This window comes from Notamacropus eugenii, chromosome 2 (assembly GCF_028372415.1).
Source record: "Notamacropus eugenii isolate mMacEug1 chromosome 2, mMacEug1.pri_v2, whole genome shotgun sequence".
Lineage (NCBI taxonomy): Eukaryota > Metazoa > Chordata > Mammalia > Diprotodontia > Macropodidae > Notamacropus > Notamacropus eugenii.
Window position 1 is genome coordinate 86693134 of NC_092873.1, and position 72089 is coordinate 86765222.

General features: G+C 38.2%; 1 protein-coding gene and 2 pseudogenes across 1 annotated transcript; 1 reads left to right on the top strand and 2 right to left on the bottom strand.

Annotated features, from left to right (window-relative positions):
• Nucleotides 1-8417: 8417 nt before the first annotated feature.
• Nucleotides 8418-9779, bottom strand: LOC140525876 (dnaJ homolog subfamily A member 3, mitochondrial pseudogene; annotated as a pseudogene).
• Nucleotides 9780-20276: 10497 nt separating this feature from the next.
• Nucleotides 20277-34240, top strand: LOC140522732 (antigen WC1.1-like). The gene is made up of 9 exons (XM_072638031.1): nt 20277-20280; nt 20670-20963; nt 23313-23621; nt 23728-24042; nt 27556-27627; nt 27710-28024; nt 28669-28983; nt 33725-33766; nt 33859-34240. Exons 1-9 carry the CDS (start codon nt 20277-20279, stop codon nt 34182-34184), a joined length of 1992 nt encoding a protein of 663 aa, XP_072494132.1. The 3' UTR covers nt 34185-34240.
• A 33531-nt stretch (nt 34241-67771) lies between these two features.
• LOC140525878 (large ribosomal subunit protein eL6-like) lies at nt 67772-68622 on the bottom strand (annotated as a pseudogene).
• Between the last annotated feature and the right edge of the window lie 3467 nt (nt 68623-72089).

Below are 72089 nucleotides of genomic sequence, written 5' to 3' on the forward strand. Positions count from 1 at the left end.
GAGAGGGGCCCATAAGTGCTCAGGGTGTCTAGAGGTTTTTTATAATGGAACATGGGGTAGGATTTCCTCCAACTCCATGGGTGACAGTATTGTATCAGTGATTTGCAGACACCTTGTGGTGCCAAGGGGCAAATTGAAACACTGTTTAGCCCCAGAAATAGTTTGCAGACCCGATGGATAGGCAAAATCAACTGCAAAGAATCCTTCCTCTGGCATAGTCCTTCTCAATCTTGGGACAAGAATTCTTGAGAGTAGGGAGAAGAAGCCCTTATCATATGTGAAGGTAACTATCCCCGTCTTTTCTGTTTGACCCCTTTTTGAAAAGAATAATTTTTTATTTTTACTTTTCAAGAGATACTTCTACAAAATATGGAGCACCAAATTATCTTCCCATCTTTCCCATCTTTCCCATCTACCCACAAAAAGACAGGATGCATTCTCATTTACCCCTTTCCAAATCTGCCCTCTCTTTTATCACACCCTTCCCTTCTCTTATCTCCATCCCCTCTGTTTTCTTCTGGGGCTAGATACATTTCTATACCACATTGCCTATATATCTTATTTCCCAGTTGCATGTAAAAACAATTTTTAGTATTTGTTTTTAAAACTTTCAGTTACAACTACTCTCCCATTCTCCCTCCCCACCCATCCTCACTGAGAAGGTAAGCAATTCAATACAGATTATGCAAGTGTAATTATGCAAAATACTTACGTAACAGTCATGTTGTGAAAGACTATTTTTCCCTCCATCCTGTCCTATCCCTCATTTATTCTATTCTCTCTTTCGACCCTATCCCTCCTCAAAAGTGTTTACTTCTAATTACCCCCTCCTCTCATTTACCCTCCCTTCTATCATCTTCCCCCTAGCTTATCCCCTTCCCCTCTACTTTCCTGTAGTGTAAGATAGATCTTCATATCAAATAGAGTATGCATGTTATTCTCTCCTTAAGCCAAGTGTGAATAGAATAAGGTTCACTCTTTCCCTCTCACCTCCCCCCTCTTCCCTTACATTAAAAAAGCTTTCTCTTGCTTCTTTTATGTGAGATAATTTTCCCCATTCCATTTCTCTGTTTCTCCTGCCAATATATTTCTCCCTCACTCTTTAATTTTATTATTTAAAATATTATCTCTACCTGTTCAACTCACCGTGTGCCCTCTATCTATATGTATTATAATCCACCCAACAATACTGAGAAATGTCTCTGTGTAGGAATATAAACAGTTCAACATTAGTAAGTCCATTATGATTTCTCTTTTCTGTTTACCTTTCCATGCTTCTCTTGATTCTTGTGTTATTATAAATTTTCTATTTAATTCTGGTCATTTCAACAAGAATGCTTGAAAGTCCTTTATTTTTGGTTTGATAGGTGATTAGGCCTCTGAGAGGGTGGTAGGGCTTGATTTCAGGGTCAAAATAATGATCAAAGTGGCATCAGAATCTGGAACATAATTCAGTGAATCAGCTTATCATCTCTGGTATATTCTATCTGAGGTTCACTATCATGAAAGCAACATGAATTGAATTATGACAGGGTTGAAAGTTCTGATCCAAGTGATTTCCTCCTTGAATTTGGGGCCAGTGATAATCTGTGAGGTAATAGAAATTAAGACAGGAGAATTTTGAAGCTAACAGAAATGAAGGGGAATATAATACTAAGGGGACTGAAATAATTGTCTTAAATGAGGGAGTATTTGTCCCCTTTCCCACCTTAGTGATTTTTAGTGCAAGGTCAGGTCCCTAACCCTAACTCTAAGTAGTCTTCTTCAACTAAATTTAGCTTTGAACACCTCCTGACACTCCCTTCTATCTTAAAAGAAATAAAACTACAGATTTGTTTTTCACATGCAAAGGGACATCCCCCTCAGTTATAGAAAAATTCAAGTATATAGATATGTTTCTCTCTATGTGTATATATGTACATGTAAACATATATATGTATACATATATGACAAAACATTTTGTCACTACATTGATAATTCTCTGTATTGACATTTTCCAGTGTTTACCTGGAACAATTGTACCCATAATGATGTTACTAACACAACAGTTCTCTTTGACTCCAACTTACTCTCAATGTAAAGAGAAGTCTTTCCACAGCCCTCTCTCAGTCCTGGCTACTGCTGCTTCCATTCCTGTCCATGGTGTTTCATGACTGAGAAAAGACTCTTCACCCAGGTCTTGAAGGTGATATTATTTTCACCCACCTAAACCACCACCAAATATTCCTTGCTTTTCTTTTGACACAGCTACAAATTCACTTCCATATTCTTGCTTCTAGTTCAGTCTCCTGAGTTCTTTGGGGGATCTCCTGACTCCAGGATGGATGAAAATACCCCACCAATGTCCTCTGAAGACCTGGGGTATGATGAAATTGAGATTGGTGTCCCTCAGATGTCACTTTAAGACCATAAACTATAAGCAGTTTCATAATAAATGTTTATTGAACAGAATTGGAGTGGAGTCAGTTTCCTGTGATACCTGAAATAGTTTTAGAATTCACCTGCACTCAAATTCTCTGTCCTGAGAGGACACGGTTAAAGGTTTTCTCTTCACATGTGGTGAACACTTCTCCACTATCCTGAACTTTCCCACCAGTGTGATTTGTTTACCTTTATCAAAAGTAATTTTCCTTTAGGATCCTTAATTCTGAAATATCCCCCTTTTGCCTTTCTTCTTTTCCTATGTCTTCCCTCCTCAACCTTCCTTTACCTATATGTTTTTCTCTAATCTTCTGATCTCCAACTTTCCTTTCAATTCTTTATCCATAGTATGAAGATGCTTCATGAAATTCCAGGCATGTTCTCTGGACTGTAGAGAACACACCTCTTCAGAGAAGCACCTTCCCTGTTGGATTTCCAGACTATATATGCTAGTCTTCTCCTCTACTCTTCTAGACATGGATATCTTGTGTTCACTCTCAGCTGGACAGAAGACTTAGATCCTCGATCTTAGTTCTTTTTAATCTCGTCTGCTATCTTCCATAAATCCCACTTTGATTCAGGGGTCAATACATGGCTCAATTTACATCATAATTCAGGTCTTTGACTCAAAATTATACTCCTGACCTAGCTCGTGAGGGAAATGATTATAAATAACCAACTATGGGTGAGGTCCAGTGTTTTTTCCTATCCTGCTTCCTTTTTGAAGCCTCATCTTTGAAGGACATTACTGAGCTCTGCCAAAATTTATCTCACCTAGACCATCTTGCCTAGCTGAATTCCTGCTTGTTGTATTCTCTTGAGGTTAGGAAGGGAGTAAGTTCTTTGATTAAATTGGCCAAGGCTGGGGTGATTTGGAAATAAATGACATGATCAAAGTCATATCCTCCAGTCCCTCATTAAAACACTGCCACCTCTCATTATAATATTTATTCTCTTTCATTACTTGTTAACCCATCAGAATTACCTCAGGAATACCCATTCTTTGAAGTTCATATAAGCACTGAGTGGGTTCCATAAGATATCTTTGGCATTAGAGTGTCACTGACCCCTTTTATCAAAAATGCACTAGCATTATTAATACAATGATTAATTTTATTGATTAAATTTAGCCAGTAACTAGGTATCTCGAATATTTTCAATGTCACTCTGGTTATAACTTTCACTGAAAATATTTCCATGAAAGTAACTCATCCAACAGCTCCTCCTCTTCCTGTCCCTTCCAAGCCCTGTTCTATCCACTCTCTCTTAATTTGCTCATTGAACTTTATTCATTGCATTTTGAGATATGGTTCATTCATACACATTATTCTTTCAATAAGCACATCTAAAACTGCTATGATCATAGATGCAATCCCTTCTCTGTCAGTATTATGGAGGAATATACATTATAATGTATGGAAAATCACTAAAAGCTCACCCCTATAGCCAGCCATAGTGGACTTATGAGGTGCTTTCTTCTGGGGTGAGGTATCTTAGGATATGCATTATGTTTGTTAATTGTTGTTGACAATAGTTGTTATTGTGCTGGTGAAGAGAGGCCTTGTTAACCCTTGTATCCTGCCCCCATGCCCACAATGGGCAACACCACTGTTTCTCAGGTTCTTCCTTACCTCACCTCTCCTCCAGAGTCATCCAAGTCCAGTGCCAAGACAGAAGTCAGGACAAATGTCCCAGGATGCAGTGGATGACTTTGATGCCTTTGTCACTTAAATAAAATTCACACACAAGTCAACACATCTCCCTGGGATGCCATTGGTCCTTTTTGAAACTAAGGACAAACAACTGCTCATTAAATTGGAAAGTTTGTTTAAATGAGGAATGTTATGCTTACCTAAATGTGTACTCTGGGTTTGTATAAATTACATTAGACAAAATTGTACCTTTTCTTTGGTAGCCCATGCTCTGGAACATGTTCTCTTAACTCCTACTCACACTGGCAGGTCTCAGAGGACAGATGCTTACTTGTGCTCTCAGGATTTAAGGGGCTTCTGAGGGGCTGTGGGGGCATCACCAGGCACATAATAAGCACTTAAAAAATACTACCTCATTGCCTAATATTATAGCTCACTAGTCCTTCCCAGTGTGCTTGTACTTCCCCAGTGATTAATAGTTACAATCAGTTAGCTAATCATACTCGGTCAGCTTTTAGAAAGGGATACTGCAGGAGTGGGGAACCTGAGGCCTCCAGACCACATATAGCCCTCTAACTCCTCAAGTGTGGCCCTTTGGGAGAATCCCAACTTTGCATAACAGAATGAGAGAGAGAGAGAGAGAGAGAGAGAGAGAGAGAGAGAGAGAGAGAGAGAGAGAGAGAGAGAGAGAGAGAGAGAGAGAGAGTTACTTTCCTCTTTGATTCTGTTCTTGGTAAAATATAGATTAATAACACTAAATTAAAAGAAATGATTAAATTAAGGACTAAGGAAATTAGATATTTAAAACACTTTCCAAGCATAAAGTACTAAAAAAATGTAAGTAGTTTTTATTATTAGGCATCCTTAAAGGGGGAGGGTGGGCCCCAGGGCTACCGTTTTTCCCTGTTTTCTTTTGGAAAAAATGCTAAAGTGTAGGTTGCCCTAAAGTTTACATTACATTATTTGCATTTGCCAAATAATAAATAACCTATTGAAGTAGAATAGGAAAGGTGAGAAGTGTCAGCATATCCAGCAGATTTTTAGAGAAAAGAAATCAGATTCCTGTAAAGGGGAAGATTTGCACCACTCTGCCAGGAGTTCGGAGAGAGGGAATGAAAATGCTTTTATTTACTCATTTCTCTAAAACCCCACAGATGTGACAACGCCAGAACTGGTTTTACTGGAGTAGTTAATGAATCCTCCTTCCTTTTCTGGTTTGAGACTGAGCTGCTAAGCAAATAGAGCAGAAAAATCTCACACTTGCAAGTGCTGTCTGTGATAACCTCCAGCATTTATACCTCTGCAAGTCACACACGTAATTGGTAAGTGTGGATCTAATCAGAAACACCACCAAACCAATTATCACCATGTAAACATCTTCCTGCTCACACTGACCTGGCTGATCAGAGTTAGAGCCAAAGTCTGGTGGTTTACCTTTCCAGGAGATTGTATTTTCATCTTCCACATTTGAGGATATATCAAGAGCTTGAGTAAACTAGAAAGATGCTTACTAGCTGTGGGAGTCTTGGAAGTTATTTAATCCATCTCCCTCAATTTTTGCAACTATTATAGGCAGTTCTTTTTATTTGTTGAGGCATTTGGGGTTGAATGATTTGCCCAGGGTCACACAAGCTAGTAAGTGTCAAGTGTCTGAGACCAGATTTGAACTCAGGTACTCCTGACTTTAGGATCAATGTTCTATTCACTGCACCATAAATCAGCCCCTGAAAAATGAGGTTCTAATCAGTACCTAACTCACTAAGTATCAGCTGAGATAAAATTTGTAAAGTACTTAGCTTAGCACCAGGCATTTATAAATTCATTTCCATTCTTGCCCTTCATCTTCCTCCAACACCAAGAGTCAAAAAGTTGGCATAATTCTCTGGCTTTCAGGCCATTTACCCCGTTTCCCAGTCCAGCACTTGGCTCACAGTCTTTCTCTCCACTGATTCTTCTCTCATGCTGGAGATCTTCACTGCATATGGCGCTGTCTTTTCAACTATCCCAAATCCCTGAGTCCTCAGCCTCCCCACTTTCCATAACAAAATTCTTTCTAACTCAGTAAGATGGTTGTAGCTAGGATATCCAAAATACCCTTAATTGAACCTCCTTCAAAATTTAAAAGAAAAATTATTATTATAATTCAAAATGATTTTTTATGAACTTAATATTAAATATCAGTTCAAGTCTTTCCTCTCTAATCCATGTTCTGCCCAAAATAATCTTACTAAGGTCTGATCATGTAAGACAGTTTCATTTCTAGGCCTTTGAAGCCCTCTGAAATCTGTCCTCAACCTACTTAACTAGCCTTCTTTCATATAATTTCCATTCTTCTAAGGTTCCCTCCTCTAGGATTACTTCTGACCACACTATTCCTCTTATGCAAAAATTCCAGGGTTTAATGAACTCTTTTTTAACATCCAGTATCCAGTAAAGTCCCTCCTTTGTCATTTCAAGCTCATACATAATTAGACCCTTTCTGAACAAATGAGCTGTGTCAAGAATGAAATATAATTGTTTCTGATGTGAGTAAGAATTGTTTCATTCTTTGTATTTGTATGCTTAGCACCTAGTATAGTGTGGCACACAGTTAGTATTTCATTAATATTTGTTGAATGATTGATCTTTAATGCGTTTCCTGATCCTCTGAAACTGCTAATGCCCTCCTTTCATTGTATTCATTTTACATTCATTACGTATCATTTCAATATCACTATCAATATTATTGATTTAATTTCATAGATTCAAGGTTATTTCTCAGTCTGAGACCTAAATTTCTAATATTTCTATGGCATTAACACTTCATATACCCTTTCCTTCCTCCACCTTCTACCCAATGTCCCATTTCTTCTTGAATATCTCCTAAGGATGGCAATTCTGAGATTTGGTCCATTCATACTTACCATCCCTTCATGAAGAATGTTTAAAGTACCTCTTTTAGGTTCTTGAAAGGATAAGATTTTTGTCTTTTTCCATAATAGTTTGCATGCTCCTACATGAAAAATCTAAATAACATTACCATGAATAGATGGGAGAATCATTAGAACATACTCTGAAGTGGCTGAAGTTGGTACAGTCCTGCTATAGAGCCACCTCTAGCAGGGAGAAAGGGCATAGCAATGGCATCATGAGAAGAGCCAGAAAGTCCTGCAGTGACAAGGTCAGGAGTTACTTTTCCATGCCTGTGCCCTGGTCATGGATGCTCTTTAGAAAGAGACTCTTGTAAACACCTGCTCTGGCTACATTAGTTCACTCATGTGTGATACCTTTGTATGGCCACACTTCCCACACATGATTTGTGCATTTGTTTGAGACTAAGTCCAAGATTTATGGATTTTGCTGCTTTTATTACCATTCATCACTCATTAAATGCTTTTGTTTTTTGAACTGGTCACATCCCTTGGTTGAGTGGGGCAAAAAAGTAAACATATTAATGAAAGCTTATTATCTTGAATACCTTAAATCTTGGGTAGCTAATTGGTGGGCCATATGAATGAGAAGGTATTCCAGGCACTACTTATCTACTAATTTGGTAGTTGAATGGGAGATCATTGACGTTTCTTCTAGTTACAAAATTCTGTGATTCTTCAAAGCTTGGACACTTGATAGACTCACAGAGATGTTATTGTGTGGTTTTAATCCAGTGAATTATGGAAGTCCCAACATCTGCTTACTTTGTCACAGCTGCTTGTCAATTAAGGAACAATTTGGATATTTGTGGAGAGATCAGCTGACTGCTCAAGAATGCTCACTTTACCCCTAGGATATTCAAAACAGTGACACACAGAAATGATTGTCATGAAGGAAGAGAAAGAATAGCTCTTGACATACCCTATTTGAAAGAAAAGGACATTGTCAAGATATTTTACTATAGGTTCCTAGAGAAGAAAGCCTATCTGAATGGATTCACTTGGACAGTTCCTGAGGATACTTGCTAAGTGAGATTAATTAGTTCACAGCCATATTAAGCTTTTGGCTTCATTTTAAGCTGTGGGCAGAGGTTTTGTGTTAATTTTTTTACATTTCGTAGCTATAATTCCCACGACACACAACTCCAAATGGAAATTTTGACTCCAGAAGTATGAAATTGTTCTACTATATTCAGTCAGAGGAATTTGGTTTACCTTCCCATGGACAGGAAATCTGCATCACCTATTAAAATAGCAGAGTCTAACTTAGAGTTTAGGCATATCTTATTGATAAGTCCATCCTCTGGTAGCCCTATTCTAGGGGGAAATTTGTCACTTGATATTACTGATGCTGAAGCAGTTGTGCTGTTGATCTGGAGTCCTTTCATTTCTCAGTCCCACAGACAGAAAGACATGTCCCTGTGACTTACTCTGTCTAGTTTACAGAGGACTGTTTGCAAGCAGCTGCATTTGTGATGCCATTTACTGTCCCTTTTACGTCAATCTTATCTTCTGCATAGCTGAGCATCTTCAGGCTTTGCTGACTGCTTGTCAGTCTTTTGGTAATTCTAACTTTTAGGTGTGAATGTAGTGGTCACCATAGCCATAGCTACAAATCCAGGAGATTCCATTCCCACTCATTTGAATCTTTTGGTCAACCTGTATCCCAGGAGGGATCATGACATTCGTTGTCTCTTATAGCCCCTGAGCTCTGGCTGTCCCACAAAGGACAGTATGAGCTACAGAAATAAGTGGTCTGAGTGGATATTTGCTCTATTCCTCTTAAACACAGTATTTCTCTGAACCTTGAATGTTTTGAAAATTTCATTTTTTATCTAAAGGCATTCTCACAGTCTGGCCACCCTCCACTTCTGTAGGTACTGAAGACCATGACCTTCTTCTTCTCTTTGGCTTGTCCTATTCCCCTACATACCACAAAGGAGAAGTTACTATGGATCCATGGCCTCTACCTACATGTAGAGTGCATCACCAAAGGGCCTGTATTGATGGTTTCCATTCCTGTGCCATTGCAGTAATGGCACTGCTGAACATTGGTGCCAGGTTCATTTCCTTTGCCATCACATGGTTCACATGAAGTATTAACGTTCACAGTGAATTCTTTGTTAACACCCTTTGCAGACCAAATGAATGTCAGTCCCATGATGTATTCCTGAGGCTGATCAAATACACTTTGGAAATCCCCAAATGAAGATCCTGAAAACTCCCCAAAGATTTTCTGAAAAGGTCCTTCTGGGTCAACAGTAGGGTCACTTTGCCAGTAGCTCTGTCCAGAACTTTCCTTTCCAAAATCAAAGTCAGCTGGACCATAAGTATGTCACTTCATTTCATTTCATCCCTTAGTATGTCATAAGCTTCTGCTGAATGTGAAGACTTTTCTTTAGCCTTACAATCATCCTTATTAATGTCAGGGTAGTCTTCTTGGCAAGCTGGTAATCGGCTTTCTGGATCTCTTTCTGGCTGGCAATTCAGGGCACTCCTAATATCTAGTAATAATCATCTTTGGCTGAAGAAGAGAAACTCAAGGGAAATGGAACAGTACAAATTTAAGGGTAAAATTTTATTGTTGAGAGGTAGATGCTAGATCTCAATGTCAGGATTTTTCCTGAGACAAAGATACCCAAGCAAGGTAAGATGGTGGTATTACTTAGCCCATGCCTCACAGAGATGATTAGATGTGTTTCTAGGGTGCCCCAGTCCCTTTCCCTGCTGCAGCTAGCAGGTGGAGGTGTGGGGGTACAGGCAGTGAAAACCAATGTGTGGAGCCCCTGGCCACCATCTTAGCTTGGGGTCCTCTATCCATTTTTTTAAATCAAGATCATGTTTAGAATACTCATTCTTTGCCTTTCCTTAGAAAATGTTTTGTTCTATAGGGAGTAGAGGAGTCAACTGCCATCATGTTCCTTTCAGAATTGTTAGACACTTTGAAAGAGCAGAATGTATGTGACTGAGAACACTCTGAATATTTTAAAAACCTACTTGATATTCAGGAGGTTTGGGATGCTAATAACATGGTCTAGTGGGATGAAATAACAAGACTGGTTTACTTTGTTGCATCTCAGCTTCAGAGGCTGCATTGAGTGCACTATCATCTGCAAACAGAAAGTCATGAACCAACACTCCCTCTACTTTGGTCTTGACTTGTATCCTTTTCAAATTGAAGAATTTAGCATCAACGAGGAAGCTGACCTTTACTTTTGCTGAAATTAAATGCTGCCTTCTTAGAGATGGATGAATTATAGTGCTGGTAAATCCTGTGGTGTTCTAATTTTTCATTTAGCAGCTTCTAAATTCCCCATCATTTTTATTAAATCGTCTTGGTGTTTGGGAGTGGTCTGACCCAGATGAGGAAATGCAGTGCTGTATACCACTATCTGCCTGCAAAGAAAGAACTGATATTGATTGAACACAGACTGAAGGATGCGTGTTTCACTTTCTTTCTCTTATTTGAATCTTCTCGTACAAAATAACTAATATAGAAATGCTATAGATAATTCTACATATATACCATATATCTGATTACATGCTGTGTCAGGGAAGGAAGAGGGGAAAGAAGGAGGGAGGGATAGAATATGAAACTCAAAATCTTAAATAAAAATGTTAGAGAAAAGCATTATTTGTATAGAGAATATGATCAGATCAAATTTAAATTCTGATCACTATGTCACTGTTGTTGGTGAAGGTGGAGGAGGATCCCAAGTTTTACCTCCAAGTCTTGATCCCCTTCCCACCAAATAACAATTGCACAATGAACATATATAGCACACAGAAAAAAACACATTTATCCAAATCAGTAGCAAAACAGAGATCAGAGAAGGTATACATAGGAAAATATAGAGTGCACATAGAGTGTTAGGGTTTTCCACTGGGAAAGAGATTAACTCAGCTCAACCAAGAGAGTTCTAGAATTCACCTAAGGGGAAACTCCCTGAATATTCCACTGTAGCACACTGAGGACAGGGACATGGTGGAGACTGCCGGCACTTCTCATGTCTTTCTAGAGTCTTTTACTTCATTAACCTGAAGTGTGATTGACCTCTTCCATTCTGCTCCTTGAAGCTGGAAACCAAAGACACTGGAAATGACTTGAAGATTGAAGAATCTCCAGGAGACTGAAGAAGGCTGGAGCTTCCCTGTGCCCCCCAATTCTGTCTCACCTCTCATGTAGGGCAGGGTCTCTATCTCCAACAATAAGGAAAGAGTCGCAAGTCACTGGGCTTAGGGACAGGAGTTGCATATCAATAACTAAAGTGAGATTTAGAAATATTGACCATGGTCACACATCTAATATACGCTGCTCTCTCCACTACATTATACTGTAGAATGAGTGAATGGATGGTCATTGATTAATCACTTTATATGTACCAGATGTTTACTAATCTCTGGAGATACAAATGCAAAAATGAGAGTTCTACTTCTACTAAGAAAAGGGAACACATGTGCAGGAGAGGTGACCAAGGAGGGGTATTTTTGTGAAAGAAGTCACTGGGATGTTGAGCAGAGTGACAACAGTTGGTATAAATGTCCAGATGAGGTCGGAGAAAAAGTTTGAAAAGAGGGAAACGTTCATGGAAGAGACACCTGAGGTGCTTCTGGAAGGAAGAGCAGGAATTCAAGAAACAGAAATACCAGGGAGGAAGTTTCAGGTTTAGAGAATAACCTGTGCTAGTGCCCATAAGGAATTGGGAATAGGATGTGTAACAGCTAATCACGTTTTTACTCACATACACACACGTGCACACACATGCACAAAGACGCATGCACACACACCCATTTACCAATAATTCACTTCATTAAATAATCACCAATTCTCCATGTTTATGCAGCACAGCTTTAGCTTTCTGCCTTCACACCTAATGCTCAAACCCTCATAGAAACAGGTGTGATTAGATGTTTTCTTAAGTCAGACTTCTTGAGATCAAAAACGGTACAAGGTGTGAGGATTTCTGCAAGGTAGCAAGTCACATAGCACTCAATAAGACCCAATCTAGAGGCCAGTGATGTCCAGCTTAGGAGCAAATCCAGCAGAGGGCCTTGTGCATATTTGTCATTTAATACACATTTGTGCCATTGAATCAGTTTCCCTGAGATTCCTGTGTCCAATACTTGAATTCAAAGTGCTATTTTTCTAGGCTCCTTTTGTCGGCCTGTCTCAGAAGTCTGCATTCTTCATTCCCAGTCCTAGCTGAGTATATTGACTTTCTCCAAACCTAAAATTATATCTTTTATGGGTCTCAGTTGAGGACTGAAAATAACTTTTTTTCTTTTTCAAAAGTTGCCTGGTCATCTAATGAGAAATGGTTCACTTAATATATGTTCAAAAACCCCAGTTAAATCAAAGATGATCCTGAATCTGGCCCATGCAGTGCAGCAAGTGACTGACCATATCACTGATTATTACTGGATTTATGTTTTGTTGATTGTGAAAGTGACATGGACCACATAGGGGAGTTAGAACCATCCAGATGTAGCTTTTTAACCTCACTTCTGAGATACATGTCTCATTCGATGTCTTAAAGACAGAATTTTCTTCACAAAGACCTCTTTTCTCATATAAGGAGATATGTAGGGGTATGAATTTAATTGGTTTTTGAATTTCAGATGTGGCAGATCAAGTCTCTGATACTATCTGAATTGGTAAAGGGAGTTTTTATTGGCTCCCAGCACAGGTGGCGTGGTCAGGAGCTGAATCTATATAGTCTCCTCCTATTGCTGTATATCCCTCATTTGGTGCTCTGGGGTCTCTCAAGAAGAATTGGTGCTTTCAAAACAGCAGCAGGACTGGAAGTGTCAGGATGTCCTTAGAGAGTCATCTTACAGCCCAGATTTTCGTGCTTCTTTTTTTCAGTGTCCTAGTGACCAATTCTGGTAAGATTTCACTTTCCTTCTTCCAAAGGGTGTGCATTATTAAGAGTTGGATGGAGCTGAACTGCGCTGCTGCACTTGGGAGAAAATGATCAGTCAGAAAGTCGTAATACATTATTTACCATCTGTATTGGGGAAGGGAAGGAAATTGCAATGTCCCACTGTCTTTTATTCTCTTTTGTAGGACCTTTTCAGTTAGTTTTGGAGGGGGATTATTTACCTGAAGAGATGTATTTGGACCTAGAATTAGATTGTAAGGTTTCCTACTATTTCAGGAGTTGTCCAATCTTTAATGGGACTTCTAATATGGGAGATGGTCAACAAACAAGTAGAAGACCCATGGCTGAATCATTTTTGCTCATTGATCCGCTGCCATTGGTTGTCATCTCAGTGACATGCCATCCTTCTAAATGACTAAAAGAAATTTCAAATCAATACCATGTGTCAAATTCAGTGTATGAGTATATGGAAGGAAGGCTTCATATGTGAAACAAGCAGAAAGATGCCCTGATCTCATCACTGATCTCATTAGCCAAAAGAGCCTGTGTTGGTTTGTCCTAGGCTGACTAGCTGGGAGATAATTGTTAGTTTGTGAAATGATCTGAAGGTTTTGTGTGGTCTCTCTGGCTGGGAGAGGAAAAATACTGAGATCATCTACTACAAGATGTAAATAACTTTGCAACTGTTGCCTAAGTTTGAGCTCCAATCTAGGACTTGTACTTTTAAGACCTGTAACACTCAGTGGTATAGTGTTACTCAGTGTAACATGAGAGCTTACACTCCTCCCTAAACCAAAGTGTCTTACAAATATTTTGCTACAATGGTAGTTTTGAACTCTCTCTGAAATTATTCCTCCCAACATTTAAGGGACTGGTCAGTCCCATCCCCATTTTATAGATGATGAATCAGAGAATAAGTAAGGCCACCTCAGGTCTCCCCAGAATCACTGAAATGGCTGGAGAAGCATGGAGCCATGATTAGCCAGAGGCTCAGGTGTCACTAAACTCCTCTAATTAGTTCCTAATTTTATATTCCCAAAGTGATTGATTACAGTCTTCTTGTGAGAGCTTAGTATTTTACATACTTTCCTATATTCCCAGAAAAGTCAATATCTGTTCATAGTAGTTACTCAGTAAGTCTGAATTCACTGGTTTCATTTGCGCTGAACTTCCCATGGGAACAAACTAAGCAACTTATATATCTTTATTCCTTTCATAAAATGAATTCTTAGCTATAGTGGAAACAAGAATGGTTTCAGTTAGTAGACGTTGGATTTGTCACTAGTCATGTGAATTACAGACTTTACCACTTTCAACCTCATTATTCTCTCCTATCCAAAATGAGAGTCTTGGAGGAATTTTCTCTAAGTGGTTTTCCTGCTCTGAAATCTCAAATATTTCACAGCCCTCTCTCATTCTCTGTCTTGGATCCTATCCTGGTCTATTCCTATCTCACTGACAAAAAGGAGATACATAGTCCTTAGCTTTGGGATGTACAAAGCATGGATTAAGATACATTCAGGAGACAAGACAGAGTGGATTCCCAATAAGAATCTTTTGGAGGAAAACATCTGTTAAACATCTGTTTTGTGACAGGGAAATATAGGATATATAAAGACACTAGTGGTGGAAGGGAAATATGTACACTGACAAGAAAAGGCAAATATATATAGGGCAGACCCAAAGTTACTGTTTGTAGAAGGAGAAGAGTTGTAAGAATTGCGTTGATTAGGAAATCCGGAGGTTTAGATGATAAAATTTGAGGTAAGATGTGAAGGGGTATGGGAATTCTAGAGGCATTAGTACTTAAAGAGACTATTCCCAGTATGGGGGATGAAATGCAAAAGGAATGGCATGTGAGATAGGATACCATCTGGGGAAAAATAACATAAAATCTAGTGTGACTACAATATTTGAAGAGAAAGAATAATCTGAAAGCATTCTCTCTCTCCTCATCTCTATCTCTTGCCTTCCCTGATTTCATTCAGGTCCTAGCTAAAGTCCTACATAGAACTCTTAAAAATAGTGGTGTTCCTCTGTTGATTATCTTCAATTTATCTTTTGAAATTTATATTTTACTTTTTTCCAATTATATATAAAACTTTTAACTCTCATTTTTTACAATTTTGAGTTCAAAATTCTTTCCCACCTTCCCTTTCTTCCTCCATCATTGAGAAGGCAAGTAACTTGATAAAGATTATACATTTGCAGTTGTGAAAACGTATTTTCATTTTAGTCATTGTTGCAAGAGAAAACACAGACAAAAATCCCAAGAAAAATAAAGAAATATAATAAGATACTTTGCTTTCAGATTCCATCTGTTCTTTCTCTGGAGGTGGATAGTATTTTTTTCTTAGGAACTTCAGAATTGTATCTTTCTATTAGGGCAGCTAGGTGGTACAGTGGATAAAGCACCAGTGCAGGAGTTAGGAGGACCTGAGTTCAAATCTCACCTCAGACACTTGATGACACTCGCTAGCTGTGTGTCTTTGGGCACACAGCTTGACCCCAATTGCCTCATCCTGGGTCATCTCCAGTCATCCTGATGAACATCTGGACACTGGATTCAGATGGCTCTGGAGGAGAAGTGAGACTGGTGACCTGCACAGCCCTTCCTCACTCAAAACAAAGTCAAGTGTAAATCATGTCATTATTTCTCTGATGGCATGGTATTCTTCAACAACGAAGGATGAACACACACAAATCTTTATATTGCTCAGAATAGAGAAGTCATTCACAGTTGATCATCATAAAGTATTATTGCTTCTGTGTATATCATAAAGTATTATTGCTTCTGTGTATAATATCCTCCTCATTCTGTTCAATTCACTTAACATTACTTCATGTAAGTATTTCCAAGATTTTCTGATAGCATCCTGCTCCTTATTTCTTATGCTATAATAATATTCACTAATTCTTATATACTGGAACGTGTTCAGTCATTCCACAATTGTTGGACATTCATTCAGTTTCCAATTCTTTGCCACCATAGCTACTATCAACAATTTTTTTACAGACAAGTCCTTTTTCTTTTTTCTTTAGTTTATTTTATGTACAGATCTATCAGCGATTGCTGGATCAAAAGTTATGCCCAGTTTTTTAACTCTTTGGTCATAGTTCCAAGTTACTATTCCGAATGGTTGGATCAGTTCATGAGTCCATTAACAGTGCATTAGTGTACCAGTTTTCTCTCATCCCCTCCAACATTTATCATTTTCCATTTTTGTCATATTAACAAATCTGAGAGGTGTGACATGGTACCTCAGAGTTGTTTTAATTTGAATTTCTCTTATCAACAATGATTTATAGTATTTCTTCATGTGAGCTGTAATTTCTTCATCTGAAAATGTCTGGTTCATATCAATTGGGTAATGATTGTATTCTTATAAATTTGACTCAATTCTGTATGTATTTGAGAAACTTTATCAGAGAATCTGGTTATAAATTTTTTTCCTGTTTTCTGTCTTCCTTTTAATCTTAATCTTGGCTGCATTGGTTTTGTTTGAGCAAAAATTAAATTAAATTAAAATTAAATATAATCAAAATTATCCATTATGAATTCTTCCCTTGATCACAGATCTGTCAGTTTAACTATTCCATGGTCCCATAATATGCTCATGGTATCACTCTTTATGTTCAAATCATATATCCCTTTTGATTTCACCTTGCTATTTAGTGTCAGGTGCTTGTCTATACGTATTTTCTGCCTAACTGCTTTTCAGTTTTCACAACAGTTTTTGTTGAATAGTGAGTTCTTGTTTCAAAAGTCTGGATCTTACTGTTTAACAAACCCAAGATTACTATGGTCACCTGCTACTGTGTATTGTGTAGTTAATTTATTCTACTTATCCACAACTGTATTTATTAGCCAGTACCAGATCATTTTGATGATTACTACTCTGCCATACGGTTTGAGATCTGGTATGGGTAGGTCACCTTCCCTCTCATTTTTTAAACATTAATTCCTTTGATATTTTTGACCTTTTGATTTCAAGATGAATTGCAGCACTTTTTTCTATCTTTAAAAATAGTTTTTGATAGGTTGATTGGTATGGCACTACAAAGCAAATTAATTTAGACAGAATTGTCATTTCATTATATTGGCTCATCCTTTCCATTGTCAAGTAATATTTTTCCAGTTGTTTAAGTCTGACCTTCTTTGTAGGAAATGTGTTTTGTAATTGTGTTCATAAACTTCTTGAATTTGTCTTGGTAAGCAGACTCCCAAGTATTTTATATTGCCTGAAATAATTTTGTATGCAATTTCTCTTTTTATTTTTTTCCCACTGGACTTTTTGTAGGTAATATATAGACAAACTGTTGATTTATGTGGGTTTATTTGATTTCTTGTAACTTTGCTAAAGTTGTTAATTATTTCAGCTGATATTTTTAGTTTATTCTTGGGTATTCTCCAAGTATATCATCATACCATCTGCAAAGAGTGATAATGGTGTGTCCTCATTGCCTCATCCAATTTCTTCAGTTGCTTTTTCTTTTCTTATTGCTGTAGCTAAAATTCCTAGTACAATGATGAATAATAGTGTTCTCAGAATTGGCATCCTTGCTTCATTCCTGATCTCACTGGGAAGGCTTCTAACCTATCCCCATTACAGATAATGCTCATTGTTGGTTTTAGATAAATACTACTTATCATTTTAAGGAAAGCTCTACTTATTACTACATTTTCCAGAGTTTTTAATATGAATGAGTGTTGCATTTTGTCAAAATCTTTTCCTGCATCTATTGAGATAATCATGGGATTTTTGTTAGTTGTATTCTTTATATAGTCGATGATACTGATGTTTTTCTAATATTAAATTATCCCTGAATTCCTGTTATAAACCCCACATGCTCATAATATATGAGTATCTTTATGATATATTGCTGAAATTTCCTTGATAGTATTTTATTAAAATTTTTTTTCATAAATTTTCCCTAGGAAAATTTATTTACAGATTTTTTTTCTCTTTTCCTGGTTTATGTATCTGTGCCATATTTATGTCGTGTAATGGAGTTGGTAGGATTCCTTTTTTTGCCTGCTTTTCCAAATAGTTTATCCATCATTGTAATTAGTTGTTTGGTAGAATTCACTTGTGGATCCATCTGATCCTGGGAGTTTTAAAAAAAATCATTCTAAATTCTTTTATTTAGTATTTTACTTTTCCCAAGTTACATGTAAAAATAATTTTTAATATTCATTTTTAAAACTTTGGCTTCCAAATTGTCTCCCTTCCTCCATTCCCACCCACACCTCATTGGAACCTCATATAGGTTACACATGGATAGTCTTGTAAAATATTCATTATAGTCACATGGTAAAAAAAAATATAAACAATAAAAAACCTCAAGAAAAATAAAGAAAATAAAAAATATGCTTCAATCAATGTTCAGAAACCAGCTGTTCTTTCTTGGGGGATGTATAGTTTTTTTCATCTTAAGTTCTTCAGTGTTGCCTTGTATCATTGCATTCCTGAAAATAGCTAGACCATTCAGGGCTGATCATTTTAAAATATTACTGTTACTTTGTACATAGTACATTTCACTTTGCATCTGATTAGGCAAGTTTTTTCAGGTTTTTCTGAGAGCATCTCACTCATCATTTCTTACTGCACAATAGTATTCCATCATAATGACATACCACAATTTGTTCAGTCATTCCCTAATTGAGAAGCATATCCTCAACATCTAATTCTTTACCTGGACATTTTTTTTAAAGGAACTCATTGATGAGTTTCTCAATTTCTTTTTATAAAGTAGAGTTATTTAAGTATTTTTCTTCCTCTTCTGTTAATCTGGGAAATTTATATTTTTATAATTATTCATCTATTTCCCTTAGATTGTCAGATATAATGGCATATGCTTAGGTAAATTAGATCCTAAAGTTGCTTTAATTTTCTCTTCATTGGTAGTGAATTTAACCTTTCCATTTTTGAGATTGGTGATTTGATTTTCTTCTCTTTTTAAGAGATCAGATTAGCTGATGGTTTATCTGTTTTACTGTTCCTAGACTCCCAAGGCTGTGAAATCAACTCCTAAATTTATTTATTAATTTAATGGTTTTCTGACCTTCAATTTTATTTATCTTTCTTTTGGTTTTCAGGTTTCCCAGTTTAAGGTTTAATTGTGAATTTTAATTTGTTTTCTTTCTAGTTTACTTTTAGTTGCATGTCCACTTCATTGATTTCTTGTTTCTCTATTTTGTTTATGTAAGCCCTTAGGCATATAAAGCTTTGACTACATCCTTTAAATTTTGATATGTTGTCTCAATGTCATTCTCTTTAATAAAATTATTAACTGTTTCTATAATGTCATGTAGTTCTGAGGGGAAAAAATGGTCTATCACACATAGTTTTTCTAAGAGCCTATTCAACTCCTTAACTTCTTTCTTGCTTATTTTTTGGTTAGATTTATCTAATTTTGAGAAGGAAAAGTTGAGGTCCCCCAGTAGCATAGTATTGTCTATTTCTTCCAATAATTCATTTAACTTTTCCTTTAAGAATTTCAATGCCATACCATTTGGTGCATATATGTTTAGTAGTGATATGAATTCGTTGTCCTCCTTTTAACCAGATGTAATTTACTTGCTTATCATTTAATTCATCTATTTTTGTTTTGTTCTGACCTCATGATTGCTACCTCTACTTTTTTTTTAGTTTAGCTGAAACAAAATAGATTATGCTCCAGTCTTTTACCTTTACTTATTATGTGTCTCTCTGCTTCAAAATATTTTGTACAAACAACATATTGTAGGATTGTGGTTTTTAGTGCACTCTGTTATCTGCTTTTTAAATAAGTGATAGCTCATTTTCTAGCCTACTTCTTGATGTTTAACTCTATTTTAAAGTTGGTCTCTGCTCCCAAGATGGAGGGAACACTATGTGGAACATCTCTCGTCTCCTGGCCTATATACTGGTCTGTGAGTGACCACAATTACTGCCCTGGAATTCTGACTAAGGTCCAGGTCCCCTGTGGCTGGGAACTTTAGTGTGCTGCTCCACCTTGCCCTACAACTGTGACCTGGAACTGAGTATGGGTAATGCAATAGGGTCCTGCACCCAGTGCCAGCAAAAAGTCTCTATTAATCTCTTTCTCACCAGTTGTCCAACCAACTTATTATCTGTGGGCTGGAGATCCAGAAGACACTATTATAAAAGCAGTTGCATTCAAAGCATGCTGTGCTAGGTATGACCTGGTACTTGCTGCATAGCACAAGGGCCTTGGACCTCACTTGCAAGTGTGGCATGCACAGGACTGCATTCCCATCTTGCCCTTGAGACAGAACTTTCCTGCCAACATTTTAAGTTGTTTTAGAATGAGATATTATTTCACCCAGTGCTTTTATTGGTTTCACTCCTTCAGCATTTATTTTGAGACATTATTTTACAATTCTTTGGAGGGGAATTTGGGAGAGGATGGGTGAGTCCCTGCCTTACCTCCACTATCTTAGCTTTACTTTTCCAAAGGTGTCCAATTTTTCTTATGTATATATATATATATATATACAGTTTGTTTGTACAAAATCACTAATCATTTTAAAGCAATTACTATGTGCCAGGTACTGTACTAAGCCCTTTTGATACAAAGAAAGACAAGAAAACAATCCTTGCCTTCAAGGAGCGCAAAGTCCAATGGGGGAGACAACATGAGAACAGCTTTGTACAAACATGATATACAAAAGGAAATTGACTCCTGAACCTCCAGAGCCTGAATAGGTATCTCAGTTCTTCCCTCTCTGCACTTGGCACTCTCAGAGGTTCCTTACTTCTAAACTAGGGGTGTAATGGTAGATTCTGTTTCCTTTCTAGACACAGACAAACTCCGACTTAGCGGAGGAGAGACCCAATGCTCTGGACGAATAGAGATCTGGAAGGATGGCACCTGGGGGACAGTATGTGATTTATCGAAGCTAGAACATGCAAATACAATTTGTCAGCAGCTGGGCTGTGGTTCTACCCTGGGTTTGGCTTCATTTGGCCCAGGGAAAGGGACTATTTGGATTGTATATTGTAACGGACATGAGTCTTTTCTGTGGAATTGCTACACAATGAGGGCTGAGAATTTCTGTACTCATGAGGCAGATGCTGGTGTGATTTGCTCAGGTGAGTGTGAAGGACATAAGATGGAGCTGGGAGTTCTGAGAACAGATATTGATCTGGAGAACGTGGCGTTAGGGTGTGCATACAAATGGAGCTTCCACAGACACCATGCAAAATTGTAATCAGATCCTGGGGTCATAGAATTTAGAACTGAAAGTAAAATTGTTGGTCATCATCTGTCTTTACCAAGGAAGGAATAGAAGTCCAATGAGGTTATCTGACTGCCACAAGGTTACATGGACAGACAAGTATAATTTTCTAGGAAACTTTTGAACACAGACCTACAATATCTCTTCTGTCCACCAGAACTCTCTCCAGGTTTATACTGAGGAGAGAGTATGTAGAGGATTTGGGAACCTTTCTGATCTGCTTTAATAGAATAATAGAAGCAGAAAACCTCTCCCTTATCTGGAGCTCTCCATGCCTTACAAATTGCTGGCCAGACTAGTGTCTGAAGATTTCTTTGTCTTTTTCACTCTGCTGACCTAAGCTGGAAATAAATGTGTCATCCTCACTTTTTCTTAGATTTTCTCTATGAGGATTTGTTCTGGTGTATTTTTTACATCTACTTGGAGGAGTATTTCTTTTTTGAGGGAAACTCTATGTGTTCATTACTTTTGTTCTGTCTTCTTGACTCTACCTCTTCAGGTGTACAGTTTTATAATAATGTGTAAAGGCACATAGAAGGAGATAGAGTCTCCATTCTAATGCAAAGAAACACAACAAAAGGGAGTATACCAATTGTGAGTAACAGTACTAAGGCTAACTGCAGAGGCTGCGAGAGATCATTTAAAGTTGGTGCTTCATGCACTGATATTAATCATTTTCTCCAGTTATTTCTATCTCTGTTTTGCTACCATTCCTCTGGGTGAAGAGGCCTAATACAATTAACATACATCAACTACATTCTCATTGTGTAACCCAGATAAATTGAATTGAGGCTCCTGCTCTAAGTTCATTATTTTCTGATCATTAAAAATTAGAAGCTTTTCTGTTCCCCTCTAAAAATATTTCTCTGGCAACCAATATCTCCTCTGTCCTTACCATAGGCCTTTGACAAATCCACAAAGTTTCTGTTCATCATCATATCCACAAAAATCTCTGTAGCAAATGTAACAGATTTAATTTGGACAGTCAACTGTCCAAGTCTTGTTTACTTGTTTCAGATTTATAGATTGAGAATACTTGTAAAGATCAGGACTATCAAGTCTTAAAGGGAAGAGTCATTGGCAGAAGTGACTATTTCCTTTCTAAGTCAGGAATAAACGTCACCTGTTTTCTTCTCTCTTTCTCTCACTCTCTTTGCATCTCTCTTTATCTCTCTCTCTTCTCTCTTTCTGTCTATCTCTCCCTCCCACTCTGTCTCTGTCTCCAACTCTCTCACTGTCTCCTTCCCTGTCTCTCTCTCTCTCTCTCTTTTTCTCCCTGTGTGTGTGTGTGTGTGTGTGTGTGTGCGCGCATGTGTGCGTGCTCCTGTCTATCTGCCAGAATAATAATGGCCTGGCCTCACAATTCACAAATCTATATATGTGCAACTTTGCTAAAGTTGTTAATTATTTCAACTATTGTACTGGTAGTTGTATTTCAAATGTAAAAGTTCCTGATTTCTTACTGTGCTGGTGGGGCCTCATGGCTTATCAAAGTGTCAAAGGAGCATATGCTACATGTCCTTCTTTCTTAGCATCCGAGTCCTAGTTCTCAAATACTTGAGAAGTAACAGGAAATTAACCATAAAAAAGTATGGAAACTGTACTAAAAATAAAGAATGCAGAATTACGCAAACAATCTTGGATATCTCATTAGCCCTTTATAAAGAATTGAAGGTAATTGAAATATAGGCTACTCCAGTCCTATTTCAAATACAGGCTATATCCCTTATCTGAAAAATAAGGAAGAAAACAGATGAGTAAAGCCCCCGAAAATTACAAAATAAGAAAATTTATTTAAAGTAATGAGGTTCTTGGAGTAGAGGAGATGGCTACTTCTCCAATACCGAGATATCATATGAGTCTAATTTTCCTCCTTGGGTGAGATGCATCTATGCCCTCTGCTGTATCCATATGCCTCTCTCCTGCCTAAAAGAGTAGCAGCATTGTATTTCCCTACATATATCAGACATATTTTCCCAAAGAGTACCAGGAATTAAGCAGCTTAGGCTTTTTTTCAGGTTCAATCACAGTCAACATGCTTCCAAGGTATTAGTTGTCATGTGCTCAGTTAAGTAAAGTTTCTCTGCTTCTTTTCCCTTAGGGAAATGCCAGATAGAGTCTCACATTAATTGTGTCTCTTTCCTCATTAAGAAAATCTTGGCTTTCAGTGTGACTCATTGGAGTTCTTTCTTATCCTTTCCAGGATTTGTCAAGCTGGAAGCAGGAGATGGCCCCTGCAATGGGAGGGTAGAAGTCAATTCGGGAACAAAATGGAATACAGTCTGTGATCAGAATTTTATTCTTTCTACTGCCAAAGTCATCTGTGCTGAGTTAAAGTGTGGGACTGTAGTCTCCATCATGAAAAGAGCTCACTTTGGAAGAGGAAATGGAGAGATTTGGGATAAAGAATTTCAATGTAATGGAACTGAACCAGTTCTGTCATTGTGCCCCACAGTACCACGACCACAGGGAAAATGCAGCCACAGCATGGATGTTGGAGTCATTTGTTCAAGTAAAACTTACACAATACTTTGGTATATACTGCTCCCACATTGTACTTGAATCTGAGATGAGAAAGTGGCAATGACTTTTGTAAAGCCCTGCGTTCTTCTCCCCAGGGTACACAGACTTTCGTTTGATGGATGGAAGCTCCATTTGTGAAGGGAGAGTGGAGATCCAAGTTTCGGGAACCTGGAGAACTCTCTGTGACTCCCACTGGGACCTGGCAGATGCCAACGTTCTCTGTAGTCAGCTGCACTGTGGTGTTGCCATGAAGCCTCCAGAAGATGCAAATTTTGGCCAAGGAAGTGTCCCCATCACACGGGATACATTTTATTGCACAGGAACTGAGTCTCATTTATGGAATTGTTCTGTGACTATTCTAGGGACTTCAACATGTTCCACAGGAAAAGTTGCCACTGTGGTCTGCTCAGGTGAGTGAAGGGAAATCTCTAATTTGAACTCAAAGCATATCTCTAGGTGATGGGACAGGGAAAGCATTGCTGTGTGTAGGAACGAAAAGGATAGATATGTCTACACCCATCAACACTCAAGTGACCTTTTTCAGTGTCCAGAGGAGAGTCATACCCTCCTTTCTCTGATAGCAAGTTTGAAGAGTCCTAACCATGTTGCTGGAAATTATGCATAGCTTTTTTTTAATACTTGCTTTATAAATCTTATTCATTCATGACTTTTCTTTGGGAATTTTCAGGTGGAGAAGATTTATTATGGTTTATCAATTACTTTAGAGGAAAGTGTAGACTTATGCTAATGGTAGTACTAACAGTGAATAGGGATATAATGGCTCTGGACATTGGTAGGAAAGACCAAGAATAAAGAAACTTAGACAGAAAGGACTAGGAATTGCTTAAATTCACATGAAGCTTCTTTACCCAGAGCAAGATATTAAGATCAACCTACAAGTACAGAATAGATTAGAGAAGATCAAAGATACTGGGACACTATTCAATTTTAGGTGAACTATGTTATAGCCATCTAAGAGTAAAATTCCAGGACTTTTTTCTTGAAAATTGCAATCCTTGCCTCAGAGGCCCATTTGCAAAAGATCTCTTCATTGGTGGAAACTGATTTCATGAGATTAGAGTTGGTGAAACCTGGAGAAAAGAGAGATCTTGATCACACAGTAAGAGAGAACCTTAGTCAGAAAACCTGGGTCTCTCGAGTCTCCAGCTCTCACTAATTTCATCTCATGAAATAAATTTGCACCAATGAAAAGATTCTTATGCAATTAGAGCCTTTAGCCAAAGATCATACAATTTTATCTTCTCTGTATATTTGTTAGAGGTAGTAGGAGTGAATGAGGGTAAAAGCTTCGCATCAGACATACAAGTAAGTCAGGGTCCACAGTAAAGTGTAAAGTCAGGGCTCAGAGGAGAAGGATTCTGCAAAGAAAAGAAGGTATATATTGAATCAGTGCAGGTCAGCCAGATACTGGGGAGAAAACTTGAGGGAAGAGATAGGTGTATAAATGACGAAATGCCCGAGGAAGCAAAGATTCTAGCTTGAAAGCTTATCAAATGATTAAGCAATTGAATTTCAGGGACTGTGTCTGGTTTCCTGCAAAAAGGAAACACAGATCAAACCCAGGGTTGGAAATTTTAAACTAGGAGGGGATAAGGAAAGTAAATATCTACCTTGAGGAAAGGCAGAATTAGTTAAATGGAAAAAGAGGTTCAAAAGCTCACTGAAGAAAATAACTCCATAAAGATTAGAATGGAACAGATGGAGGCTAATGACTTTATGAGAAAACAACAAATCACAAAACAAAACCAAAAGAATGACAAAAAAAAATGGAAGATAATGTGAAATATCTCATTGGGAAAACAACTGACCTACAAAATAGATCCAGAAGAGACAATTTAAAAATTATGGGACTACCTGAAAGCCATGATCAAAAAAAGAGCCTAGACATCATCTTTCATGAAATTATCAAGGAAAACTGCCCTGAGATTCTAGAACCAGGGGGCAAAATAAATATTAAAAGTACCCATCAATCACCTCCTGAAAGAGATCCAAAAAAAGAAACTCCTAGGAACATTGTAGCCACATTCCAGAATTCCCAAGTCAAGGAGAAAATATTGCAAGCAGCTAGAAAGAAATAATTTCAGTATTGTGGAAATACAATCAGGATAACACAGCTTCCACATTATCAGCTTCTACATTAAGGGATCGAAGGGCGTGGAGTCAAAGGAACTAGGACTAAAACCAAGAATCACCTACCCAGCAAAACTGAGTACAATACTTCAGGGGAAAAAATGGTCTTTCAATGAAATAGAGGACTTTCAAACATTCTTGATGAAAACACCAGAGCTGAAAAGAAAATTTTACTTTCAAACACAAGAATCAAGAGCAGTATTTAAAGGTAAACAGCAAAGAGAAATCTTAAGGGACTTACTAAAGGTGAACTGTTTACATTCCTACATGGAAAGACAATATTTGTAGCTCTTGAAACTTTTTTCAGTATCTGGGTAGTTGGTGGGATTACACACACACACACACAGAAAGAGAGAGAGAGAGAGAGACAGAAACAGAGAGACAGAGAGCACAGGGTGAGTTGAATAGGATGGGATCATATCTTAAAAAAATGAAATTAAGGGGTGAGAGAGGAATATGTTGGGAGGAGAAAGGGAGAAATGGAATGGGGCAAATTATCTCTCATAAAAGAGGCAAGTAAAAGACTTTTCAGTGGAGGGAAAAAGTAGGCAGTGAGAGAAAAAGCATGAAGCTTACTCTCATCACATTCGACTAAAAGAAGAAATAAAATGCACACTCATTTTGGTATGAAAACCTATCTCACAATAGAGGAAGATGGGGGAGAAGTGGATAAGCAGGATGGGAGGGATGATAGAAGGGAGGGCAATGGGAGGAGGGAGCAATTAGAAGTCAACACGCTTGGGGAAGGACAAGTTCAAAAGAGAACAGAAGAAATGGGGGGCAGGATAGGATGGAGGGAAATGTAGTTAGTCTTACACAATGCGACTACTATGGAAGTCGTTTGCAAAACTACGCAGATGTGGCCTATATTGAATTGCTTGCTTTCCCAATGGACATGGGTGGAGAGGGAGGGAGGAAGAGAAATTGGGACTCAAAGTTTTAGAAATAACTTTTGAGTATGGTTCTTACATACAACTAGGAAATAAGAAATACAGGTAATGGGGTAGAGAAATTTATCTTGCCCTACGGGACAAAAGAGAAGAAAGAGATAAGGGAAGGGAGCGATATTAGAAGGGAGGGTTGATTGGTGATAGAGGTAATTAGAATGCTTGACGTTTTAGGGTGGGGGGAGGGGAGAAAATTTGGAACTCAAAATTTTGTGGAAATGAATATTGAAAACTTAAATAAATAAATTAAAAATAAAAAAAATAAAAAGGTTTTAGTTCCAAATTTTCTCCCTCTTTCCTTCCCACAATTCTCCTCACCCAAAGCCATGTTACTCAATATATTTTGAAACAAATTCATATGCTCGAAGTAAAAACCTCCTGATTTAGTGTTTTGACATAGATGGTTGGCAGAAATATGGTAGGAGGAAGTTACCTTTTACAGTTCATAGTTGCTAGACCTAGCAGAAGGTGAGCAAAGGCTGAGGAAGGATGATCAGCTACAAGTGCTGCAATATTTTAATAGTTCTTCTTCATGGAAGGTCACAGACTTTTTAGGGCACTCTCTATATGGAGAGTATGTGTGGAGCTTTGGGAGTGGAAAAATAGAACTCTCAATGAGAACAATTCTGTCTGAATTTTTAACCCTTAACCTTTTTAAACTGGGAAATCCCTTTGTTCCTCCCTCACAACCTGACTTCTCTCCAGTTTGCTGACCCTCTCTTTCCCTCATTCAATGCCTTTCCTCAAGGTAGATATTCACTTTCCTTATCCCCTCCTAGTTTAAAATTTCCAACCCTGGGTTTGAGCTGTGTTTCCTTTTTGCAGGAAACCAGACACAGTCCCTGAAATTCAATAATTCACAGTCTGACCAGGAAAAGACACCTATCCTCTTTTCAGGTAAGAAAGAAATTTCAAAAATCTAAGGAAATGCTTCTCTTTCCTTGGAAAAAGTGCAATTATTCTCAATTTCTCCCTGTAGAAAATGCACAACTTCGTTTGTTGAGTGGAAGTGGCCCCTGCTCTGGAAGAGTTGAAGTATATTACAATGGTACCTGGGGGACCATTTGTGATGATTCTTGGGACCTGAGGGATGCCCAGGTGGTGTGCAGGCAGCTGGGCTGTGGAGTGGCCCTAGAAGCCATACCTTCTGCTCACTTTGGACAAGGATCAGGACCCATCTGGCTGGATGAACTTAGCTGCTCTGGAAATGAATCTCACCTAGAGAAGTGCCCTTCCCTCCACTGGGGTCAGCATGACTGCAGACACAAAGAGGATGCAGGAGTCCTCTGCTCAGGTTTGGGTCACACACTAATCACTAACACTGAGGGTGTTATGGGAGCTCTGAGGAGGTGGGAATTAGAGACCTGAGGGAGCAGGAGCTGATTAAGACAGGGAAGAGGACATCCTGCTCCAACAAAAGCCCTCCCTAGAGTTCAGTTTCAGGGTAAAGCCTCTTATCTGACAGGTGATTTTATTAATTACCTAAAATTGTACAGGTGGGTCTCCTCCTTTATGAAGATATGTGTATGTATGTATGTATATATATATATATTCAAGTACATACATGTGGATGTGTATATGTTCCTTAAACCTTAATTTCTAAGTAGAATACTATTTACAGAATAGGTATATAAAATGTTTCTGGTGTTTCGCTTTACTTTGGTGGTCCAAAGATGGAGACAGATTTTTAAACTTTGAAACTCAGTAGTGAAATTTCAGTAAAGGCATCCTTGTCTTCATTAATGGGGAAGATAAGACAGAGAGAAATGCATAGAAATGTAGAAGAAATGATTCTGGAAACAGAAAGTCTGTGTCTATCTAGTGGAGATTCCCCAGCAGAGCCAGAAAACCTAATACAATTTCCAGAGGTACGAGATCAGGACAATATACTAACAAATGTCTCCTCTGATTGGTCCATACCTTCCTCTCCGTTTATAGAATTCCTAGATCTCAGGTTGGTGAGTGACAAGTATAAGTGCTCTGGATGGCTAGAGATTTTCTACAATGGAACATGGGGTAGAGTTTGCTCCAACCCCATGGATGACAATACTCTATCAGTGATTTGCAGACACCTGAGTTGTGGTGCCAAGGGGAATATTGAATCAGTGTTGAGCCCCCCAAAAAGGTTGCTGCCCCGGTGGATAGACAAAATCAGCTGCCAAGGCCAAGAATCCTTCCTCTGGCATTGCCCTTCTCAACCTTGGGACCCAAATTCTTGCGAGCCAGAAGAAGAAGCCCATATCACATGTGAAGGTAGCTACATCTGTCTCTTCTTTTTCACTCATTTTTAATGGGATATTTTTAGTACAAGTGATTTCAATCTGTGTACAGCAACATGACCCTAATTTATTTTAATTCGTCCAAGTATACAGTGGGAGAGACATAGGTTGGTAGGAGTTATGTGACAAAGACTTCAGATTTTTTATTTTAGTTAACCAAAACCTTATTGAGAACAAGGTATGATTCAGTCTTTGCTCCACAATTCCTCTCCTTATAAAAGGAGATTAAATATTCCCTCACTCTAATTTTTCAGTTCTTTTCTGTATTCATTTCCAAAGGTCTCCAATCAACTCAGAGACACAAAAAGGTTACCATACTCTTGATCTTGCTATCACCTACAGGAGTTCCACTTACATGTTTGTGAACTCTAATTCCTTTATCTGATCATGATTGATAGTCATTACTCCTCTCCCTCTGCCTTGCAACCCCCTAACGCTGTTCTTCATCCTCACCATGACTTCCTCTCCTCAGCTGTAACTAAGGTTATCATTCCTCTAGTGAATAATCTCTCTATGTACATTCCCTGGTGAACTAATTCATTTCTCTTTTCTATCCTCTTCTATTTAGTTCCTTGTCTCCTAATACTGTCTCCAAACTTGCCCTTCCAAGATTCAATCCTACTTTATTCCTACCATCCACTGCTTTTGCTCCTACTCAGGGAAACCTGAATCAGGTTGGATAAAATCATGCAACCATACTGACTGGGTTCATCACAATATGTTACACAATCTTAACTGGGCCCTCACTGTAGCTAGTAAATCCTTTTATGTCTCCTTAGTTAATTCCCTAGCCCCCTCTCCATAGTGGCTTTTCCAGACTCTTTCATCCCTCCTCAAGCCTCCTCCTCTCCATCCTTGTCTCATATTTCATTGCAAACATTGAAGTCTTTCTTCAATATTTGTCCTTCCACCTATCACGTCACACAGATTCTTTCTGTCTCTATATCCTCCTTCACCCTTGCCTCACATAAAGTGATGACCCTTCTTCTTGCCAAGGCAATTCTTGTCTACTAACTATTCCCCCACCTCATACAAACATCCCCATCTTCCCAGTATTTGTAAAAACCTCTCACTTAATCCACCCTCATTATCATTCTATATTTTCCCTCGCTATGGTGGCTCAAAGCATTGTGAAGGCTATCTGATACAATTGCTTCCAAGTCCTTTTTTCTGACTCTCATCTTAAGTGCGCAATCTGACTTCATGCTTCATCATTTAACTGAAACAGCTCTTTTCAAAACAATCAACTCTAAGTTAATTACCAAATCTAATGAACCTTTCTCAGTCCTCATGCTTTCTACCCTCTCTGATGTCATTGACACTCAAATCACCACCTCCTCCTTGATATCCTCTTTTCTCTAGGATTTCATGATATTGCTATTTCCTGGTTCTTTGCCCACATGTCAGGCATCTCCTTCTCAGCCTCCTTAAGTCATTCCCACTAATCATTATTGTTCCTCCAAGGGTGTGTCCTGGGCTTTATTCTATTCACACTGACTATCATCTCACTTGATGAACTCATCAGCTCCACTGTGTTAAAATAGAACCTGTATGCACATGATTCTCAGATCTACTTATCTAACCCTAGGTTTTTTCCTGACCTTACATTTCCTACTGGATATCTTTTTTTGTGTGTGTGTGTTTTAAATTATATTTTTCATTTTTAACACAGTTTATAATAGATAAAACAATTCAAACTTTTGGTCAAGTGATACTTCTTTTTTAAAGCATTTATGATATGGACCACAAAAGACTTTTGTTTTAAACATTAACCAACATAGACACAAATAATATTTATGTTGCTAACTTCACAAGCTCTTGACCTAATTGTCTCCACAGTATTACTAAGAATTAAAAGACCCTGACTTATTGTTGTTGTTCTAAAGTCCTATGCTTAATAGCTTAATTATAAACTTAACCTCAGATGTTCCCCTTATCAATAACCTACAATTTAATAGATCTGGTATTATGCTTACAAACTTTTTGACTATAGGAAATTACCCCCAAGAGTAGGGACATTGTAGGGACACAGTATCTCCCCAGCTTCATGTTATAGACTGCCCTCTTCCCGATATTTTCCTCCCTCACCCTTTAATTTTTATTTTATTTTTTTGTGTGTGGATATCATCTCTTCTGATTCAACACACCCTGCACTCTCTGTCTTTATATGTGTATGTGTGTGTGTGTGTGTATGTAAAATCTCTCCATCTATCCAAATACTGAGAAAAGATTCAAAAGTTAGAAATATTTATTTCCATGTAGTAATGTAAACAGTTCAGCTTTAGAGAGTCTTTTATAATTTTTCTTTCCTGTTTACCTTCTCATGCTTCTCTTGATTCTTGTCTTGGGAAATCAAATTTTCTAACAGATCTGGTCTTTTCCTCAGTATGAATGATTGAACATCCTCTATATCACTGAATGACCATTTATTCTGTTGAAGTATTATACTCAGATTTGCTGGGTAGGTGATTCTTGTTTTCAATCCCAGTTCTTTTGACCTCTGAAATATCCCATTCCAAGCCCTTCAATCCCTTAATGTAGAAGCTGCTAATGTAGAAGCTGTGTTATCCTGTTTGTATTTCCACAATACTCAAATTGTTTCTAGCTGCTTGCAATATTTTCTCCTTGACCTGGGAACTCTGGAATTTGGCTACAATGTTCTTAAGAGTTTCTTTTTTTGGATCTCTTTCAGGAGGTGATTGATGGATTCTTTCAATATTTATTTTGCCCCCTGGTTCTAGAATATCAGGGCAATTTTCCTTGGTAATTTCATGAAAGATTATGCCTAGACTTTCTTTGATCATGGCTTTCAGGTAGTCCCATAATTTTTAAATTGTTTCTCCTGGATCTATTTTCCAGGTCAGTTGTTTTTCCAATGAGATGTTTCACCTTATCTTCTGTTTTTTCAAACTTTGGGTTTTATTTACTCACTGCTTGGTTTAACTCATAGTCATTCATTTCCCTGAACTCATTTCTCTCTTTCAACAAATTGTTTTGTTCAGTGAGCTTTTGAACCTTCTCCTCCATTTGACTAATTCTGCTTTTTAAAGCCTCCTTCTCCTCACTGACTTTTTGGACTTCTTTTTCTAATTGAATTAGCCTCTTTTTAAAGCTGTTATTTTCCTCAGCATTGTTTTTTTTTTTTTTTTTGGTTCTCCTTTAGTAAGGTGCTAACTTGTTTTTTAAGCTCTTCTATTGCCTGAGCCCAGTTTAAGTTCCCTTTGCAGTCCCTGGAGGCAGAGGCTTTGACTTCCTCTGACAGTATGCCCTGTTCTTCCTCATCTGAAAGGATGGTGGGAGACACCTGTTGCCCAAGAAAGTAACCTTCTATGGTCTTATTTTTTTCCCCTTTTTTGGGCATTTTCCAGCCAGTTACTTGACTTCTGAGTTTCCTCTCCACAACTACCTCGTGTCCAGTTCTGCCAAGCCAGCCATTGGGTCTGAGATTCAGATGAGCTGCTCCAATCCCTCAGGGGCTTTAGGAGGGAGCAGGGTCACTATTCAGTGTGATATTAAGATCAGCTGCTCAAGTGGGGGCAGGGCCCCCACACAGAGCTCAGTTCCCTCAGGGGGTTTTCAATGAGACCTTCAACAATGGATATGGGCTACTGCCTGCTTTGGGAGCCCCTGCCATTGCTGCCTCCACTGCTGCCACCTGAGGAGACCTGAGTTATAGGGACACCCTCCTTCCTTCTCAGCCAGCTGAAAAGATCCTCTCACTGACCTTTGGTGCCTGTGGGTTGAGGGATCTGTGCTGCCCCTGGAGACTCTGTCCCTGAAGCCTGCTTGGATCTGCTCCTCTTTGTGCCACGTGGCCGAGGCTGCCCTATTGGATATCTTGAACTAGATGTTCTGTAGACATCTTAAATTTAATAGGTACCAAACTGAATTTGTTTCTCCCTACACCTTTCTTCCTTGTAACTTCCCTATTAGTGTGGAGGACACCACAAGCCTCACCTAGTCCTAAGTGCCATCCTCAACTCTTCTTTCTCTTTTGCCCTGTCATATGCAATCAGTTACCAAGACCTGCTGATGCTTCTTTTGTACCATCTCTCATCCACACTCCCTTCTTCTTTCTGACTCTGCTGCCACACTTGTTGAGGCCCACTTTGGGTATTCAGAAGAGCTTCCTGGTTGGCCACACTGTCTCTCTTCATTCCACTTCATCTTCCTCTCAATTGTTACATTCACCATCCTAAAGCACAAGTTTAATTGTTACCTCCCCATTCCCCAACAATTAGGTGCCCCCTGTTCCCTAGATGTAATATCAAATCCTCTCCTTCAGACACCTTCCTATCTGGGCCCCCTCCTACCTTTCTTGTCTTACAACAATTTAGTTCCCTCACTGACAGTTCAATGACATTAATCTCCACTGTTCTTTGTACAAGACACTCCATTTTCTGATTGTGAAGTTTCACTGCTTCTCTCCGAGTCTATAATTCTCTCCTTCCTCATCTCTATCTCTTGCCTTCCCTGGCTTTATTTGTTGTTGCTGCTCTTTGGTCATTTCAATCATACTCAAGTCTCTATGACCTGTTTTAGAGTTCTCTTGTCAAAGTGTTTTTGCCATTTCTTTCTCCAGCTCATTCTATAGATGAGGAAACTGAGGCAAACTGTGTTCAGGAACTGGCTAGGGTCACATAGGTAAGTGTCTGAAGTCATATTTTATGGTTATCATTAATGCAGTCCTTTCTTCTTCTGTCTTCTCTCTGCAGGAAGGAAGGTCATTGACTGCCCAACCTCTGGTCCCTGCACAGGTATTTCACTTTCTCTCTCTGTGTACCAAGGGCTCTCAGAGTTTCCTCACTTACAATCTGGAAGGGTAACAGGGCTTTTGTTTCCTTTCCAGACAAAGATAAACTCCGACTCATTGGAGGAGAGACCCCATGTTCTGGACGAGTGGAGATCTGGCACAATGGCTCCTGGGGGACAGTCTGTGATGACTCATGGGACCTAGCAGATGCTAATGTGGTTTGTCAGCAGCTGGGCTGTGGCTCTGCTCTGGCTGTCCTAGAAAGGCCTTCATTTAGTCCAGGAAATGGGACCATCTGGTTGGATGATGTGCAGTGCAGAGGGAAGGAGTCTTCTCTGTGGAATTGCCCTGCAAGTCCCTGGGGGTGGAATGACTGTAAGCATGAGGAAGATGCTGGTGTCATGTGCTCAGGTGAGTGTTAAGAATATCGGTTGGACCTGGGAGCTCTGAGAACAGATATTGAGCTGGAGGACATGGGACTAGAATGTGCATCTAAATGAAGCTTCCACAGGTCTGTCCTCTGGTACCAGGGTAGCCTGTAATTTGACCCTAGGGTCATAGAATTCAGAACAGAAAGTAAAATTAATGGTGATCATTCTCACCTCTTCTCTTTGCTTAGGAGCAAATAGAAGGGCAGTGAGGTCATGTGACTGTCATGAGGCCACACAGAGTAGCAAGTATAACTTACTGGCAAAATTTTGAATATATGACCTGTGTGTCCCTAATTTGCAATCTTTCTATCCTCCAGCCCTCTCCCCAAGTTTATTCTGGGGGAAAGTAGGTCAAGGATTTGGGAACCTTCCTGAGCTGTTTGGATAGCGTATCCAGGGTAGATATTCAAATGGCAGAGGACTCAGGCAGAATTCAGAACTAATATGCCCGGCTTGGTCTCTACTTATACTTTCAATTTTTTTTTCTTCCAGTAAAAAGGAGAGGTCATTCATTCATGTCCAGCTTTTCATGACTCCATGGACTATTTCCATGGGGTTTGGTTGGGAAAGATACTGGAATAGTTTGCCATTTCCTTTTCCAAAGTGTTCTTATTTTACAAATGAGTAACTAAGGTAAATAAAGATTAAGTGACTTGCCCAGGGTCACACAGCTATTGTCTGAAGCTATCTATGAACTTAGATCATCTTTTTCTTCTAGGTCCAGGGCTCTATTCATTGCTCCACTTGATACCTCTTTGTTATCATAAAAGTATGATGTTCAGGCACCCTGACCCTCAGGTCTAGGCCATATCAGAGTGTCTCAAAACCAATCAGTCCACAAGGATTGATTAATGAGTGCTTACTATATGCCAGACACTGTTGTAAGCCCTGGCAATAGATAGACAAAAATATTTTCTTCTTTCAAGAAACTTTACAAAATAATGGAAGAAAAACCATATAAATCCTTGGAAGATGCATGCAAAGTAGAATGAAAGTAACCTAGAAAGGAAAGCTTAAGTATCTGGCACTTCTCAAGGAAGCTTCCTTTAGAAATCAGTATGTAAGTTGATTCTTGAATGAAAATAAGCATATCAAGAGATGGAGGTGAGAAGGGTGATCCTTCCATGTAAGGAGTGTCAGAAAGACTACATTCAGGTGCAGAGATAGAGTATCAAGTCTGAAAAACAGGTAGTGGGTCAGGACAGCTAAGTAGTATAATGTGTAGAGAGGAGGAGTGTATAAGCATTGTGGAAACACACAATCAGTCTAAATCGTGAAGAACTGTGAAGAACAGAGGAGTTCTATTGGATCCTGGAGGTAACAGGGAACTACAGGATTTTATTGAGCAAGTGTATGAGGTGGGAAGCCAGGTGGCACAGGTCTGGAGTCAGAAAGACTCCTTTTACTGAAATTTGTATCTGTTCTGGGGTGCTTATTAGCTGTGTGATGCTGGGCAGGTCAGTTTAACACTGTTTTCCTCAGTTCAACTGTAAAATGAGTAGAGATGGAAATGACAAAGAATTCCAGCATCTCTGTTAAGAAAACCCCAAATGGCATCAGAGAGAATCAGACATGACTGAAAATTGATTTAGCAATAACAAAAATCATATAGCCACAGTGCTCTCTTGAGTAGTGGGGGTGGGGGTGGGGTGGGACCATGGTCTTGAGGCCACATGTGACCTTCTAGATCCTTGCTTATGGTCTTTTGACTGAGTTCAGGTTTTACAGAACAAATTCTTTCCTTAAGGGGTTTGTTCTATGAAGTTTGTGTTTAGAGAAAAGGTTGTACCTAAGGAACTAGAGGGCCAAATATGGCCTTGAGGTCACAGGTTTTCCACCTCTGTTCTAGAAGCACCACTTTAGTAGGTGAATAAAAATATATACTGGCATGAGGAGGAAAAATCAGAAGGCTTTATAAGAGTCCTGGAGATGTTGCGTAACTTAATTAGAATGTTGGTTGGATTAGTGGAGAGAAATAATTTGTGGAGATGCAAATGGCAAGAATAGCCAACTACTTTGATTTTTGAGGAACATGGAAGTGAAGTTGTAAGGATACAACCAACATTGTGAGTCTGAGTGATTGGAAGAGTGGTAGTGTCTTAAATAGTAATGGAAAAGTTTATAAGGGGGAAGGTGTATGAGGAGAAACAACATGAGATTATCTGTGTTTCTTTGGACACATTGGTTTTGATATTTTTACTACATGAGGAAAGTTATGTGAGACATATATTCCCTATGGGAATCATTCATGTCTTGGTGAATTATCTCTTTCAGGTCAGAGCATCTGTTGAGAAACTTGTGAGCTAGAAGCTGGAGTATGGTTGTGGGGATCTACAGAACTATCTTAGAGAATATATGGTCCTGCCATAAATTTCCAATTCTGGCATCTGAATTTGGGATTTGACTGCAGCACAGGTCCTCTGACTCCAATCCATATGGCCTCTAAGTCTGTTATTAAGCTTGAGCTGCATGAAGAGGGTTGATGAAATCTAGGAGCCTGCCAAAACTGTTTCAATAGAGCATTGTGGGAAGATGTTTATATCACTGGGAGTTCAGAGCAGAATACAGAGGCCATGCTCAACCTGGTCTTTCCCCATACTTCACATGCTTTTTCTCTTTTCTTCCAGCTGAGAGGAAAACATTGGCATCTACCACAAAAGGTACACTGCTCTGTTAGCCCCCCATTCCTGCTAACTCAGGGTTCATTTGACAACAGAAACCTTCCTAGGCCCAAAGTTAACCTTGTGGGATTCTTTTATATGTGGAGAGATCTACTGCCCCAGAATCCTGAGAGGCTGCTGAGAAGCTTGTGGGCTGGGGATTGAGGAGGGGTTTGGGAGGGCCCATAGAAGGTTCTTCAAGAATATATCACCTCCTGCCAATTTCCAGTTTAGAGACCTAGAGTTCATTCCCCCTAAGGAAGGATGGTTCCTTCATTGTCCATTTTTGTGCATGCAGGCCAATCCCAGGTCTCTCTGCAGGGCAATGGAGTGGGGGGGAGTTTCCCTAGTTGGAGGATCTTCAGATTGAGGGTGAGCCTCAGATTTCCCTCCTCTCTCCATATTAACCTCAGTGAGCTGTCCTGGGTGGTTTGACAACTTCTTCCATAATCCAGAACCTTATAATGCTTCTTCTCCCAAGGACCAATCACTACGACAGTTTCTGCCCCTTTGATTTCTGGCTTCTCCTCTCTGCTTGGGATCATCTGCCTCATTTTAGGGGCCCTTCTCTTCCTGGTCCTCATCCTTCTAGGAATTCAGGTGCACAGAAGGAGAATCCAGCAACAAGGTGGGCAACCTGAGAGGCACTGAACAATGTGGGTAAGGGTATGGGTGAGTGAAGGGAGATAATGGACAAGACCAAATAAAAAATGAAATACTTCAGGACTGGATATGACCCACATGTTTTGCACTGGTTTTCAAGATTCAAATAGTTCTGAATGTCTGACTCAGGAGAGGTTGATCTGTGAGCACAGAGCTTATGTTAGACAAGGGATTCCAGCCAAGGTAATACAGTATGTGGCTGGGAAGGGCAGGCATCCATATTAGAACTCGGGAGTGGCCTGAGTGTGAACAGAAACTAGAAATAAGGAGGGGCCCTAAGACAAATACATGTCAGGTGATTGTCTCATGGCAAATTTCTGATCCATTGCCATATTTTTCCCAGCCTTGTCCAGATATGAAGATTCTCGTTATGAAGCTGTCTACCAAGAGATTGATTACTACATGACAGGGGACAAGAAGGACCTTCTCGGCAGCCCAGGTATGTGCATCCTCTGCCCATCCTCCTCCCTTGGACACTCTGGATATGAACTGTATGCTTTGGTCAGTATCAGAATCTATTGTCTTTGTATCTTCTGAAATCTCTGCCTATAACTGCCTGCTGAGGCTCTCCCCCATGCCATAACATTTCACTTTCCATTTCCAATTTTCCACATGGGTAGGTGGGTCCAACAGCCACATTCTGAATTCTGAGCTTCATCTCTAAGGGAAGAATACCCAGAGCTCCTTGTTCTTTTTATTCTGATGTTCTTTTGTCAGTGCGGGTCCTCTTGTGGCTCCAAGTTCAAGTTAGGCCCTCATTTTTTCACATCCAAAGATACAATCATTTCATTTATCTAAGAGCATAACCAACTCATTAACATTATTATTAATTAAAACCATTATCACTTTCCCTTTAAATCTGGGGATTTCTTGGTGAGAACAGAACTGGAGCAAAACTTGTTGAATGTCCCTATAAGTTAAAAATATGAAGCTGTTGATGAAACCTCATTCCACACCCTTAGGGATTTTCCATCCACATGAATTGTGCTGATCCTTAAGAGCAGAGCCACCATCTCCATCTCCCCCTGGCCAGCCCCAGGAGCCTCACTCATTACCAGATTTTCATTTTTCCACACTTTCCCCCTACTCTGAATAAAGAACAGTAACCTTCTGTTAGGACATCATGGCAGATGACATGCCACAATTTTTAAAACATAGCTTGCTTCACATTTTTAATGTCTTGTCAAACAAGTTCTTCACTAGTCAAAAGTGGAACCGTCTAGTAAGGTGGCGTAAAAATTTCTGTTACATTTGAGAGATACCTTATTCTCACTTAGAACAATTAGATTAATCATTTCATAGGGTGAATTTTTGTCCTTGCCTCCTTTTTGTCAGAACACATTGTCACATTGTCCTGAAATCTGTGGATAGACCCAACCTGAGAGATAGAGGGGGAAAATGAGTTTCCTTTTTCTATTTACTTCTACCATGTTCTTCTCCTCAGAGTCTATTCTGAGTGCTGTGAGAGACAAGCGACCATAGTATAAAAGAGAAAATGAAGGGAAAAACCAACCTGCATTTTCCCCCAAGAAACAGGAAATGGCAGGACTTAAAGGCAAGGACTGATGTTTTCCAAGGTGTTTTCTGACCTGGGAGGCATCAGCTAAAATACTACTCTGTTGTCCTCAGCTCCTCCTCATCCCAGACATGCCATAACTCCCTAGGTCAAGCTTTTATGAGTACTCTCAATGGCAGCTAGATATTCTCTGGCTCCAAACATATCCTTAGGATATAGAAATTTGGAATGAGACAAAGGAAACAATTCAAAAAAAGGGAGGAACAGAGCCAGGTTTCATATGATAGGTGCCAGGCCCCTGAGAGGGGCACAGGGCTTCCTTTTGGTGTCAGAATAATGATCAAAGAGGCAACAGAATCTGGAACATACTTCCATGAATATGCCTACTTTTTCTGGTGTATTTGGTCTTAGGGTCACTATTAGCAGAGCAACATGAATTATGACAGAGCTGAAGGTTCTGGGCTAAGTGATCTTCACCTTGAAACTGGGGCCAGTGATAAGCAGTGAGGCAATTGAAATTAAATGAGGAAAATTTTGAAGCTAAAAGGAATGAAGAGAAAAATAACACTAAAGGGACTGAAATAGTTATCCTACATGAGGGAACCTTTGTCCCCTTTCCAAATTCGGTGATTCTTAGTGAAAATTGAGATCTCCAACTCTAATCCTAAATAGTCTTCTTTTTCAGTTTATTTAGCTTTGAACACCTCCAGGCCCTTCCTTCTATCTTAAAAAATGTAACTGCACATTTATTTTCACATGCACAAGGACATCCCCACACTTACAGAAAAATTCCTTCCTCAGATATTTCAAGTTGGCCTGATGATTTCCCAGGTGATGGGTATGATGATGCTGAAGAATTATCTGGGCCTGAAATTCCCTCTGTACCTCAGATGAATGAGGGGGATACTCTGGGGACTACTGATGAATGGGATGAGAAGAGGGAATCAAACACAGGTGAGTGGTTCCCAACACACTTATTGACTTGACAAGTGAGATTTCCATCTGTGAGTGAACTTATTTTGGAAGATGAAAGGGAGGCACGACCTACACACACACACACACACACACACACACACACACACACGTCTGTATATACATGTGCTTGTCTATTAAAATGTATGCATACCCATATGTGCAATATATATATGTATATATATATATATATATATATATATATATATGCTTACACACATTCAAGTGTATTGATAAATTTTCTGTCTATATGTGTATATAATCCACACATAGATATTCATTTATGAATACATATACATATATATTTATATATGACAAAAACATTTTATTAGTACATTGAGAATTCTCTGTATTGATATTTATCAGAAATATACCTGGGACAATTGTACACATGGTGATGAGACTAAGCAACAAAATGAGTAGATCCTGGGATTCTACAACTGTTTCCTCCAGACTCCCTTTCCCTTTGACCTCAACACAACCTTAGTGTGTAAAGAGAAGCCTTTCTTTAGTCCTCTCTCAGTTCTGGTCACTCCTGCTCCCTTTTCTGTCAATGTTGCATCATGACTGAGAAAAGACTCTTCACCCAGGTCTTGAGGGTGGCGTTTTTTTCACTCACCTGTGACACCACTAAGGTCTCTTGCTTTCCTTTAGACGTAAGTACAAATTCAACTCCAATTTCCTATTTCTAGGTGTGTCTCCTGAGTTCTTTGGGGGATCCCCTGACTCCAGGATGGGAGAAGATGCCCCACCAATGTCCTCTGAGGACCTGGGGTATGATGAAGCTGAGATTGGTATCCCTCATATGTCACTTTAAGACTGTCAGCTACAAGCAGTCTCTTCATAAATGTTTATTGAATTGAATTGGAGTGGAATCAGTTTTCTGTGATACCTGAAATAGTTTAAGAATTCATTTGCTCTCAAACATTCTATCCTGAGAGGATAAAGTTGAGAGTTTCCTCTTCACATGTGGTGAACTTGCCCACCAGGGTGAGATATTTACCTCTATCAAAAGTGCTTCTCCTTTAGGACCTTTAATTCTGGAATTTCCCTCTTTTATCCTCTGTTTCCTATGTCCTCACTGCTAAACTTTCATTTTCCTATATCTTTGGCTCTAATCTCATGTTATCTAACTTTTCTTTTAGTCCTTTACCCACAATATGACTTCATTTGTTTTGCTTCCCTTTATCAATGAAATGATCAGTCTTCTCAACTGCTCACAAAATATCTATATAAGCAAAAATACTTCATGAGGAGTGCAGACATATTCTCTGGACTATAGAGAACACACCTCTTCAGAGAAGCACCTTCCCTGTTGAATGAACAGACTATATAGGCTAGTGTAGTCTTCTTCTCCTCTAGAAATGGAGATCTCATGTTCACTCTTAGCTGGACAGAAGACTTTGAATCCAAGATTCTAGTTCTTTTCAATCTCTTCTGCTATTTCCCATAAAAGCCTCCCTTGATTCAGGGATCAATCCATGGATCAATTTCATCATAACTGAGGGTTTTACTTCAATGTTATGCCCCTGATCTAGCTGTTGAGAGAAATGCTTATTAATAACCAACTGTGGAGGAGATTCACTTTTTCTCTGTCCTATTTCCTTGTTTGAAGCCTAGTCTCTGAAGGCATTACTGATTTCTGCCAAAAATTTACACTGCCTAGACTGTCTTAATGAGTTTATTTCCTTCTCATTATGTTCTACGTATGTTTGGCTGGGAGTAAATTCTTTCATTAAATTGCCTAAGCTTGGGGTGATTTCTAAGTAAATTACAAGATCAAAGGCATATCCTCCGTCCCTCATTAGAATAGGCACCTCAGGAGCAGTCACTCTTCCGAGTTCATATAATCACTGAATGGGGTCAATAAAGGTTCTTGGGCATTAAAGAGTGTCACTGATCTCTCTTTTCTTGATAATATGCTAGTGTTATGAATAAAATAATTAATTTCCCAGTAGCAATATCTCTTAAATTTTTAAAAAATCTCACTGGTTATAACTGAAACTGAAAATATTTCTATGAAATTAACTCATCCCACATCTCCTCCTGCTCCCTGCCCCTTCCAACCCCTATCTTATTCCTTCTCCCCAAATTTCCACATTGTACTTTATTTCTTTGTGAGATACGGTCCATTCATCCCCATTATCTTTCAATAAGCACATCTAAAGCACCTATTCTATGTTCACATATGCAATTCCTGCTCTGTAAATGATAGAGAAGGATATTATAATGTATGGGAAGTGATTAGAACCTTGTACCTTTCTATTCATCCTTCATTACTGAAAAGGACCATGCCATCAGAGAAATAATGACATGACTTGCACTTGACTTTGTTTTGAGTGAGGAAGGGCTGTGCAGGTCACCAGCCTCACTTCTCCTCCAGAGCCATCTGAATCCAGTGACCAGATATTCATCAGGATGACTGGAGATGACCCAGGATGAGGCAGTTGGGGTTAAGTGACTTGCTCAAGGTTACACAACCAGTGAATATCAGTGTCTGAGGTGAAATGTGAGCTCAGATAGTCCTGACTCCTGCACTGGTGCTTTATCCACTGCATCACCTAGCTGCCCTGAAAGAATTCACCAATCACTTCCTGAAAGAGATCCCAAAATGAAAACTCCCAGGACTATTATAGTCAAATTCCAGAGCTCCCAGGTAAAGGAGAAAATAACACAAGGAGCCAGAAAGAAATAATTCAAATATCATGAAGCCCCAGTCAGAATAATACAAGATTTAGCAACTTCTACCTTTAAAGAATTGAAGGGCTTGGAATGTCATGTTCTAGAGGGTTAAAGAGAAAAGATTACAAGAAAGAATCACTACCTAGCAAAACTAAGTATAATCCTTCAAGGGAAAAAATGAATATTCACTGAAATGAAGGAATTTCAGATACTCTTGATGAAAAGGTCAGAGCTGAATAGAAAATCTGACTTTAAAATACAAAATCAAGAGAAGCAAAAAAAACCAAAACAAAACCGTAAACAGGAAAGAAAAATCACAAGGGATTCAGCAAGGTTAAATTGTTTACATTCCTCCATGGGAAGTTGATACTTGTAACCCCTAAGAACTTTCTCATTAGGACAGTTAGAAGAAGTATACAGAGAAAGATGACACATGTCAGATTCAAATATGATAGGATGACATCTAAAAAAATAATATTAAGGGATGAGAAAGAGGAATGCACTGAGAGAAGGTGAAAGGGAGAGGCAGAATGGAGTAAATTATTTCACGCAAAAAAGTTTTTACAGTGGAGGGGAAAATGGGGGAGTTGGTGTGGAGTGCTTACACCTTTGTCTTATTGAAATTGACTCAAAGATAGAATAACACACACACACACACACACACACACACACAATTGAATATAGAAATCTATGTCACCCTACAGCAAAGTAGGAGGGCAAGGAGATTTTGGTGGGGGGGAAGGGAAAGAAACTGCTTGGAAATGAGGGCAGATTGGGGGAGGCAATAATCAGAAGCAAAACATTTCTGAGGATGGATAGGGTGAAAGGAGACTTGTAGTGGTGGCAAAGAACAGCTGAAAAGTTATGGAACATGATTGTGATGGAATACTATTATGCTATAAGAAATGAGCAGGACACTATCAGAAAATCTGGAAACATTCATGTGAACTGATGAAAGGTGAAATGAGCAGAACACGGAAAGCACTGTACACAGTAATAGCAATACCGTACAACGATCAATTGTGAATGACTTATCTACTCTCAGTAATACAATTATCTGAGATAACTCCTAAGGACTTATGAAGAAAAATACTATCCCTCTCCAGAGAAAGAAATGATTGAATTGAATGTAGTTTGAAGCACGCTTTTTTCTTTTTTGTCTGTGACTAACATCTTTCACAAAGTGACTAATATTTTGCATGACTGGACATATATAATCCTATATCAAATGGCTTGCCTTCTCAATGAGCAGGGAGGAGAAGGAGGGAAAAAATTTGGAACTCAAAATTTAACATTTTCTTTTCTTTTCTTTTTTTGGAGGCAACAGGGCTAAATGATTTGTCCAGGTTCCCAAAGCTGAAACCAAGAAGTGAACTCAGGTCCAAATGATTCTGGGCCAATGCTCTTGCCACTTAACTGGCCTGCAACTTGACATTTAAAAAAATGTTAAAAAAATTGTTTTCTCATCAAATTGGGGGAAAAAAATAGAATACTAAATGAACAAAAAAATATGGGAAAAAATGTCAGTGTCACGAGAAAATATAATACCATTACAGGCTTTCTAGGATATAAGGAAAGAGATGCACTATGTAAGCAGATAATATGATTTAACTAGTGCTACAATAGTGAGATAGTGAGGCAGTGAGGCAGACTTGCACAACGTCATTTTCCCGAGTCATCCAAGACCAGTGGCAAGATAAAAATCAGGACAAATGGCCCAGGATGCAATGGATGACTTTAGTGCCTTTGTTACTTAAATACAATTCACACATAAGTCAACACATTGCTCCGGGATGTCATTGATCATCTTTGAAACTAAGGATAAACAACTGCTCATGTAATTGTAAAGTTTTGTTTAAATGAGGATTGTTATGGCTATTTTAGTATGAACTCTGTGTTTGTTTAAATTATAGTAAACAGAACTATATGTTTTCTTTTGTAGCACATGTTCTGGGGCACATTCTGCTCACACTGGCAGGGCTCAGAGGGCAGATGTTTACTTGTCCTCTGAGGGTGTTAGGGGCCTCTGAAGGGCTTGTATGGAGGGTCATCAGACATATAATAAATATTTAATGAATACTACTTGTCTAATATTGTAACTCACTAGTCCTTCCAAGTGAACTTGCACCGCCCCAATGATTAATAGTGGTTATCGATTTTTTAGCCAGATGACTAGCTTTTAGCAAGCGATTTTTCAGGGGTGGGGAACCTGAGGCCTCAAGGCCACATGTAGTGCTCTAGGTCCTCAAATGTGCCCCTTTGAATGAATCCAAACTTCACAGAACAAATAAGGACAGAGAAGGAGACAGAGACAGCGAGAGAGCAAGTTACTTTCCCTCTTTGAACTGTCATTGATAAAACTGATTAATAAGATTAAATGAAAAGAAATAATTACATTAAGGACTTACAAAATAATATATTTGAAACACTTTGCAAGCTAAAACACTAAATAAATAATCAATTTTTATTACTAGGCTTCCTTAAGTGGGGTGGGCCAAAGGGCTACTGTTCTTCTCTGTTCTATGTTTGAAATAACGTTAAAGAGGAGGTTGACCCAGAGTTTATGTTAGACAAGTACTAAGTAACCTACTGAATTGGGACAAGAGAGGTGAGAAGTGACAGCATATATAGGAAACTTTATTGAAAAGAAATCATATTTCTGTAAATGGAAAGATTCCCACCACTCTGCCTGAAGGCTAGAGAGAGGGAAGGAAAAAACTTTATCATATCAACACAGAAATATGATTACCCTAGAACTAGTGCATTGAAGTAGCTGATATATCCTCCTTTCTTTTCTGGGCCCCAGCTACTAAGCAAATAGAGCAGAAAATCTCACACTTCCATGGGCTTTGAGCTGTCTGTGATAACCTTCAGCAGTTACATACCTGCAAATCACACACATAATTAGTAACTGTGGATTTAATCACAAATATCACCAAACTGATTATCACCATATAAATATCCTCCTGCTGACACTGTCCTGACTGATCAGGGTTAGAGCCAAAGTCTTGTGGGTTTCCACCTGCCAGGAGATTGTGTTTGCATCATGTGTGTCTGAGGATGCCTCAAGAGCCTGAGTAAATATTAAATATTCCTTTACTTGCTGATCTGAGGACAAATCTGTCTCTTGTAGTGGGGGTGGTGAGTGCTGAAGTTTTGTGTTTATTGTATTCACTTGTCAGCCACTTGTGCGTTACTGTTCTCATTGCATTCTCTATATAGGCTTAGACGATGAACCTTGATGCTAGATAATCCTGAATCTTTGTGCCTGAGTTTTAAACTATGACTCTATCACACACTAGCTGGGTGACTGTGGTCAAGTCACTTAACCACTCCGAATCTGTTTCCTCATTTACATAATGAGATTAATGCTGTAATGGTGAATAGTAATAATGAGAGGCAGCTAGGTGGCATAGTAGGTAAAACACTAGGCCTAGAGTTAGGAGGATCTGAGCTCAAATCTAGATTTGGATACTTTCTTACCTTTGGGATCCTGGCCAAGTCACTTAATCTGTCTACCTCAATTTCTGCAACTGTGAAATGGAATTTTTCTTTTTTGCTGAGGTAATTAGGGTTAAGTGACTTGACCACAGTCACACAGGTAGTAAGTATCAGGCATCTGAGGCCAGATTTGAACTCAGGTTCTACTGACTCCAGGGTTGGTGCTCTGTTCACTGCACCACCTAACTTTCCTTAGCAGCACCTGCCTCATGGAGTTATTGTGAGGCTCACTTGACATAATATTTGCAAAGCTCTTAGCATTGTACCTGGCATATTGTAGGTAGATAATAAATGTTTTTCCTTTCTTTCCTTCATCTTCCTTTTTCACCCGGAGTCAAGAAACTTGGCATAATTCTTTAGCTTTTTGGCTATTCACCCCATTTCCCAGTTTACTACATGGCTCACAGTCTTTTTATCCTTTAACCTTGTCTTGTGCTTGATAACTTCACTGTATATGTTGCTGTCTCTTTAAATATCCCAAATCCCTGAGTCATCAGCCTCCCCAGTTTCCATATCCGATCTTCTGACTCAGTCAGATGGTTACAGCTTAGATATCAACATTACCTGTAACTATACTACCTTCATAATTTAAATGAAAAATGATTTTTACATTATAAATGATTTATTATGAACTTAATATTAAACATCAGTTCAAGTCTCTCCTCTCTAATCCACCCTCTGCCCAAAATATTTTTTACTAAGGTCTGAACATGTAAAATAAAATCATTTCCAGGCATTTGAAATTCTCTGAAATCTGTCCTCTACCTACCTAAGTGACCTTCGTTTATAATTTCTCTTCCTCTAAAGCTCCTTCCTCTAGAATTACTTCTGTCTATATCATCCCCCTACTCAATAAAGTCCAAGGTTTAATACCCTCCTTTTTTACCTCCAGAATCCAATAAATTACCTTATGATTCTTTTCAAGGTCATCCTGGATCAGACCCTTTCTGAGCAAATGAGTTGGGACGGAAATGAAATATTATTGCTCTTGATGTGTGTAGGAATTGCTTCATTCTTTGTGTTTGCATATGTATTACCTAGCATATTGTTTGGCACACAGTATATACTTAATATTTGTTAATTCAGTGATGTTTAATGCTTGTCCTGGTCCTCTGAAGCTGGTAATACCCTCCTTCCCTTGTGTTCATTATATATATATATATATCATTATTATTAGAACGTACATGTCCTTCAATGTTACTATTTATGTTATTGATTCCTTTACATAGATTCAATGTTATTTCTCAGTCTATGACTTATGTTTTTAATATTTCGATGACATTAACACTTCACGTAGCCTTTCCTTCCTCCATCTTCCACCCAATGTCCCATTTCTCTGGAATATCTCCTAACGTTGGCACCTCTTCATCAAACATCTATAAAGTAGCTCTTGTAGGTTCGTGAAAGAACAGGATTTCTGCCTCATTCAATGGTAGATTGAATGCTCCTACGTGGAAAAGCTAGATAATGTTACCATAAATAGCACAGAGAATTATTAGAACATTCCCTGACGTGGCCGAAGGTGGTACAGTCCTGTCATAGAGCAACCTCCAGCAGCGAGAAAGGGCATAGCAATGATGTCATCAGAAGGGCTGGAAAGCCTTGCAGTGCCAGGTCAGGAGTTGCTGTTCCATGCATGTGCTGTGGTTATAAATGCTATTTACATACAAACCATTGTAAAGATCTGCTCTGGCTACGTGTGTCCCTTCATGTGTAATATTTGTGCATGGCCACACTTCCCATACACAGTTTTTGCATTTGTGGGAGATTAAACCCCAGGTTTATGGAAGAAATATTCTTTGCTACTTTTATTGCTATCTTTACTCTTTAAATATTTTTGTGTTTTAAATTGATTATATTCCTTAGTTGATTGGAAAAACAGTAAACATTCATGCAAGCTTATTATCCATTATTGTAAATACTGTAATCTTTGCATAGCTAATTTGAGGGTCATATGAGTGAGAAAGGAGGTGTTCCAGGTGTTACATGTCTACTAATATGGTAATTGAATGAGAAATCTTTGAAGTTCTTCCAATTATAAAATTCTGTAATTCCTCAAAGCTTCTACACTTGACAGATTCCCACAGCTGCTAATGTGTGGTTTTAATCAGAGGAAATTATACAGATCTTAGCATCCTGCTTACTTTTTCACAGCTGCTTGTCAGTTTTGAGATGACTTGACTATCTGTGAATAGATCAGCTGAGTGCTCCAGAATTCTCTACCTTGCTTGAAAGCTTGACAATGATCTAGGAAACAAGGCTAATCGTTATTGATGTAGAGTTTAGGTGGGAAGGAGAAGGGCATAGAAGCGGGAAAGAGGTATATGTTTTATTTTCTTTTGTTATTGATAATAGTGGAGAGCTGTTTGAGTTTTATTCTGTTTCTCTTTTCTCTGAGAAAGAATAATCTATGGATAACAAAGGAAGAAAGAATTCTTTGGAAAAGACCCTGATGTTGAGAAAGAATGAAGGCAAAAGGTAAAGGGGTTGGCAAAGGATAAGAGGGACAGATAGTGTCATGGAAGCAATGATTTGAACAGAGTTTGGAAGATAGTGGAAGATAGAAGAACCTGGAGAGATATGGTCCATGAGGTCATGAAGAGTCAGACATGACTGAACAGCAGCCACAACAAAGGAAAGGACAGAATAAAAAGAGCTAAGAGAGAGATGATATCTGACATATATATGTAAATATATACATATACATATATGTGTGTATTTGTATCTACATCTATATGTAGATATATATTAACATGGCACATCTAGGTAGTGAGGTGGATAGAGTGCAGTTTCTGAAGTCAGGAAGACTTATCTTTTTGAGTTCAAATCTAGCCTCAGACACTTACTAGCTGTATAACTCTGGGTTGCTCACTTAACCCTGTTTAGCTCATTTCCTAATCTATAAAATGAGCAGAAAACTATGGCAAACCACTCTAGTATCTTTGCTATGAATACCCCAAATGTAGTCATGAAGAGTCAGACATGACTGAATAACCATGCCAAAATATATTAATATACAATGTAATTTATTATGTAATATGTCATAAATATATATGTCACATGGCACACATCTTCTATAAATAGGGATCAAAGGATATAATAAACAAAGCAATTTACAAAATTTGAAGTGCTATAGAAACATTTATTATTATTATTATTATTACTATTATTATTCTAGTATCTGAGAATCATGTGGGAAATAAGATGTGAGAATGGAGACTTGAAGGACACTAACTTCAAGCCTTGAAAGAGTGGCTGGAGCCAGCCAAAGAGAGGAGACTGAATTTTGTTCTAGATATGCTGGAACTTCTCAGACAGGGGAGTGCCAGCGTTGGAATTGTGTTTCCTTCCCCTGGCTCTTCTTAATATAGAATCCCAATCCCTACTACTCCACACTCATTTGTTCACCTAGATGCCAGGAAGAGTACAATAAAGAGGATGCTGGGACTAAAAACTAGAAAACCTGAGTTCAAAACTAGGCTCAATCATTTACCAGCTGTGTGAGCATGGGCAAGTCATTTAACTTCTTTATGCCTTAGATTTCCCTCTGTAAAATGCCTATAATAATGGTACCTATCTTCCAGGGTTGTTATGAGGATGAAATAAGATGATATTTGTAAAGGATTTTTAAAATCGCATGTTACTATACAGAAATTGATATTGTATAGATGTTATTATTTTTATCATTAATTCCACTTTTCAAAAAGTCTATCAGTCTTGAACTATATATTTCATTCATTGGACATATCTTAATCACATCATTTCTTAGTGCGAACTCTGAGGTTAACTTTACATCCTTTCATTAGCACCTTTGGTTCATCTTGCTTGTTCTCAAAACTTTGGGCATTTGTATATAGATAGTTTGTTAATTTGGAGTATTTTTTTGTGTGTTTTCAGAGATGTTTATTCATTTACTTGAAATTATCATTCTTTCTCATACATATTTATACTTAGCATTGTATTGCCTCTCTATTTATTGAGAATTTATCACACTTATTTTTCTTTATTTTGGTCACTTGACAAGGTGTGGCAATGGATAACATATGTGGAGTGAATATGAGAGGAGTTGATGATGATACCAAGGTTGCTAGCCTGGCTGACTAAGAAGATTTTGGTGTCTTAAATAGTACCCAGGAGTCTTGGTCCCTTATGATCCATCACATTATAGATTGAGAACTAGACTGATTCTTAAAAGTCATCTAGGTAGCCTCTGATTATATAGATGAATAAATTAAGTCCCTCCCTCAGAGGAATACTAACTTTTTTTGAGGAGCTTGATGGAGTTCCTCTGAGTCCAAACCCAGTGTTCTTTCCTATGCACCAGAAGCTGTCTTCTCAAGTGTCTTGGCAAGACTTCTCTGTTCACTGGGACTCTCCCCTATCTTCAGATATTTTTCAAGTAACAAGGCAGTAATACAGTATATTCAGGAAGGGGTTCTGGTGGTGGTGGTAAAATCAAGATGGTAAAGTGAGAGAGCATAATTAGTGATGACAATTCCATCACACTCTCCTCCACAATGACCAGTTTTAATTCTTAACAACATACCAGACTTAATTCTAATCAGAAAGTCAAGAACAGTTCATAGTGAGCTATTTTCCAGTCCTAGGCAGTTTAGGATGATAGGTAAAAGGGTCTATGGAACCTGGGTCTTGAGCTGACCAGAAGTGTCACACAGCAGCATTGTGGAAGTAATAGCAGGTTGTAATGACAGCAGCATGAAACAGACCTGTACCCAGGGATAATAAGGATACTTAACACTTGGGAAGAGAGATCCCAAAGGACACTTGTACTAGTACTGGGAGCAGGAATAGGAGCCACCTGGAAGCTCTGTTCCCCATTACCCATTTCTGGGTCTCAGTTTCAGGGAGGAGAAAAGAGGCAATGTGTGAGGGAATTGGGGTCCTACCTGTGTAATGGCCATGGAACAAGTTCTTTAAACATAGCTGAGTGGTTCATAGCTCAAGAACAGAGTGAGGACTCAGTTCTAATCTTTAGTCCTACACATGAGTCCGAAGTGAAAGAAACCATATCAGGAAATATTCCCTCTTACTACCCAAATACTGAAAATGGTCTTATAAGTTTCAAATAAGATCTTTCCATGTAGGAATGTAAGCGGTTCAGCTTTAATGAGTTCCTAAAGGCTTCTCTGTCCTGTTGATTTTTTCATGTTTTTCTTGATTCTAGTATCAGAAAGTCAAATTTTCTATTCAGCTCTGGTCTTTTCAACAAGAATACTTGGAAATTCTGTGTTTCATTGTAATTCCATTTTTCTCCTGAAGTATTATACTCAGTTTTGCTGGGTAGGTGATTTTTGGTTTTAATTCTATCTCCTTTCACCTCTGGAATACCATATTTCAAACCCTTCAATCCCTTAGTGTAGAAGCTGCTAAATCCTGTGTTATCCAGATTTTATTTCCACAATACTTGAATTGTTTCTTTCTGGCTGCTTGTAATATTTTCTCTTTGACCTGAGAACTGTGGAATTTGGCTTCAGTATTCCTAGGAGCTTTCCTTTTGGGATCTGCTTCAGGAGGTGGTCGGTAAATTCCTTCCATTTCTATTTTGCCCTCTGGTTCTAGAATATCAGGGCAGTTTTCCTTGATAATTTCTTGGAAGATGAAGTCTAGGCTCTTCTTTTGATCATGGTTTTCAGATAGACCAGTAATTTTCAGATTATATCTCCTGGATCTATATTACAGGTCAATTGTTTTTCCAGTGAGATATTTCACATTGCCTTCTATTTTTTCATTCCTTTGGTTTTGTTGTATAATTTCTTGGTTTCTCATAAAGTATTTAATTTCCATCTGCTCCATTTTAATTTTTAAAGAACTATTTTCTTCAGTGAGCTTTTGAAAGTTCCTTTCCATTTGACTTTTTAAAGCATTCTTCTCCTCCTCCTTGGCTTTTTGGATCACTTTTGTCATTTGGGTTAGTCTGTTTTTAAAGGTGTTATTTTCTTCAGCATGTTTTAGATCTCTTTTAGCAAGCTGTTGGCTCACTTTTCATGATTTTCTTGCATCTCTCCCATTTCTCTTCCCAATTTTTCCTCCACCTCTTTTATTTGATTTTCCAAATCCTTTTTGAGCTCTTCCATTGCCTGAGACCATTGCATATGTATTTTGGAGGTTTTGGATGTAGAAGCCTTGACTTTGATATCTTCCTCTGATGGTATGCTTTTTTTCTTCCTCATCTGAAAGGATGGAAGAAAATAACTTTTCACCAAGAAAGCAATCTTCTATAGTGTTATTTTTCCCCCTTTTTGGGCATTTTCTTAGCCAGTTACTTGACTTTTGAGTTCTTTGTCAAGTGGAGAGTATACTCTAGGGCCTATAAGTTTTCAGTTCTTCCAAGATGGACACAATCAAGGGAGAGGAGTTTATTCCTCTCTTGGCCTGCGCTCTTGTCTGCGAGCAACCACAAGCACTCTTTCCTGCCCAGGGTCTATGAGTAGGGAGCCCTCTCCACAGCCACCACCAGCTCCACCACACCAGTGTTCCTCTTCTCCCCAGGCCCACCACTCAGGGCTAAGATCCAGATTATCTGCTTGATTCCCCCAGGGTCTTTAGGCTAAAGACTCTAAAAGCAGATTCCGTGGCAGTTGCAGCCACTGCCCTGGGGCCAGGGTTTGGGCTGGACCTACACCCCCCACTCACATAGGTGAAAGAACTTTCTTACTGACCTTTGAACCTGTCTTTGGCATTTGTGAGTTGAGAAATCTGGGAACTGCAGCTGCTACCTGTGATTCCATGCCCTGTAAATGTGGAGACAGGCTGCTGGAAGAGAAAGCTCAGATGGAAAGGAAGTTGGTTGGTTTTCGGGAGAGGGTTCTTGTCCTGCAATATTTCAGCTATCCTTTGGGAGAGGAGGATGGAGAGTTTTGGGTGGTAGAAGAGAGGGATGTTGTTGATTTGTCTTACAGGTGGACAAATTCTACCAAACTCTGGATGCCAGTTAAAGAACTGATCTCTCAAATGGGACCTGCTGGGGCAGGGACAGCTCTCTGTGCAATCTCAGCATGAAGTATCTATGGAAGAAGAGACCTTCACCCTTTACCCCAAGATTTTGGGTCACCTTTGTTGTAGGGGGGAATGATGGGGTGTTTGTTCTCAAATCCCATCCTAAGATACTGTTTTATGTGCTCATTTTGTGTGATCCTTGTTACATTGTTGTAAAGGTCTGTTGACACCAGTTGCCCCACCAACCTATGTAATGAATATGTAAGGTCTTAGGACTGAGTGTAATGGTAATTTGAATTGGAAAATTTTTCCTATTCATTAATAGGCCCATTAATGTACATGGAGCCTATGGTGGTAAGAGTTTGCTGAATGGGTGGAACAGGAAGAGACAGAGACAGAGCAGAGCTGAGAGGAAGTTAGTCTTTAGAGCAATCAGAGCTAGGAAGGATGTAGGCTTCTGGGTATCATGAGTGATTTTGTTCAAGAGAGTCTGCTTGTGATGTGTGTAATGGACCTGATTTGTGGGAAGCCTAGCAGGGGGAAGGCTTCGGGATAGTGTTGTCTTCTGCATTGTTATTGTATATAGATTTTTTTTTTTTTTGCTGTGATGAATTTGGGTCTGAATAATGTTTTGATTCTGCCTTCTATGTGGAGAGTCTATGTTATTTTGGATTCTGAATTGCACCATGATATTCATGGCTGCCATGGTACTGTAAATATTGTATTGGTACTACAATCACCAACTCTCAATGTTTGCACAACACAGCCTCAGATGGGCTTGTTTCTGCCTTTCCACAAATACCCAAAGACCTAAGGTGGCTCTCTTCCATATAATGTTGCCCTTACACTCATAAAAAGTTATCTTCCTAGTTGTGCTCTTAAGTCAGACTTCTTTAGATCAAAAACAGTAGAAGATGTTAGGATTTATGTAACGTAGCAAGTCCCACAGGGTTCAATAAGACCCAGTCAAGAGACCAGTGATGTCCATCTTAGGAGCAAACCCAGCATTGGTTCTTGTACATATTTGGCGTTTAATATAATGTTTGTGCTGTTGAATCATAGTTTCGCTGAGATTCCTGTGTAAAGTCCTTGAGTCCAATTGCTGTTTGTCTAACGCCCTTTTGTCTGCATCCCTCCAAAGTTTACATTCCTCACTCTGAGTCATAGCTGAAGTTATTGACTTTCTCAAATTCCAAAATTATGTCTTTGTATGGTTCCCACTTGTATATTGAAGTTAACTTCTTTTTTATCTTTCAAATGTTGCCTTGAGTTGTATCTAATAACAAGTGGTTCACTTAATATATGGTCATGTAAACACAATTATATAAAAGCTGTTCCTGCTTCTGGCCCATGAACTGCAGTGAGTTACTGACTACATCACTGATTGCGACTGGATTCATATTTTGTTGATTGTGAAATGAGATGGAGCTCACAAGGCAGTTAGAGTTACACAGATGTAGCTTTATCAGCCCCTTCTGAGATGCACATCTCATTCCAGTCCTTAGATCTAGAATTTTCATCACAAAAACCTCTTCTCTCATATAAGTAGATAAGTAGGGGAAAGAAATTAATTGGTTTTTGAATTTCGGACTGTGGCAGATCAAGTCTCTGATGCTGTCTGAAATGAAAAAGGGAGGTTCTATTGGTTCCCAGGATAGGTAGTGTGAATAGGAGTTGACTCTATATACTCTCCTTCCATTTTTGTATATCTCTGATTCAGTGCCCTGGGGTCTCTCAAGAGGAGTTGGTGCTTTCAAAACTGTAGCAGGACTGGTGATGTCAGGATGGTTTTAGAGAGACTTCCTACTTCTCAGATGCGAATACTTCTTTTCTTCAGTTTCCTAGTGATGGACTCTGGTAAGATTTAGCTTTCTGTCTTCCACAGGGTCTGTGCTATTAGTAGTTGAACTGAACTGGAGTGGGCTGCTTGACTTGGGGAAAGCTTATCAATCAGAAAACCATAATAAAATATTTAACATCTATTTGGTGGAATGCAAGAAAATTATATTGTCCAAATTTTGGGGGACTTTCATAATTAAGTTTGGAGGGGGATTATTCATCAGGCAAGATGGTATTTGGTCCCAGAGTGAGATTGTAATGTCCCTTAAAGTCCCAGAAACTGTCTTATGTTTCATGTGACTTCTAATATGGGAACTGATCGAGGAAGGAATAGAAGATCCATGACTGCATTGTTTAGGCTTATTGGCCTATTTTGGCCTGCTCTGGGGCATCATCTCAATGCCATGACATCCTTCTAAATGACCAAAGGAAATCTAAAATCATTGCCATGTGTCAAATTCAGTGTTTGAGTATATGGAAGTCTTCATACATGAAGCAAGCAGAGAGATGCCCTGATCTAGTCACTCAATCCATTAGCTAAAAGAAACTTTGTTGAGACTATGCTGGGCTGGCCTTGGCTGACTAGCTGAGAGATCACTGTTAGTTTGTGAAATGACCTGAAAATTTTGCATGGCCTCTGTGACTGGGAGAGAAGAAATACAGGTATCAGGTACTACACGATCTAAATAACTTTGCACCTGCAGCCTAGGTCTGAACCCCAATCTAGGAATTGTGCTTTGAAGATCTGTACCACTCAGTTTAAGTACAACAGCTTACAACCCTCCCTTAACCAAAGTGTTTTACAAATATTTTACTTCAAAGGTGGTTTTGAACTCCTTTCCCTGGAATTAGTCCTCCCTGTGTTCAAGGGACTGGTCAATCGCATCCCCATTTTATAGAGGATGAATCTGAGAATGGGTAATGTCACCTGATTCTTCCCAGAATCACCAATATGGCCAGAGAGGAATGAAGCTGTGATATGGCCAGAGGACTCCTCTAATTCGCCCCTAATTTTGTATTCCTAAATTGATTGATTATAAGCTTCCTGTGAGAGCTTAGAATTTCACGCATTTTTGTAAATTCCTAGCAATGTCAAACTCCTTTCATAGCAGGTGCACAGTAAGGATGAATTCATTGGTTTCATTCGTGCTAACCTTTCCATGGAAAGAAATTGAACAACTTTCATGCCTATTCCTTCCATAAAATAAACTCTTAGCTATAGCGGAAAGAAGACTGGTTCTAGTCAGGAGACCTTGGTTCTGCCATTAATGATGTGAATTTCAGAGTCACTTTACTACTTTCAGTTTCACTATTGTCTCCTGCCAAAGAAAGGGACATGAGGAATTTTCTCTAAGAAGTTTTCCTGTTCTGAAATGTTAAAATTTCATGACCCTATCCTACTCCCTGTCTCAGCTCCCTGCTCCTTTGTTCTCATAGTACATCCCTGTTGACGTTGTCTTACTATTTAGTGTTAGGTGTTGGTCTCTAACTAGTTTCTGCCAAACCACTTTTCAGCTTTCCCAGCAGTTTTCATCAAACAGTGACTTCTTGTTTCAAAAGTCTAGATGTTATTGTTTGACGAATAAAGATTTCTACTGTCACACACTACTGTGTATTGTGTACTAAATTTATTGCACAGATCTACCACATTATGTATCAGCCAGTACCAGGTTATTTTGATGATTATTACTTTGTAATGCAGTTTGAGATCTGGTATGGCTAGGCCACCTTCCTTCACATTTTTTTCCCATGAATTCTCTTGATATTCTTGATCTTTTTCTCTTTCAGATGAATTTTATCACTTTTTGTAGTTCTGAAAATATTCTTGGTAGTTTGTTTTACATGGTAATAAATAAGTAAATTAATTTAGGCAGAATTATCACTTTATTATATTGGCTCATCCCACCCATGAGCAAAGCATATTTTTACAATTGTTTAAATATGACTTACCTCATGTGAAATGTGTTTTGCAATTGTGTTCATATAGTTCTTGGGTTTGTCTTGCCAGGTACTCTTCCACATATTTTATATTATTTGCCATTATTTTAAATGGAATTTCTTTTTGTATCTTTTGCTGCTGGATTTCATCGATAACATATAGAAATACTGATAATTTATTTTGGTTTATTTTATATTCTGCAACTTTGCTAACATTGTTCATTATTTCAAATAATTTTTAAAATTGATTCTCTGGGATTCTCCAAGTATATTATCATATAATCTGCAAACAGTGATAGTTGCATTTCCTCATTTCCTCTTCTAATTCATTCAATGTCTTTTCCTTTGCTTATTGCTTTAGCCACCATCTCCAGTACAACATTGAATAATGTTGTGCTCAGAGTGGGCATCCTTCTTTCATTGCTGATATCACTGGTATGGCTTTTCACTTAGCCCCATTACAGATAATACTTGCTGTTGGTTTTAGATAAATATTACTTATTTCAAGGAAAGTTCTATTCATTCATATACTTTGCTGAGTTTTTAATAGGAATGAGTGTTGTATTTTGTCAAAACCTTTTTCTGCACCTATTGAGATAATCATATGATGTTTATTTGTTTTTCTACTTATATAGTCAACTATACTGAAGTTTTCTCCAATATTGAGCCAGTCCTGAATTCCTAGTATAAATCCCACATGCTCATAGTATATGAATATCTTGATGATATATTGTTACAATCTCCTTGCTAATATCTTATTTAAGCTTTTTCATCAATATTCTCTAGGGAAATTGCTCTATAGTTTTCTTTGTCTGTTTCCCCTCTTCTCGGTTTATGTATTCTCATGATGTTTGTATCATAAAAGTGATTTGATGGCATTCCATTTTGTCTTTTTTTCCAAATAGGTTTTACAGCACTGGAATGAATTGTTCTTTGGTAGAATTCACTGATGAACCCATCTTGTCCTGGGGATTTTTAATAATTAATTCATTTATTTTTAATTTTCAACATTCAGTTCCACAAGCTTTTGCGTTTTAAATTTTCTCCATCTCCCTCTTTCCCCCCTCCCCAAGAAGGCATATAATCTGTTACAGGCTCTACACGTACATTCATATTAAATATATGTTCCCATTAGTCATGTTGCAAAGAAGAATTAGAACCAATGGGTTGAACCATGAGAAAGAAGAAACAAAACAAACAATAAAAGAGAGAAAACAAACAGTATGCTTTGATCTGCATTCATACTCAATAATTCTTTCTCTGAATGTGGATAGAATTTTTCATCATGAGCTTTTTGAGATTCTCTTAAGTCATTGTATTGCTGAGAAGAGCTAAGTCTGTCAAAGTTAGTCATTGCACAATGTGGCTGTAACTGTGTACAGTGTTCTTCTGATTCTGTTCACTTTACTCAGCATCAGTTCACATAAGTCTTACCAGGTTTTTCTGAAGTATGCCTGCTCATCATTTCTTATAGCACTATAGTATTCCACTAATATTCCACAATTTGTTCAGCCATTTCCCCAATTGATAAGCATCCTCTCAGTCTCCAATTCTTTGCCACCACAAAAAGAACTGCTGTAAATATTTTTGTATGTATGGATTCTTTTCCTTTTTTATGACCTCTTTGGGATAAAGCCCTAGAAGTGATATTGTTGGATCAAAGAGTATGAACATTTTCATATTCCTTTTAGGCATAGTTCCCAATTGCTCTCCAAAATGGTTGGATCAGTTCACAACTCCACCACCTATGCATTAGTGTTCCAATTTTCCCACATCTTTTCCAACATTTATCATTTTCCTGTTTTGCCATGTTAGCCAATCTGATAGGTGTGATGTGGCACCTAAGAGTTGTTTTGATGTGCATTTCTATAGTCAATAGTGAGTTAGAGCATTTTTTTTCATATGACTATAGATAGCTTTAATTTCTTCCTCTGAAAGCTGGCCGTTCATATCCTTTGACCATTTATCAATTGGAGAATGACTTGTATTCTTATAAATTTGACTTGGTTCTCTATATATTTGAGAAGTGAGGTCTTTATCAGAGATATTAATTATAAAAATACTTTCCCAGTTTTCTGATACCCTTCTAATTCTTGGTGTATTAGCTTTTATTTGTGCAAAAAAATTAGTTAAATGTAATCAAAGTTATCCATTTTGCATTTCATAATGTTCTCTATCACTTGTTTGGTCATAAATTCTTCTGTTCTCCATAGATCTTCTGTTCTCCTTGCTCTCTCATTTTGCTTATAGTATCAGCCTTTATATCTAAATTCTGCACCCATTTGGACTGTATTTTGGTATACAGTTTAAGATATTGGTTTATTCCCAGTTTCTGTCACCCTATTTTTCAGTTTTCCCAGAAGTTTTTGTCAAACACTGAGCTCTTATCTCGGAAGCTGGGGTCTTTGGGTTTATAAAACAGTAGACTTCTAAAGTCATTGGTTACTGTATTTTGTGTACCTAACCTATTCCACTTATCCACCATTCTATTTCTTAGCCAGTACCAAGTAGTTTTGATGATTCTGCTTTATAATATAAGAACTAGTATGGCTACGATATGTTCCCTAGCCTTTCTTTCCATTAATTTCTTGGTATTCTGGACCTTTATTTCTTCTAGATGAATTTTATTATTTTTATAGCTATAGAAAAATATCTTTTGGCAGTTTTATTGTTATGGCACTGAATAAGTAAATTAATTTTGGTAGAATTTTCATTTTTACAATATCCTCTTGGCCTACTCATGAGCAACTGATGTTTTTTCCAATTATTTAGATATGACTTTATTTGTGTGGAAAGTGTTTTGTAATTGTGTTCATATAGTTCTTGATTTTGTTTTGTCAGGTAGACTCCCAAATATTTTATAATGTCTACAGTAACCTTAAATGAAATTTCTCTTTCTATCTCTTACTGTTGGGCTTTGCTAGTAATATCTGTTGTTGTTTCCCTCCCAGCCTGATGTCTTTCTTTCCCTTTGTCTCATTAAAGGGGTCATGCCCTGGCTACTTCTTAAACAGGCCTATTCAATGAATGTGCTTTAACTCACCTTAAGTGAGTACCTGCATAGACCTTGACTTAAAGCCACCAAGGTCTCCCAATGCATCCTGGGTGATCTCCAGTCATCTTGATGAATATCTGGTCACTGGATTCAGATGACTCTGGAGGAAAAGTGAGGCTGGTGAACTTGTACAGGTCTCCTTCACTCAAAACAAAGTCAAATGCAAGTCATGTCACCATTTCTCTGATGGCATCGTCTTCTTTGGCAACAAAGGAAGAACACAACCCTGTGAGTAGATGCAGTTGCCTGAATGGGGACCCAGCTAGCTGGGTAACTCAACTCCTCCTATCCTGTCTATCTCCCCTTCCCCTTCCTCCTCCTCTCCAAAGGAAGGTAAATTTGATTGGTACTGGCTAGATTCCTTTCCTTTCCTTCCGCTTTCCTTCCCTTCCCTTCCCTTTTCCTTCCTTTCCCTTCCTTTCCTTTCCTTTCCTTTCCTTTCCTTTCCTTTCCTTTCCTTTCCTTTCCTTTCCTTTCCTTTCCTTTCCTTTCCTTTCCTTTCCTTCCCTTTTCTTCCCTTTCCTTCCCTTCCCTTCCCTTTCCTTTCCTTCCCTTCCCTTCCCCAAAACCTTAAACCTACTGCACTCTGAAGCTTGGATGCCACTGGGCCCCTGCCTAAGGGCTCTTCTGGACCCTCCTGCTTTAAGAGTAATTAGTAATATTAACTGTTCCTGTTTCCTTCCCAGACTTTCTTTCTTTCTTTCTCTTTGTTTCATTAAAGGGGTCATGCCCTGGCTACTTCTTAAACAGGCCTGTTCAATGAATGGGCATTACCTGACCTTGCATAGACCTTGGCCTAAATGGGCTAAGGTCTTGCGGTGCATCCTGAGTCATTTCCAGTTATCTTGATGAATATCTGGACACTGGATTCAGATGGCTCTGGAGGAGAAGTGAGACTGGTGACCTTGCACAACCTTCCCTCAGTCAAAACAAAGTCAAGTGCAAGCCATGTCCTCATTTCTCTGATGGCATGGTCTTCAGCAACGAAGGACGAACAGAACAATTGGACTGCTAATGATTTATGTGGGTTTATTTTATATCCTGCAACTTTGCTATGTATGTCTATTATTTCAAGTAGCTATTTACTTAATTCTTTAGGATTCTCTAAGTATATCATCTTATTATCTGCAGAGTGATAGCTTTGTTTCTTCTTTGCCTATTCTAATTTCTTCAATTTCTTTTTCATTTCTTATTGCTAAAAAGCTATAATTTCTAGTACCATATTGAATAACTGTGGTTATAGTAGACATCCCTATTTCACCCCAGTCTTATTGAAAAGGATTCTCGCTTATCCTGGGGATTATTTTTTTAAGGAACTCATTGATGGGTGGTTCAATTGCTTTTTCTTAAATAGGGTTATTTAAGTATTATACTTCATCTTCTGTTAATTGTGGAATTTATATTTTTGTAAACATTCATCAATGTCACTTAGATTGTCTGATTTATTGTAATATAATTGGGTAAAATATTGTTTAAGTAAAATTGTTTTAACTTTCTTTCCATTGGTGGTGAATTAAGCCTTTTAATTTTTGATACTGGTAATTTTGTTTTCTTGTTTTTCAAAAAAGTCAAATTAGCCAATGGTTTGATTGTTTTATTTCCACCTCAACACCACAAAACCAGCTCCTAAAATTTTTTTTTATTAGTTTAACAGTTTTATTACCTTCAGTTTTATTCATGTCTTTGATTTTCATGATTTACAACTTAGCACTTAATTGTGGATTTTAATGTTTCCCTTCTAGTTTTTTTTTTGTTGTTGTTGTTTCATGTCCACTTCATTGACTTGTTCTTTTTACCTAAGTACTGACTTGTCTGCATCCCTTAAATTTTGGTATGTTGCCTCATTGTCATTATCTTTACTGAAATTATTTACTGGGTCTATGATTTTTTATTTGACCCAGTCCTGCTTTAGAAGTAGATCATTTAGTTTCCAATTAATTTTGAGTCCATGTTCTCATGTCCCTTTACTGAATGTAATTTTTATTGCATTATGATTCAAAAAAGATGCATTTAATATTTCTGGCTTTCTGCATTTGATTGTGAGATTTTATGCCCTAATACATGGTCATTTTGTGTAGGTATTGTGTACTGCTGAGAAAAAAGGTATATCACATCTAACTTTTCTAAAATCCCTTCCAACTCCTTAATTTCTTTCTTGCTTTTTTTTTTGGTTATATTTATCTAATTCTGAGAGGGGAAACTTGAGATTCCCCCACTAGTATAGGCTTATTGTCTATTTCTTCTTGTAACTCATTTAACTTTTCCTTAAAGAATTTGGATGCTATACCATTTGCTGCTTTGTATCATTAACTACCCCCAACATACACAGGGGGGCCTGTTATCACAGTATCTTAAATCTGCATTTATAAAAGGAAAGACAACTTTTGAGGGTTCAACAATCCCTTTAATCAAACATATGTATCATTTACGTAGCTCAGAGGTTAAAGTCAGCACCCTGAACTTCAGAGAAAATACAGAGAAATCTAAATCAAAAGCAGCATTTCCAAACTATCTGATAGTAAACAATATATACATCACAATTCAACAGAAAAATGCAACTGCCTGACTATACATATGTAGTTACCAGAATGGGAAGCACCAACATCTGGGTATTCATACCCAAGGACTCCTTAGGGGCTCCAGAGAGTCTCCTTTGGCCATATAAAACACTTCCAGTCAGTTATCCTCAAAGTAAAACCACACTGGAGAGTCTTTATATACATTTTAGAGCCAGAGGACATTACAACCCTTGGAACCAGTGCCTCATTAGCAAAAGGTGTGGCCGTTCCTACAATCTTCCCAGGCCCATTAATGGGTGAAGAAGATCTTCAATCACATTAAAATAATTAATAATACAAACACATATACTGATTCTAGTTAAAGAAACTCTTGTTTCTGTAATTTCCTCCTAATAAAGACTCTTGGTTGATAAAGGCAAGATTCAATCAGAGGTACTTTATACTAAAACAAAAACACCTTACCCTTACATGCTTTTATATTTAGTAGTGATATGACTTTATTGTCAGTGGTACTTTTTAACAACATGTAGTTTCCTTGATTACCTCATTTAGTTAGATCTATTTTTGCTTTTTTTTTTGTCTGAGATCATGATTGCTACATATACTTTTTTTTTTTTTACTTCAGTTGAAACATAGCAGATTCTGCTCCAGCCTTTTACCTTTACTCGGGATGTAAAGCTATGTTTCAAGTCTGTTTTGTGTATATAACATATTGTAAAATTCTGTTTTTTAATCCTCTTTGCTATATGCTTCTTTTTTATAGATGTTTGCTCATTTTCCGTATTATTTTTTGATGTTTTACTCTATGTTAATGTTGGCCTCTGGCCCCGTGGTGGAGGGATACTGTCTGAAACATCGCTGCTCTCCTAGCCTGTACTCTGGTCTGCAAGTGACCACAATTACTGTTCTATGCCCTGGAATTCTGGCTAAGGTCCCGGTCTCCTGTGGCTGGGATCTCTAATGTGCAAGTGCTCCTCCTTGCCCTAAGACTGTGACCTAGAACTGAGTATGGGCAATGTAACAGGTTCCACACCCAGTGCCAGGAAAATATCCCTTGTAGTCTCCTTCTCACCAGTTGTCTGACACACTTATCATCCACGGGCTGAGAGTTCTGGAAGACATTACCAGAAATTCAATTGGCCTAAGACCTGCTGGTGAGGTCTGTTGGGTGTGGTCTACTACTTGCTGCCTTGCAGAAGGCCCTAGGGCCCCACTTTCATGTGGCATACACTGAACAACATTCTTCTCTTTTCCTTGAGACAAAACTTTTCTGACAACCTTTTAAGTTGTTTTGGGTTAGAATAATCTTTCACTCAGGGGTTTTGTTGGTTTTACAGCTCCAGAAATTATTTTGAGACATTATTTAAAGTTGTTTGGAGGGGAATTTGTCAGGGGTTGAGTGAGCCTTTATCTTTACTCCACCATCTTGGCTCTCCCTTTCCAAAGGTGACCAATTCATCTTCCATATAGCTTGCTTGCACAAAGTGAGTAATAATTTTTAAGCAACTACTATATGCCAGACACTGTACTATGCCCTGGTGATACCAAGAAAGGCAAGATGGAAATCCCTGCCTTCAAAGAGCTCAAAGTCTAATCAGGGAGGCAACATGATAACAGCTTTGTACAAACATGGTATACACAAGAAAGAAATTGACTGTCCAACCTCCAGTCATTGCACAGGAATCTCAGTTCCTTTCTCTCTGGGGCCTCAGAGATTTCTGACTTCCAAGCTGGGACTTTAACAGGGGATGCTATTTCTTTTTCAGATAAAGACAAAATTCTACTCAGAGGAAGAGAAGCTCGATGCTCTGGATGAGTGGAGATCTGGAGCAATGGCTCGTGGGGAACAGTATGTAGTTACTCGTGGTTTTCAAAGAGGTGCTAATGTGGTTTGTAAGCAGCTGGGATGTGGCCCTACTTTGGTTGCCCTGAAAACAGATGCATTTGGTCCAGAAAATGGGACCATCTGGATGGATGAAGTAGAGTGCACAGAGAATGAGTCCTTTCTGTGGGATTACCTTGCAACACCGTGGGATGAGAGTAACTGTTCATGAAAAGAATGCTGGTGTCATGTGTTTAGGTGAGTGAGAAGGACATAAGATGGGGCTGGGAGCTCTGAGAACAAATATTGATATGGAGGATGTGTGTCAAGAGTATGCATCTAAATGGAGCTTCCCCAGGTCCATCTTCTAGTGCCAGGGGCAAGTGTAATCTGATCCTGGGGTCATAGAATTTAGAACTGAAAGTAAAATTTGTGGTCATCATCTATCTTTACAAAGGAGAAAATAGAAATCCAGTGAGATTATCTGACTACTACAAGGTTACACAGACTAACAAGTATAATTTGATGGGAAATTTTTGAACACAGGTCTTAGAACTACAACATTTCTTCTCTTCTCCAGAGCTCTCTTTATACTTGTAACAGGGGAAGAGTAGTGGATTTGAGAACCTTTATGATATGCTTGAATAGAGCATTTAGGTAAGATTACTTCTCCCTTTTCTGGAGCTCTCCATGCTCTACAAATTCCTGTCCAGACTAGTATCTGGAGATTTCTCTCTCCGTCTCACTCTCCTGGAAATAACTGTCTCATCCTCACTTTTTCTAAGATTTTCTTTATCAGGATTTGATCTGGGGCATTTTATATATCTGCCTGGAGAAGAGTTTTGGGGAATTTTTTATGCTACTTCCTGTTATTCTGTCATTTTGACTACTTCCTCAATTGTACAGTTTTATGCTAAGGTATAAATGTAAACACAAAGAGATAGAGGTTATGTTCTAAGGCAAGCAAACCTAGAAAGTGAGAGTATAACAATTGTGAGTATCAGCAATAAAGCCAACTACAGAGATTGGAAGAGGTCATTTGGAGTTGGTGCTTCATTCACTGAAATCAACTATATCCTTTAACTATATCTATCTTCATGTTGTTACTATTCCTCTGGGAGAAGTTGCCTAATACAATGAACCTGCATCAACTACATTCTCATTGTGTAGCCCAGAGAGCTTGATCTTGGGGCTCTGGCTTTAAGCACATCATTTTTTGATTATTAAAATAATAGAAGTTTTTCTAATGTCCTATAAAGATGATTCTCTTGTAACCAACAACATCAACTTTGTCCTTACCATAGTCTACCACCAAATCCACAAACTTATGTTTATCATCATATCCACAAAAATCTCTGTAGCAAATAGAACAGATGCTACAGTCAAGTGTTTAAATTCTTACATGGAAAGATGATATCTGTAACTCATGAGACCTTTTCCAGTATTAGGGTAATTGGAAGGCATACATACATACATGTGTGTATGTATATGTGTGTGTGTATATACATATATACACACACATATATATATATATATATATGTATCAATCTATCTATATATAACTAGGAATGTATATATGGACCAAGGGCCAACGGTGAGTCGAATATGAAGGGATGATATCTAAAATATAAAATCAGTGGGTGAGAGAGGAATGTACTGAAAGAAAGAGAAAAGAAGAAATACAATGGGATAAATTATGTCTCATAAAAGAGGCAAGAAAAAGCTTTTACATTGGAAGGGAAAGGGGAGGAGAGAATGAGTGATCAATAACATACTCAGTTGCATATGGAAATCTATCTTACGGTACAGAAAAGTAGGGGAAAGGGGAGAAGAGAAGGGGAAATGATAGTAGGGAGGGCAGATTGGGGGAGGGGTAGTCAAAAGCAAATACTTTTGAGAAGGGACAGAGTCAAAAGAGAATAGAATAAAGAGGATTGGTAGTATAGGGTGGAGGGAAATATAGTTGGTGTTTCACAACATGACTATTATTTTCAAGGCTACACATATATAACATAATAAAACCTAACTGAATGTTTTGTCTTCTCATTGAAGGTAAAGTAAGGAGGGAGGAATGGAGATAATCTGGAACTCAAAGTTTTAAAAATGAATACTAAATATTGTTTTTACATGCAACTGGGAAATAGATATACAGACACACACAATATTTAAGGGAAAGGGGATAAGGTTAGTAGGGGGTGATAGAAGGGACGGCAGATTGGGGGAAGGGGCAATCAAATTGCATGCCATCTTGGGGTAGTTGTAGGGGAGAAATAGGGAGAAAAATTGGAACTCAAAATCTTGTGGAAGTGAATGTTGAAAACTAAAAATAAATAAGTAAAAATTAAAAATAAAACAAAATATTAAAAAAAGAAAAGAAAATCTACTAAGAATAACCAGGTTCTTGGAGTAGAGGCAATGATTACTTCTCTAATGATGAAATAACATATGGGTCTACTTCTTCTTAGCTCAGAGGCATCCATTCCCTCTGCTGTTTCCATAAGCTTCTCCCCTGTCTAAAAGAGTAGCAGAATTACATTTCTCTACATCTATCAGAAGTGCATACCCAAAGAGTACCAGGAATTAAGTAACTTCAGTTTTACTTCAGGTTTAATAGTAGTCAACATGCTTTTAAGGTATTAGTTGTCATGTGCTCAGTTAAGGAAAATTTCTTTGCTTCTGTTGCCTTGGGAATATGCCAGAGTTTCACATCATTAATTGTGTTTCTTTCCTCATCAGGGAAATCTTGGTATTCAGGGCTAATCACTGGAGTTCTTTCTTATCTTTCTAGGATTTGTCAAGCTGGTTGCGGGGTATGGCCTCTGCAATGGGAAGGCAGAAGTTGATTCTGAAACAAAATGGAAAACAGTGCGTGACTGGAATTTTACTCTTTCTACTGCTAAAGTCATCTATGCTGAGTCAGAGTGTGACACTGCAGTCTCTATCATGAAAGGAACTCATTTTGACACAGGGAATGGACACCTGTGGGACAAAGAACTCCAATGTAATGGAAGTGAATCACTTCTGTCACTGTGCCCCACAGTACCATTTCCACAGGGAAAATGCAGTCACAGCATGCATATTAGAGCCATTTGTTCAAGTAAAACTTATGTAATGCTTTCATCCTGCTTCCACTTTGTACTGAGACGAGGTCACAATCACTTTTCTAAAACCCCACCTTCTTCTCCCCAGCTACGCAGACTTTTGTCTGATGGATGGAAGCTCCCAATGTGAAGGAAGAGTGGAGATCCAAGTTTTGGGGACCTGGAGAACTCTTTATGTCTTCCACTGGGACCTGGCAGATGCCAACATTCTCTGCTGTCATCTGCACTGTGGGGTTGCCATGAAGTCTCCAGAAGATACACATTTTGGCAAAGAAAGTGTCCATATCATAGGGGATACATTTTTTTTTTTTTTTAGCTCTTGCAAATATTTTAATGAGTTCTCTGCAAGGCATTTAAAATACCAGTTTGTGAGGATAAACTCCGTTGGAGAGAGAATACAGAGAGCAGATAGCCATGGAACTGAGGAATTTTCTTGATTTGGGGCAGGATCTTAGAGTCCACTGTTTTCTGATTAGCCTTGCGCTGTTCTGTAATCTTGTATTTCTCTTCTTCTGTATCAAAAATATCTCCTTCTTGGGGTCTAGGTTTATGGAGTGTCTTCTGCTTGAAGTAAACATCAGTAAGATGATATGGAACTTTTACACCCAAAAGGTTAACCCTGGTAGATGTGGAAAAGACAAATTTCTGATGGGTCCTTCTCAGAGGAACGTGATTGATGGTCAGAGGTCCAGTCACCAGTAGCAAGCCACTAGCTAGCTGCTTCAGGAAAAGCACTCACTTGCCCCTGTGGTGACCAGTGAGCATGCTTAGAATGGGGCCTGGGGTGAAGCTAGCTAGAAGTCTCCTCACCTGCTGGCTGACGGGCTTTTTGTCATGACTTAGCAGCTTTCTAGGCACATCCTCAGCAGGGTAATACCTAGACATTTTTTAAATCTTTACCACACTAGTTCCTCCATTCTTATCGCCACCAACCGGCTTTGAGATAGTAGCAGGTACCTTCTCTTTCTCTTTCCTTTCAATTCAGTTTTTGGTGCAACGTATTTCCACTTGTAAATGACTCTCTGGGAATACATTACAAATCTGGAGAACCTACCAATTCCTCGGGCCAGGACTGGATTCTGCCTGCAATGCTTTCGAGGCTATTTCACCACCTTTTCAGCCACATCTTCTTTCTTGCTCTCCTTTTTTTTTGCTTTTTAGCCTTCTTTGCCTTTGGTTCCTTTGGGGGCTTTTTGTCCACCATCTTGAGAGAAAGGAAAGAGAATTACTGGAGATACATTTTATTGCACAGGGACTGAGATTCATTTATGGAATTGTTCTACTTTAGAGGAAAGTGTAGACTTATGCTAATATGTAGTATTAAGAATGAAGAAGAGTATCCTGGCTTTAGACATTGGTAGCAAGGACTAAGAATGAACAAACTTAGACAGGAAGGACTGGAAATTGTCCAAATTCACATGTAGGGTTTTTCCCCAGAGGAATATGGTAAGGTCACCCTGTAAAACAGAATAGATTAGAGAAGATCATAGAAACTGGGATACTATTCAACATTAGGTTGACCATGTAACAGTCATCTTAGAATAACATTCCAGGACTTTGTTCCTTGAAAATTGCAACCCTTGTCTCAAAGGTCATTTGCCAAAGATCTCCTTATTTGTCCAAATTGATTTCATGAAGGTCAGGTTAGTTGAAAGCTGGGGAAAAGGGAGATCATGGTCAGAATGAAAAGGAGATCCTAAGCCAGAAGCATGGTCTCTCTTTTCTCTAATTTTCACTAACTTCATCTTGTGAAATCAATTTCCCCTGAAGAGATTCTTATGCAAATTGTCCCTTGAGCTAAAAACTACACAATTTTATTATCTCTGTATATTTGTTTGAAGTAGTAGGAGGTCAATTAGGGTAAAACCTTCTCATCAGACATGCAAATACTTCAGGGTCCAGAGATTTCCTCTGACAATTCCCTATTCAATATCCCTTTGACCATTTATCAATTGGGGAATGATTGGTATTCTTGTAAATTTGAGTCAGTTCTCTTTACATTTTAGAAATCAGACCTATTTCACAGACACTAGTTGTAAAACCTTTCCCAGTTTTCTTTTTCCCTCTTCATCTTGATTGTATTGGCTTTGTCTGTGGGAAAACTTTTCAATTTAATGTGATTAAAATTATTCATTTTGCATTTCATAATGTTCTCTTTTTCTTGTTTGGTCATAAATTTCTCCATTCTCCATAAATTTGACAAATAAACAATTCCTTGTTCCCATAATTTGCTTATAGTATAAGCCTGTATTTCTAGATTGTGTACCCATTTGGTCTTTGTTCTTGGGTATGATGTCAGGCATTGGTCTATGCCCAGTTTCCACCACACTATTGCCCAGTTTTCCCGGAAATTTTTGTCAAAAAAGTGAGTTCTTATCCCTGAAGCTGGGGTCTTTAAGTTTGTCAAATATCAGACCACTGTAATCATTGAGAACTGAATCTTGTATACCTAATCTATTCCACTTATCCACCCCTTTTTTTTCTTAGTATGAAGTGGTTTTGATGATTGCTGCTTTATAATGCAATTTGAGATCTTGCATGGCTAGACCACCTACCCTAGTATTTCTTTTCATTAATTCCCTTGATGTTCTGGACCTTTTGTTCTTCCAGATGAATTTTGATATTATTTTTTCTAGCTCTAGAAAATATTTTTTTTGTAGTTTAATTGGTATGACACTGAATAAATAAATTAGTTAAGGTAGAATTGTCATTTTTATTATATTAGCTCAGCCTACCCAGGAGCAACTAATGTTTTTCCAATTACTTAGATCTGACTTCATTTGTGCTAAAAGTGTTTTGTAATTATATTCATATAGTTCCTGGGTTTGTTTTGGCAGATAGACTTCCAAATATTTTATAGTGTCTACTTTAACTTCAAGTGGAATTTCTCATCCTATCTCTTGTTGTTGGGATTTCTTAGTAATATAGATAAATGCAGACCATTTATTTTGGTTTATTTTGTATCCTGTAACTTTGCTAAAGTTGTTTATTATTTCAAATCGTTTTTCACTTGATTCTCTAGGATTCTCTATGTATATCATTGTATCTTCTGCTTTATTCTTTGCCTATTATAATTCCTTCAATTTCTTAATTTCTTATTGCTAAAGCTAACATTTTTAATACCATATTGAATAACAGTGGTAATAATGGACATTTTTGTTTCACCCCCGATTTTATTGGAAACGAATCTAACTTATCCCCACTACAACAAATGCATGCTCATGATTTTAGATAGGTACTACTTATTATTGTGAGGAATGCTCCATCTATTCCTAAACACTCCATTGTTTTCATTAGGAATTGATGTTGTATTTTGTCAAAATCTTTTCCCACACCTATTGAGATAATCATATGGCTTCCATTAGTTTTGTTGTTGATATGATAAATTACGTTGATAATTTTCCTAATATTGAACTAGCCCTGCATTCCTGGTATGAATCCTACCTGATCAAAGTGTATTATTCTCATGATAAGTTGTTGGAATCTTTTTGTTAATATCTTATTTTAAAACTTTGCTTCTATATTCATTAGTGAAATTATAATGTTCTTTCTCTGTTTTAGCTCTTCTTGGTTTAGATGGGGTTAAGTATTTAACTTCCTCTTCTGTTAATTTGGGCAATTTATATTTGGCAAATATTCTTCCATTTCTTTTAGATCGTCAAATTTATGGGCATATAGTTGGGCGAAGTAATTTCTAATTATTGTTTGAATTTCCTCCTTACTGCAGCTGAGTTCACCCTTTTCATTTTTGATACTGGCAATTTGTTTTTCTTCTTTCTGTTTTTTACTCAAATTGGTCAAAAGTTTATCAATTTCATTGCTTTTTTTCATAAAACCAGTTCTTAGTTTTATTTATTGGTTCAATAGTTCTCTTAATTTCAGTTTTATTAATCTCTTCTTTGGTTTTCAGTATTTATAATTTGGTATTTAATTAGAGAATTCAATTTGTTCTTTTTCTAGCTTTTTCAGTTGCATACCCAATTCATTAATCTCCTCTTTAACTATTTTATTCATGTAAACTTTCAAAGATATAAAATTTCCTCTAAGAAGTACTTTCATTTCATCCCATAAGTTTTGATAGGTTGTCTCATTATTGTCATTCTCTTGAATGAAGTTATTGATTGTTTCTATGATTTGTTTGACCCACTCGTTCTTTAGGATTAAATTATCTACTTTCCAATGAATTTTTATTCTCTCTTTCCATGGCACTTTATTACGTATAACTTTTTTACTGTATTGACCATCTCTGCCTTTTTGCACTGGATTGTGAAGGTTTTATGCCCTAGTATATGGTCAGTTTTTATGTATGTGTCTTGTACCACCGAGAAAAAGGTTTATTCCTTTCTATCCCCATTCAGTTTTCTTCAGAGGTCTATCATATCTACCTCATTCTCTAATTACACTCTCCACTCCCTAAAGGCAGGCACTTAGTATTTTATGTATGTGTGTATGTATGTATCTATATTTATATGTATATCTAGATAGATAGATAGATAGATAGATAGATAGATAGATATACTCAGTCGATAGTTCATACTATGAGTTCAGCTGATTGCTGAATATGATAAAGATGAAGATGGTGCTATTCTGTATTTTGGAGGTAAATTTAGGGATCTTTGAGAATCCTGCCCTGAAATACCAAGATGTGTTGCCCAAACGACATTTTGGGAT

What these genes read in the sequence shown, in the direction of transcription:
- LOC140522732 (XM_072638031.1), top strand. An exon ending in TGCCACTGTGGTCTGCTCAG is followed by an intron (nt 24,043 to 27,555) that starts GTGAGTGAAGGG and finishes TCCTTTTTGCAG; the next exon opens with GAAACCAGACACAGTCCCTG. An exon ending in TGCAGGAGTCCTCTGCTCAG is followed by an intron (nt 28,025 to 28,668) that starts GTTTGGGTCACA and finishes CTCCGTTTATAG; the next exon opens with AATTCCTAGATCTCAGGTTG.